The 71,431-nt window shown below is 50.4% G+C and overlaps 1 protein-coding gene across 2 annotated transcripts; it reads right to left on the reverse strand.

Moving 5' to 3' along the window:
* Positions 1 to 26,607: 26,607 nt before the first annotated feature.
* Positions 26,608 to 57,543, reverse strand: FAM174B (family with sequence similarity 174 member B). Of its 2 annotated transcripts, XM_087856657.1 has the most exons (3): positions 57,080 to 57,538; positions 38,494 to 38,625; positions 26,608 to 28,430 (listed from the first exon to the last, which is right to left on the reverse strand). In XM_087856657.1, the coding sequence occupies exons 1-3, from the start codon at positions 57,424 to 57,426 to the stop codon at positions 28,427 to 28,429; spliced, it is 483 nt and encodes a 160-aa protein (XP_087712783.1). In that variant the 5' UTR covers positions 57,427 to 57,538; the 3' UTR covers positions 26,608 to 28,426. The 2 variants fall into 2 exon arrangements, with proteins under 2 accessions (XP_087712783.1, XP_087712784.1); XM_087856658.1 differs by lacking the exon at positions 26,608 to 28,430 and having other exon boundaries at positions 38,490 to 38,625; positions 57,080 to 57,543.
* Between the last annotated feature and the right edge of the window lie 13,888 nt (positions 57,544 to 71,431).

Genomic DNA, 71,431 nt, shown 5'->3' on the forward strand with positions numbered 1-71,431 from the left:
GATGGTGTTCAGTGCAGTACATAGCATACATGTGAAAAACAAAAACTAACCTTGTTTCTCCTCAGGGGTCAGCACCATAGACTCCATCACCTTGGGCTTGCATTTCTCACGCTTCTTTAAACTCTTGAGTATTTAACGGGGACGATCAGAAAGCGAAATATGGGAAACCGTACTGGCCGTGTGCTGTCTTGTAGCAGATCGGTGCAGCTCTGGCCGGTAAACCCGTAAGGGAGGGATTTCCTGCCTCATTGCTCATCTGCTGGTGGCCCCTTTAACAAAGCTCTTTGGGGCTGGCTTCATCAGAACTGTCTCGGACCAGCCTGCAGCCAAGAGAAAAAAATCTTCCTGGTCAGAAACCACGTCTAATCTGATCCAATTATTATTATCATATTCTCCTTACCATAAAAAAAAAAAAATCTCGGATAATGTCAGTCCTTGATGGAGGACCCGCATCTGTCCCCAGGACCCAGGGAGGGGAGTTGCAGTGGGAGGGGGGGATGGAAGCAGGTAAACTGGAGTGCTCACGCACTGCCTACAGTGTCAGACTACGTTGACATTTTTTTTTTTAAAGATTTTATTTATCTATTTGACAGAGAGAGAGACAGCCAGCAAGAGAGGGAACACAGGCATGGGGAGTGGGAGAGGAAGAAGCAGGCTCCCAGCAGAGGACCCTGATGTGGGGCTCGATCCCAGGACTCTGGGATCACGAGCTGAGCCGAAGGCAGACACTTAACGACTGAGCCACCCAGGCGCCCCCAGACTACATTGACATTTTTATAGTCAGCAGTCCCCTTCATACTTTACTTTTAGAATTCTTTTTTTTTTTAAGTTTCAATGTCATTTCTTTTGTGATTAAGCCCCGGTATAGCTCTTTGGCTCCTGCCATACGCAAGAAACAAGGATCTAAGCACAGTGGTCTAGAGACAAATTGGCTGATTATCATCCCCAGGATAACAGCGTAAGGCTGCAGCCCACGTTGACTCTCGGCTCCATTGATAAGAAATGCTGTGATATACGCGCATGAGACCAATTCAGACCCCTGTGCTGATACACGTAGGAAGTCTGCGCTTCCTCAAAACAAGGCATAAAGAAACTCACTTATCAGATAAGAATTTCCCATGTGGGTCCATAGGATATAGTCTGATGTCCATACTTGCCAGCGACTGGAACCCACTTTGAGGTGAACCAGATACAAGTCCCCCCACTGTAGAAAAGTAGGGATAGCTGAGCTCACTGAGCTCTTCTCTACACAAATAACACGACTTCATTGCCATGATCAGAAATACCTTTGGACAACTGGGCCCGGCCCTACCTTCCATCAGCTATTACAAATTGTGCCCCCCACACCTTGACTAATACCCCCTTACCTCACGGCAACGCTTTTATTTACTGGGGTGATATTTCAAAAATACGTATTTCTTTGTTTTGTTTTTGTTTTGTTTTGGAAACCCTACTTCTTGAAGATACTCTTAGAATAATTTCAGAAATGTGTTTGTTTATAGGCTAAGGGGGCATCTGGTTACACCTGTTCTCAGAATGATTCCAGCTAGAAGAAAAGCACAGTCAACAAATATATTTAAACATGTATCGTGTTTGGTTTGGAGGAATCAAAAATGAAGACGTAAATTGAAATGTAACTACATGTTGCAGCCTGGAAAATAGATCAAAGCAGCAGAAAGATGTAATTTTTTTTTAATTGTGTGAATTTGCTCTCATAATTTTTGTTTGGCTTCTAAATGACAGAGAATGATTACACATAGTCCACATTTCCACATACAGCACACTGCAGCAAAGGAAGGCTTTTCTTCCTGCCTCCCTGACATGCATGCTCAGCTTCCTTTTGAACAATGGTTTTTGAGGTATCAGAGACCTCTTGTGCAAGAGTACTTCAAAAATGCTGTTCAAACAGAGAGATTTTGATGAGCTGAATGCCACTTGGGGACGTGGAAAGGGTTATCCTGCAGCCCATCTGTAGAATTATTTCCATGTTTGTGCTCTGCAGTAACTTGTAATTCAGCATCAGGATTCCCTTTGCTTCCTATTTTTAACTAACAAGCCCGCTGTGGGTCTAGAGCAAACAACGAAGGACTACAGAGAAGAGCTGAGACTGATCGGTGGCCGGAAAGCATCGTGGCAGCTGGCAGTGAGAGCCAGGCCACCCAAGGACGTTAGGGTTGAAGATGTTCAGAGAGTCTCCCAAGACACCCTACAGATGCAACCAAGACACGTACAGAGCATCACACTTTGCCTTAAAGGGGAATTGCTTAAAAATACCTTAAATTAGAGGGTTTTTTAAATGTGCTATTTATTTCCCATGTGCCTCTCAGAGTTCATGAACCAACAGTGGAAAACATCCTCTAGAACAGCTGATGGAAAGACACAATGATTAGAACTTTGAAAAGCTTCAGAAGGGTTTCTTTGGGGGTTGCTTTTTGCTGGTTGGCTTGTTGGGGGCGGGGAGAGGGAGGACACTGGTCCTGCTGGCCTGTGTGTGCTTTCTCAACCCCGTGCTCTTCCAACCCATGGCCTGGTTGGGATTCTCAGCTTTCCTAGAAGGTCTCAATCCCTCGCCTATCAAAGCACCTAATGAGCGTCCTGTAGTAACCATACTCGTAGCATTCAGCGGGAACATCAGCAGAGCACAGGAGGGGGACTGTCCTAAAATACAGCCCATGCTGTATGCTAGCACTCTGGAACAGCGCTGTTCAAGCATTTTGATAACCTCCCCCCCCAATCACATGCCATCCTTTCAAGTTATTTGAAATTTCAAAATAAATTCAACCCCATAACTTTGAAATCCAACCCTCAAAGCAACAGGACGACGTGCCAACCTGTTCACACACACTACAACAGCAACATACCTGTGAGAAAGGAGGAAACAAAGTGTCATCTGTAGACTGCAATAGGATTATGCATCAAGACACTATAAGAGCATCACCTGGAACATTCTTGGTATCAATAAGACATTAAGGAAGTGGTAAGATACAAGATAAAACATACCAGAGTTTCCCAAATCAATACCCTTCCTGTATTTCAACAACAAGCAGAAAATCTAGGTGGGGGGGGGATTGCATTCATGAGAGGATTGAAAAAAATTGAGAAACAACACTAATGAGAAATGGCAAAGACCCATATTAAAAACCAAACCTTTTACAGAGATTGGTAAAAGAGAAAAGTTAATGGAAAGACATAACCTTGGATTGAAACATTCAATATATTAACATTATTAATCCTCAACCAAGTCATTGTTAGGTGAAATGCAGGCCTAATGAAATCCCAGGGGGATTTTTTTTAACTTGATGAAAATTCCTAAGCTGATTTGGAAGGAGAAAAAAAAGATGAGAATAGCTAAGAGTTGTTCAAGCAATATCAAGGAGGTGCTTTCCCTAAGAGAGATCTAACTATATTATTGTTGCTACAGTAATTAAAACAGCGTGTTGCTGATGCAAGTCTCCGTAAGCCGATCGAAGAACTACAACCGCACAGTCCCGAAATCTAGTATATGGTTCTTAAAAACTTAAATCCGAGAAAGGAAATATCAGAAAGCAATGGCTAATGGTTGAACTATCTAAAACTGAAACTGGAGGGGCGCCTGGGTGGCTCAGTTGTTAAGCGTCTGCCTTCGGCCCAGGGTGTGATCCCGGAGTCCTGGGATCGAGCCCCACATCAGGCTCCTCCGCTAGGAGCCTGCTTCTTCCTCTCCCACTCCCCCTGCTTGTGTTCCTTCTCTCGCTGGCTGTCTCTCTCTCTGTCAAATAAATAAATAAAATCTTTTTAAAAATTTAAAAAAATTTTAAAAAAACTGAAACTGGAAAATATGGCTCTTTGGGAAGGAGAAGGAATTAAATTTGATCACTACCTCATAACATACACCCCAAAAAATCCCAGTGTATCAAATGTAAAAAAAAAAAAAATCCAAAAATATCTAGAAGGAAATACTGGTGTATATTTAACTAACACCTAGGTGAGCAAAGGCTTTTTAATCATGAAGTAAATGAAAGTGAGGACTGCCAACAGAAGAATGAGTTACCTAAAAACAGACCGAAAACAACCTGCACAAAACATAAAGGGAAATGATAAATTGGTTCAAAATATTTGAAGGAAAGGAACAAGGAGCTAAAAGGCTTCATACAGCAAATACTTTTGAACATCAATGAAGAAAACAACTATGGGCAGAGAAGTCAGACATACAGTTTTTAGAAGAAATGCAAGAGTGTAACTAGGTTCATGATGAATGTTTGATTTCAAGGCTAATCAGAAAAAGGCACATCAGCAAAATGAGGACATGTTTGCAGTTAATAATGATGTGTTTTAATTACATTCACAGTTGAGCAGGTGAAGGGGGTGGATAGGGGTGGGGAAGAGGGGAGACTGCCTGGGAAGCAAAAAATTGACTGACAGCTCCAGCTGCCCGCCCCCTCGTGACCGTGGAGGGCCCCAACCAAAGCGTGAGAGTGACAAGGGTCCTCATACCAGCCCATTCCTGCAAGAAACTTTTGTTTGGGGGTTCCCTATCTCTGCTCAAAACTTTCTTAGAATCCTGCCACAAGTCTGAGACCCTTCTATCCAGTCCTTTCCCCTCTCGCCTTCTCAAATGTCCCTCTGAAGGTCTTCTGCTGGCCCCGCCCCCTCCCCACTTTGCCATTCACATTGGGATTCCCCCATCCAAATCCATGTGGGTGCCTGCTTCTCAGACGCCATAATAACACAGGAAGTGACGTGGGCACTCTCCTATGTTGCTAATGGGGGTGTAAATGAGCATAACCTTTTTGGAAACTATAAACAATGGAATTAAGGCGCTCCCTCATTCAATAGGCTATTGTATGGTCAGTGAATGTTAGGTTTGGGAAGAGCCCTGATGGGAAAATCCTTGTGTTATCACCTTAACTGGATAAAGTAAGAAACTACATTGACAGCACGACATCAGTGTAATGAACTATCCCATATAATGGACACCTAGAAAAAAGACAGGCAGCAAACCCCCCAACATGTAACAGGATGGCCGTGTCCGAGGATGGGATTTTTGAGTGATTTTTTTCCCTCCTTATACTTTTCTGTGCTTTTGCATTTTCTGCAGAAAGGAGAGATTATTTCATAATCAGAAGTCGTTGCTTTAAAAAACAAGATTGAAACGTAGGCCAGAAGAGGAGGTGGTGAGAGAACCGGAGCCCAGCGTAATCACGGCCAGAAACTACCGTGATGGACAGGGCAGGGCGAGAGGACCCCTGTCCCGGCCTGATGAAAAGGCTGACGTTCAGATGACTGGAGGGGCCGTGGGCACAGGGCAGAATTGGATGTGCACAGGGCATGATCTGAACCGTCAATGGCACAAAGGCCTATGAGAAAAGTAACAGGAAATATTAAGAGAGAAGTGCAAGTCAGAACAGCAAAGAGTCTGCAAGTGTTAAGCCAGTCATCAGAAAGCCCCGGAAAATTCTTCGGCATTGCCAGCTGACTAATGTTCCCTTCTCCCTCCTGTTTCTCGGAATCCCCAGATTAAACCTAGAGAAAGCCCCAGAGCCAGAAGCAGCTAGAAGTAGTTTGGGGCTCAGCCATCACGCACTGAGTCCGTGGAGCCTCAGAAGCCATGGGTCGCCCTCCAGCCCAGGGCAACAGAAACTGGACCTACCTTCCAACCAAGGGAGGACAGGCTTCCCTTGAAGAAGCTATTTCTCAAGATTTGTTTTTCTTCTCTTTTACTTCATCTGCATTTCAGTTCTAAAAAGGAGATGTTTGAGGGGCACCTGGGTGGCACAGCGGTTAAGCGTCTGCCTTCGGCTCAGGGCGTGATCCCAGCGTTATGGGATCAAGCCCCATATCAGGCTCCTCCGCTGTGAGCCTGCTTCTTCCTCTCGCACTCCCCCTGCTTGTGTTCCCTCTCTCGCTGGCCTTCTCTATCTCTGTCGAATAAATAAATAAAATCTTTAAATAAATAAATAAATAAATAAATAAAAATAAAAAGGAGATGTTTGGGAAAGATTCTTTCAGCGTAGGTCCTACAGTGGTCATGCATTCCAAGGACAGGACTTCGAAGAGTCCACACAGTTAGGGATGCGGAGAAGCCCTAAGAAGGTGTAATATAAACAGAGTCCACATAGACGCATACCTGTGGGGCGCTAGCCCTTTGGAGAGCTCTCTGTGGTACGAGCACACCCCCCTCTCCCTCACACAGGCCAGCGGGGCAGCACCCGGGCTTCTCAGGTCCCCTTGCTGAAGACCAGGGAGGAAACCTGAGAGGAAGGTGGCCAAGGACATTTCCCTGACCCCTGTCTTCTCACCAACACTGGGCTCACAGAGACCTCTTCTCGCTCAAAAATGAGCAAACCAAAAAAAAAAAGAAAAGAAAAGAAAGAAAGTGGACACAGAAAACAATCCCCAACCTGGACCTAGAAAACTGAAAGGAAGAACATACTCCTGAAAATGATCTCAATGTTTCATGGCCACGTTTTTGCCTGTGCTTTGGGCACATGAGGACTACGGATCTAAAGAGACTTCAGTTTGGAAAAATAACAAAGTCCTGGTTCCTGCCAAAATGTCAATGCCAAGAAGGCCTCCCTGGCTGGGGAAGCCTCTCTCATGGCTCCTTTTTGACTCATAGGGAATCCCGCAGAGCCCCCCTCTGTCCATTTTGCTTTCCACTTTTTCACTCCCGTATCTTATGGTAAGTTGCACCTGTCCCTCTTAGACGTGAACCATGAGCTCTGGTCCAGGAGGATTCCTCCTGCCCCCAAAGGGTCTTCCTGGGCCCCTGTGGGTCTGATCCACCAGGAGGAGGCTCCCAGTTCCCCAAAGCTGCCCGTTCCAATCTGCCTCCCCCTGCAGCGGGAGAAAGGAGGGAGGCGTGGGGCAGGGGAGGCAGGAGGCAGGCAGGCCAAACCCCCCTCCTCTTTTTTCCAAGCTACAACATGCCCCTCTTCTTCCAGTCTGTGCGTCTCTAAAACCCACAGGGATTCCAGAGATGAAGAAAAGCGCTGGACATGTCACTGACGCTTTTACAACTAACCACTGAATCCCTTTTAATCAAATTCCCAAAGGGTGGCCCCCTCCCACCCCGGTATGTGTGACAGGATCTGCTCCAGGATGGGAGAGGGCACAGGGCTCAGGGCAGTCCCTCAGGCCCAGAAAGACTGGGTCCAAGGACCTTAGGTGCTCAAGGGGTGAGGAGACCTAGATGGCATTCTACACCTAGTCCGGGAAGCTGATGGAAAGGCTCACCCCTTTCTCTGGGACCTTCCCCACACCCCATTCTGGGCTTGGCGCTCACTCTGCACAACTCCAGGATTAGTCGGGGTCCTCTGAGACACTCTAGGAGGCGAATCAGACATTTTGTGAACCAGGACCCCAGTAAGAAGCTCCCATTACATCCACTGGTGTGCTCCAAGATGAACCCTAAGTTTCACAAAACAATACTTCCCCTACTTTGTGCAGGACACTCTGATACTATTACCATTTCGATGTTGTTCAAGACCCCCTGAACTATTTCCTGACTCCCTGCTGGGTGGTAGCCGGCAGTTGAAGGAGCACTGCCCTAGGAGACAAGCCCCCGGACCCCCTGCCAGCCTCCCCTGAGGTGCTGGGAGAAGAAGCATCAGAATTGGGATTGGGGACGGGCCTCCCATACGTCTCTGTTTCTCTGTGCTAAGTCTTAGTAAGCAGCCGGAACCCCCGGCAGAGCTGCCAGGCAAAGGGTTCAGACGCTGGAAGTTTTGATGATGGAATCTGGATCAGAGAAAAGGCACGAAAAGGATTGTCTCAGCAGCATACATTCTGTGGATGCCATTCCAAAATCCGACGCTTCACCGACACTCACCCCTGCACACTCACCCCTGCACACTTCTGTTACTTTTTAGGTGGAGGGGGGCCCTGGGTGCGGTGGAGGGTTGGTGCCTGCGGGAAAGGCCCCTCCAGGAGGAGAGGGAATCTCTGAGGAAAACCGCTGTGGGGCGTGTCCCGTATCCAGGTCAGGGGTCCCTCTGCACAAGAGAGGCACCTGGGTTGTCCAGACCACTCCCGTTCCCGATGCCAGGCAGCCCTCCTCCTCCCTGCTGAGGAAAGACTATTTACCCCGCGGGATGTCCCTCAGGGAATCCTGGGCTCCCAGGCCCGAGTCTCAAATTGGGCCAAGCTTGTCACCCGTCCCCAAATGACTGGAGATTAGGGCCAGCTGGGAGTCCTTTAAATTCCAGCTGGAGGAGGGCAAGAGTGAGCTCAGAGGAGGTCCTTGCACTAGGGACACAAGAGCTAAGTGACTCCCTCTCCCTGCACCCCTCTCCACTCCCTCAGGGAACAGAAGCATTATCTGAAAGGCCCCCAGGGGGAACGAAGCAGAGAAGGTGGGCAAAGTGGCCCAAAGCCTTCCCACGAGGGCTGCGGTCCATTCTCAGCACCCTTGCCTTGCCTTGCCTGCCAGTCTCTTTGGGAAGTTGTGGTCCCACCCACTGAGCTGAGTGTTTCCAGTATCGTGGTGGCCAGTCTCAGCGACATCCCTCGGACTCCTGGCCCCAGGCCCCAAAGCATGGCACACTAGGTTCTGACCCTGCCGGAGCTGGGCTCACTGCCTCTGAGCCCAGTCAGAAGCCTTTCCTCTGGCATGCTCTCCTCTTCTGCTCCTAGCCACCAGGGGCCAGCCCACTGGAGGGCTGCTGTCAGTCCCTGACATCCAAGAGTCACTTTCATCTGGGGCTGTGGCTCAAGTCAGTGCAGGGTCCCCCAAGTTCTTACAAACTGCCATTGTCTACAAGCATTTATGGAATACACTCTATACCACGTGCAAGCCCAAGGAGACAGGAGACAAGGCAGATTGCAAACACTCAAGGAGCTTACGGTGCTGCTGGGAAGATGGCAATCCAGTCATGTATGAGTGTCCGCAAGAGGCCAAGAGAGGCATCTAGGGGGTGGGAACAGGGCAGGGTAACTGGGGGGCCCTGCACAGGGGATTGGGGACTCTGAGCAGAAGCACAGTAGGGCAGGAATACCCATGTCCAAGAACGATGAGAGACCCCCCCAAAGCCAGAACTAGGGTTTGCATGAGAAAGTTCATGGGAAGGTGGAGGGGGATGTGGGGGGAGGAGGGTGGGGCGAGGGAAAAAGAGGGTGGTCACGTTAAAGGGAAAGACTGTTGGTGAGGGGAGGCAGTTGGGATGAAAGAAAGTCTTCCAAAGTCACCTGTGGGTTGATGCTGCCTTTTCTTCAGAATCACAAAAAACAGGTATCCTTCTAGAAACACAACCACAGCCAGCCGGAAGCAGCAGTTACACACCAAGTCATTGCTGTGGCAGGGGGTCCTATCACATCCTCACAGACCCGGCACACATCCGTGAGCCCTAGGATAACTCAAGCATGGGGATGGCACCATCCCAGTCCCCCAGGGCCACAAAGGTTGGGCTCCCCCATGCAAGAAGCTTCTCCCTCCTCTGTGTCATCCTTTCGGTCAAGTGACAAAGAAAGTGTCTGAGAGTAGAGACCCTGTTTCCGTCCCATAGACTGATGTCTAGCATTATTCAGTGTCCTAGATCAGAAAGTCAGCTTCGATACATAAAGGGGGCACGGAGCCCTGTGAGCGGGGGAATTAGTGCTTGTACTGGGTTGGTCATCAGACAAGGAAATACCTAAGATCTCTTCCAGATCCAAAATGGACAAGTCTCTGTAGTCCCTCCCAAATTCATCCTCTGTTTCCAAGGTTGTTAGGTGTCTGGTTGACCAGCTGCCCCCTTGCTTCCCAGTCATGATGTTAGGTGCAGCCGTGTGGCTGCGTTCTTTCCAATGTGAGCAGAAGGGGTGCATAACTTACAGATAGCCCGGGAAAGCTCTATGCTTTCCCACAACCCACGAGCTGGAATGATGATCGGAATAGCAACCTTGGAAGCCACTTGTTGAATATGGTAGAGCCACTCTCGGCATGGGTCCTATGGGAATGCAGAGAGCAGAATTGCCTCCCACATCTCCAACTATCCAGCACATGTGCCCAGGACTCTCATGTGTGAAAGAAGTAAACGTCTCTTGCCCTTGGTCCATTGCATTTCGGGTCTGTTAGTTAGAGGAGTTTGGCCTCCTAACATAATCTCAAAGACCTGCGTTTTCCTTTATTAGTCAAACAAGTGACTCGAGAATAGTTAATAAAACTCAATTACTTAGAATTCTGGGTATTGATAACCTAAGGAAAAAGAAAATTAGGTGGTGATTTTTATTTATTTGTTTATTTTGGTGGTGGTTTAAAATGAAGCGTTACCCATTTACGAACTTGCTCTAAAATATATTGGAGGTGTCGACCTTAGCTTTGTCTATCTCCATTTGGATTTGAAGGCAGACTTAGAGGTTGGGTCTAAGGAGGTGGCTAATTGAGGATTGTTTTTCAATTCAACAAACATCGCCTCTGAGAGTCTCCGAGGTAAAGGCAACTCCTAGAAAGGGAGCTGGATTCAAAATGGAAGAAGCGGCCAGCTCTTACCCCAGTGAACCTGCCATAAATAGATAAGTACCAACAGTTTATTGCAGGACTCTGCCCTTTCTTCCAGTTTGAGCCAGCTGCTTCTTGGCTCTGGGCACACCTCGTTTGATTCTGACTGAAGCCATTTACAGAAGTCTGCTGAGCTTGGGGGTGCTGGGGCCAGAGCAGGACTTCAGGAGACCCAGCCTCACATGAGTCCTTGACATTGTGGTTGCCAGAGAACCATGTGTATGTTTCAAGTGACCTCCTAGAAACAATGGTACCCTTTATTGGGCTCCCAAAAGAAGGCAATCAAATACAGTGACCCAACCGGTTCTCGCCTGCTAAGCTTTCTCCAGGCCCTGGAGAAGACTGACATCATGCAAATATGCTGTAAGAAAGAGAAAAATCCAAGGGATTCTGGAAGGAGGGACAGCATTTTTCCTCCACCCTTAGAATTTTCCTTTGGAGGAGAATTGTGTCTTAGGAAGAAAACTACTGCTGTCAGCACAGCACGGATCATGACCAGTAGGAATGCAAGGGGGTCCCTGGGCTGGGGACAGAGGCTGGGCTCAGTCAGCTGCTAAGATGTCTTCCTGAACCCTCCAGGATGCGTTCAGAGCTTACACGTTAAAGCACACATAAAGTGTGTGTTGGCATGTTGTACAGTGGAACCTGATATATACCCTCTCCCCAATTCCCAGTTAAAATGTCCCCGAATGTGCTTGCACTGGGGGAGACCCTCACTAACCACTTTATTCGTGGTGGCAGCTGGAGAAGCCTGTCCCTGGAGATGCGCCAATGTCCCTCTTCCCTAGAAGAGGACATCTTGTCCAAAAGAAGGCAGGAAATCACCCTTGCCTCACCTGTCCACCCCTAACTCTGGGACACAGGAGTTCACCAGCCCTGAGGGGGCTCCTCCCTACCCTGGAGACTTTATTCTGTGGGGGGAGAGGACAGTGCCCCAGCCCTGCCCTCGTCAGACCCGTCTCCCCACATCCGTTCAGAGAGAACGGCTGTTGATGGCTGGCTTATAGCCAGTTTCAGCAGGCAACTAGGAACAGGTGCATTGCGCCCTGGGAAAGTGATTCTGGGGAGCGCACCCTGGCTGCCTTTTCCCTCCCCCACCCCAAAGTTCTAATCATCACTTTTATTACCTCCTCAGGGAAGCTGGCTTGGTGAATGGAAAGTCCTTTACCTTCCTGAGTGCCATTAAGGGCTGGGACATGCCAGCTGACACCTAGACAGGAGGACAGTCCCCAGCCCAGCCGTAGGAGTGGGGGAGGGGAAGTCGTGATGGTGTTGGGGAGGGGGCATTGGCAACATTGCTGGAGACTGTGTGGTTCAGCGCAACCCCCCTCACTGAAGCAGCCACATCTACCAAAGAGAGCAAGAAATGCTTGGGGACAAGGGGGGAAGGGGGAGATTGGCTTGTCTGGGGGAAATGGGGAAGGGGCTGTGTTTCACCTTTGCTGACGCGGATAGCAGGAATTCGAGCAGAAGTCTGAGGCCAGGGGACAGTGAGAAGGCCCTTTCCAGAAACTGGCAGGAACACTACACGGCTGTGCTTCAGCCTTCTGTAGAACTGTGGCCTGGAGCAGGGCTGGTAACGTGGTCCCACAAGGGGCAGGCACTGCCCCTCCCGGCCTGGGCAAGACGGCCCCTCCCCCACCTCGAGCCTTCCCCCATCCTGCAAGGCAGCCTCGCCTGGTGACAGGCATGTCTTCAGGGCGCTCAGTGCTAAATTGCAATCATGCAAATAGGTTATACATCCCATTTCTTAATCCATGTAATGGAAAGAAAATGCAAATGAAAGTATCAAGATACTGTGACTGGATTGAGTCTTTTTTCAATCGCCAGTCTTCTGAGGCTAGACCTTTAAACCCCAGCCACGCCACGATCCCGGGTCCTCGCAGTCCGGCTACTGTAGCTCTTAGCGAACCCCTGTCTGGCCAGTGCTCGAGCTCGCAGCCTCCCGCCCCCCCACCTTGGAATCCCCCCGCGATGAAAGCCTGCTGGTGCCAACACGGAGCTCGGCTCTACCCCACCGAGGGTGCTGCCCGGCCCCAAAAGGCTAGTGATAGAAGCTAAAGAAACTCACGCCCCTGGGCGGGCACACACAAGTCCTGGAGGGAACGGCCGCTTGCTCGGGGACAAGTAAACCTGGGGACCTGGCGGTGATCGGGAGGAGGGGGATTCTAGCACAAGGAGAGAGAAATCCTGCTCTGATGATTTAGGAGAGTGAAAGATTCCTAAATGCATCCTCATGCAAGACCATTCCTGAGAATATGAAATCTACCCAAGCGGGGCTTCTTTTGTAGGCCTATGTGTCCCCAGTGCCCAACACTGGACTTGGCACACAGTAGGTGCTCAGTAAATATTTGTGAAATGAATGAATGAATGAATCGATCGAGATGGGTTCCTTGCCACCTGAAAGTAGACGTGTGGAATTATTAAGTTGAAGAGCACTGTGCCAGTGAGGCCGCCCACGGCGGATACCAAAAAGGCCAGCTGGCTCACCACCAAGCGCATGTTTCCCCCTAGAGGCCACAGGAGGATAGGAGGAGGAAGGAGGACCTCCACGCAGCTTCTGCAAGCTGAGAAGCCCGGTTTTCCCGGGTATCAAAAACTGATAAACTCCAAGGCCAAGGGTAATCATTACAAAAAAAAAGAGAGAAAGGCTTCTGTCCCAGGGGACATGAGCATGTCCTGCAGGCATTCCTCCCTAGTATCTGCCCCCTCCTCTCTGATCCTCTGAGCTCTGCAGGCCCCTTCATCACCTCGGACTTCTCCTCTCCCCTCCTGGGCTGTCTCCAGGACACATCCAGAATTTACCTTAGGGCTGGGAAGTGTGGGATCTGGACAAGACACTTTAATGGGGGAGCACTTGGGCAAGACTTACATCATCATATGTGGCTTCTTGGAGGGCAACGTGGTAGGCACTTTCTAGAAAAAGCAAAGGCCATGATGATATATACCAAGAATCTCTGCCCTCCGTGATCCCACTTCTAGGAATCTTTCCTTAGAAGTGATGAGCGGAGGCAGTCATAACACAGCTGCCAAGGATGTTTTTCACATCATTAATGATAATGATGAGAGAAGTTAGAAGCTACCTGAAGGTCCAGGAGAGAAGGGGTAAATCAGAGCCTGGTCCTCAGGAAACCCACCCATGCCGCCAGCACACCGTACGCCCAAGAGACACAGGAAGCTCCAAATGAAATGCAGCCATGCCTACAAAGAATTTTCCTAATTTGCAGGAAGTGTAGGGGTTTGCAGAGATGACTTACATCGTAGCTTGGACAGCATTTCACTCCAAACAGAAAAAAAAAAAAAAATCCTATACTGAGCTTTTGTCCCTGTGCCTGCCTGGGCTCACCTCCAGCCTCCTGAGCCCCCAGCTGTGGGCGAGACCCTCTGGCCTCAGTCTCCCCCATGGGCTCTCTCTTCTTCCTTATTAGATATTTAGAAAAAGAGAGACCTACATATGATGTGTCCCATGCCAAATCTGGGGGGGGGGGGGGGTGGTGTCATTGGCCCAGGCACCCACGAGCTATGACAGAGGCGGGCCACAGTCAGAAGGCACAGCACACATATATATCCTTTTGTGAATGTAAAATACATCAATATATGAGAAAAGAATTGAGGTGAATTTTGAAGAAATGTAAATGGAATTTGATTTCCACTTGGGCCTCTTTTTCTATACCAATGCCTAAGTTCAGAAAAACAGACTACCCTACCTAAAGGCCTAGGTAGGGGTCCCCTAGAAGTATGTTGGCTCTTTATATCTCCAGGCAATTTGATCCCTCCTCTCTGATCCTCTAAGGTCTGCAGGCCCCTCCAGCACTCCTTACCGCTTCTCTCTCCTTGTGAGCTGTCCCTGTCCCCAAGCCCCCTTAGAGAAATACAGACGTGCAGCTGGTGAGCCAGGAGGCCGGTTCTGGGTGGCCCAGATAGCTGCCAGACGCTCCAAGCCTTCCTGGGTTTGCACTTAAGGCTGCACCTCTGAGCTCTTCCTGCTCTAAAGGCCCAGAGAAGCCAGGCCTGGCCCCCCACCCCAGAGCCCAGCTGGCCGTCCTCGCCCTTCCCCCTCCCTCCCCAAGCTCTGCTGGGCTCCATGTTCCCAGGGAGGGCATCTCTGAAACTGAGGAGAAGCCCGTGGCCAGGAGGAGCCTAGAGAAGTAACTTAAGACTTCGGCTTCTGAAAATGGCCATTGAAACTATCCCCAGAAAACCATTATTTAAAAAAAAATAAAATAAAAAAGTGGGCTATCATAAAAGGAAGACTCTTTTTAAAGGCATCAAAGAGATGACAAGATAGTAAGGAATGATTGAGCAGAGTCGCAGAGAAGAGAGAAGAGAACCCAGAACAGGAAACCCAGCTCTCGAAGCTGCTTTTGCCTTGAAGGCGCTGCTTAGAAACTGAGCTGTGCTTCCAGTAGGCTCAGGGACAAAAGTCACAGCCGGGGTCCCACCACACAGCCTGGGGCCCTAATGAGCCCCTCTTACCACCACCTTCTTGACACGGACCCCAAAGCGTTACACCCCCAGATCAAAGGAAAACCAGAACTGAGCCAGACCTCCTCGGGCTAGCGGCTCGGCTCTACGTCCTCTAGCTGGCCGGGAAACCTCGGGCCGCGAGCTGGCAGGACGGCGGGCCCCACTCTGGCCCCGCCGGCAGGGGTTTGGCAGAAGCGGAGAAAAGTCTTCTCTGGAAGAAAGTGACATCACCCTAGGCCTCAAGTTGTTCCTAGAAAGAGCCATCCCTGAGGTCTCTCCTCACCAGACACTCCTGGCAGGCCAGCTCCCTAAAAGGACATGGAGGTCACCTCACAGGGACCCCAGAGTGTGTGCCCCACGGGTGGAAACCCACCTGACCCCTCCCCACCCTACGAGCCCTCACTGTGCCCTTTTCTGGGATGAAGCTGGACCCAGATGCAGGTTCTCTGTGAAATCAGCAGTGTCCACACTGGAGGCCTCTTCTCAATGAGAGAAATTTAAAAACTTAAAAACTGAGAACCACTAAAACGCATGACTGTCCTCTTCTCCCAGAGTCTTCTTTGCGAGGAGTCATGAGGCTCACTTAGGAATCGGGTGGCCCTGCTCCGGGAGGGGAGGGTGTCTGACTCCGGGAAATGGGCTCCAGGCTCTTTGATAGGGAAGTATCCCTACGATGGGCTCAGTTCACATCTCACCTCTTGGCCATTTCTCCTGAGCCTCACTCCTGGGCCTCCTCCCTTGTCCCCATCCCTTCCTCCCCCTTCCCATGCGATTCAGGGCTGACCACCGCTTTCATCCCTTGGAGCTCTCACCACCACGAGGGACTTTCATTTGCTTGATGTCTGACTTTTGCTTAGTCTAAACCCCAAGGACACCCAAGCCAACTCTGTTTTGTCCATGAGGGTATTCCCAGTTCCTAGAATAGTGCCTGGCACAGAGCAGGGCTCAACCGCTTTTTTTTTTTCCGAGTGAATGAATGAAATCACAGCATTTCCTATGAAGCCCAGAGACTCCGGGCAGCCAGCTAGAGGGCTTCACCCCTGCCTCTGCTTCAGTGATGGACTTCCTCCTCCTTCAGGAATACTGGGGGTCCTTCTCCTTACCTCCCTTCATTTTCCTCTTCTTTTGTCTCCTCCTTTTGTACGAGACCTTTCAGGTGCCTGGCTCCCCGGGGCTCTTAGAGAACGCTTATAGTAAAGTGCTGGTCGACTCGTTTCCGTCGTAAAAACACTCCCAACTCCATCTACGAGCAATGTCCTCATACTACCGTCATTGTCGCTATCAAAAATGGTCGCTGCCTCGCTGTCCGTGTGCAAGGGCCCACACTGGGCCCAGGGAGAACTGAGAGTCGGGGTCCACCCGGAAGCTGGAGCGTCGTGGGGAGGGCGGGGCCGGCGAGCGCTCTGATGATGTTGCAGGTGCGTCGACAAGGGCCGTGGTCGAGAACGCACGCTGTTTGCTGGGGGCGGGGCTGGGAGAGGGTTTGATCAGCGCTTGCGCGGCAGGGGAGGGTCCCAGAGCCGGATGGGGCAGGCAAGACGGTGAGCCCACGGCTTCCAGAGGCAGTGGGGCAGAAAGAAAGCTCATGGGCAGGAGTGTACAAGGTACCCTTGTAAAAGTGTGTGCATGTGTTTGCGGTGCACAGTCCCGCGCCCTCAGGAACGTCCCCAGGTCCTCCAGAACGTCGAAACGTTGCCCCCACGTATTTTACGTGATTGAGTGTTGACTGCACCTGACACCCAGGATGATCTGGTAAAGAGAGAGCCCACGGAGAGAAGGCAGAAAGCAGGAGGCAAAGATGACCCCCCTCCCCGGTAACAAGACCCCGGGCCACCAAAGAAAGGCCACAGCGGTAGGACTGTCTGAGCTCCCTAGGTCTTAAATCTCACCGGGGCCTGGTCACCTCGGGGAATCAAGCTCTCAGGAGATGGGGCCACGGGTCGGCGGGCTACAGCACCATGTGAAAGTGGGGCTGGAACTGGACCTTGACCGGAAGGGGGCAGGGCACGGGGGTGTCCAGGAACCGTTGAGGACAAGAGCTGTGTGAGACTTGGGGGGTGGGGGGGAACAGTAGCAGGTAGAGCGGGATGCAAATTGCCTCCTAAGCTAAGTTAAAGAGTTTGGACTTTTAATCTGTTGGCAATGGGGAGCCAGTGAAGGTTTAGGGACCACAGAAGCACCACCACAGGGTAGTGCTGGAGAGGCCCTGGGGGCAGAGCTGGGGACGAGGGGGGGTTGCTGGAGCCCAGAGAGCAGTTGGGAGACTCTGCAGGAGCTCAGACTGAGGGAAGGAGGGCCTGGAGAAGAGGAGGGGACCGAGGCCGACAATGGCAGAGGAAGCGAGGAAGTGACAAGAACCCACAGTGAGCAGCTGGTTGGAGGCAGGGAGGGAAGATGGGGGAGGAGGGCAGACATTGAATCAAAGAGGTGATGTGGATGACCTTGATGCCTGGGAGAGGTCTGGAAGCTCAGGGGACCCTGGAGAGAGGCGGGCGGGGGGGCTTGGGGAGCGCCAGCAGGGAAATGTGCCAGGTGAGCACACCAGAGGGAGGGAGGCGGGGAGGCCTTCTTGACTCCCATGGCTTTTCTCAAATGCAAACTCCCTCTCATTCTCATCCTCTGTCTTCTCAAGTGCACAGAGGCTTCGCGCCATCTGGCCTTGCCCGTCTCACTGGATGGAGACGCGCACCACCCCAAAATGCCCACTGGGCGCCACGCACACACCCCAGTCTCCAGCACTAACAGGTGAGCGAGGCAGCCTCACCTGCCCCGTCCAGTCGCTCCCTTCGGGGGGTCAGGCCAGGGGCCCACCACCCTGCTGTGCTCCCGACCCCACTCACAGTCCGTGCAGCCACCCAGCTGCCCATCCGCCTTTTCTCCTATGCCCACGTGCAAAGGAAGCCCAGCACGTATTTGGGGTATCCCGGGGGGCAAACGTCTGAGATTCCCTGCCATGCTGAAAGTGTTGAAAATCTCCCCAACTATGCGCTTACCATCTTCTGTGCCAATTTTCATTCTTTACCTCTACTTGCAAAGTTTGAGCTTGTAACTTTCTATCAGGACTGACGTTTTCGGGGCACTTTCTCTTTTGCTCCTCTGCATCGATGTCTTCCTCATGCCACTTTGTGTCGCTGCTTGGCCAGCTTCCAAATACTTTGCTCTATTCTTCCTCTCCATGCTCACCATTTCCCTGGACGGTGGGAAATACACCGCATCCTGTCTTTCCCCCTCCGAAGTGAACCCTCGCACCGCGCAAGCTAGCGTCCTGCAATCACCTTTTTTGAAAAGGTGATCTGTCTGTGCCACGGCGACGACTGCAGGTCCCAGCCGTGGCCCATTTTACCTGAGACATGCCTGTGCCACCCTTGGAAGGCACTAGGCCCTGCACTGAGACGCCAAGGCGAGATCACCTCCTTGACAATCCCGCCTGCAGTGTGTCCAGGGGGCCCTCAAGGGCCGGACCCTTGCTTCCCGAACGGGAGAGTTAATTTTCACTTGTTGGTTGCTTAGAAGAAAAGGAAACAAAAAAAAATTTTTTTAAAGCCTTTTCTTTTCTTTTCACCGGCCATCCCGGGAAATCTGTTCCTCCAAACAAGGTGACCCCACTCAAGTCCCTGCTCCCCGTGCTCCCCCAGGGCACTGGGGATAGCCCCCTCCTTGCCTTCTGGCCTGGGGTCTCGGGGCTGGTCTGTGGGGTCAACACGTGGGACCGTCTGGCCGGGACCTCCGTGTGATTCTAATATAGCAGGCTTCATGGTATCTGGGGACTGTTGAAGAAGTGGAGAGGCGGCGGGTCAGGGGTGACCTCGGAAAGCCGAGGAGTGACCATGAGGCAGGGTAAAGGAAACAAGCAACCAAAACCGTTGCTCTTCAGGACAAGTTTCCCTGGACCAGCTTTAGTGGCCTCTCCGGGGAACTTGCTGGAAATGCAGAGTCTCACGCCACAGGCCTGCTGAGCCTCCCTGGGCTCCTGCATCTTCAAAGCTGTGTGGCCTTGGCCTCAGCGGACCCCACCATGATCCCCAAGTGGGCCTCTTGTGGGGCCTGCTAGGCTGGCTGTTGGCAGTCCAGGGCCTGGCTGCCATCTCCCGGCTCTGGGGGCTCTGGCACCCCCACCCCCGCCCACCGAACATGCCACCCTAGCACCTTATCCCCCCAGCCCGGGCACGTGCTGGCGGGGCCTCCAGACGGTGACACGGGCAGCCGAGCCCCAGCAGCTGACGCCAGCGTTGGCCGCAGCCAGTGAGGGGGGCACAGTACTCTCCACAGTGCTTCCTGGTTCCCTCAGGGTAAAGTTCCAGGCTTTCAGACTCCTGGGTCCCTTGGCCGCTGAGCCGCTTTGAGGAAACACCCTACAGTACTTTCCTTTGGGAGAACCACGTTGTGAATCTGGGGTTTTTTATAGATGGGTCCAAATCCATTCTCTGCACCAATTGCAGTGGACACACCCTTCCCAGTCTGGACTGTGCCCATCCCACCGACTGCCCTGTAGGCACCCTCCCCTGCACGGGGTGGGGAAACCATGAGGCACAGGTGTAGAAGGAAGACCTGGAGGAAGAGGAGGCTGGCGGCCACCTGCTGAGTCTTGCTTCAGGCTCTGGGTGCAGGTGGTCTGGCCGCAGAGGGACCTTACCCTCCTGCGGAGGAAACAGTTGGAATTCCCATAAATTCTGTGAGCCCCTGTTTCCTGAAGTGTAGCACAAGGACACGGGACTCCGTGACCCCCCCCCCCCCAGCGTCCCTCCAGCCTGAATACCCACGCGACAAATCCCCCCGTGTTGTCCTGCAGGGCAGTGCTCAGTCCTCCGGTGTAGACTTCGGGTTGGGCCTTTGGAGGCCCTAGGACCTAGTCCCATGGATAACTGTTAACACCACAGAGCCGAGATGCAAGAGCTTTAAACGTAAAACTTGGATGCAGAGCTTAGCGTATCACAGAGCTGGTGTCCCAAGTCCGTGGTGCAGGGACAACAGGAGAACAATTAAGATTGAGTCCAAACATCACACGATGCTGTTTCAGGGCCAGAGGCCTCGGTGGTTCTGAACCCCGTCTGCACATCAGAACAGCTGGCGACTCTCCGTGGGGCCATCCCCATGGGGAGCAGACAGAGCTGACCGGGCTCGGACGGGTGTGGAGATTCAGCTCACTCTGCTCACGGAGCCCCTGCTGGGCAGCAGCGGCCCTTTACAGGCTCGGTCTGTACTGCACAGAGGGTCACAGCGCAGCTGTCTGCCAGGGGAAGGACAGCAGAGGGTCAGGATTGCAAACAAACCAGAGGTGACTAGCCGCGAGCAGGAGTTCCCTGGTCACGCGGAGGTAAGGACAGACCGCGGTGGGCCCGGCTCCGTGCTCACACAGGCTTCACCCTCTAGGCTCCACACTGCAATAGTGAAAGGGGCACAAAGGGGAGGAAAGAGGAGCTGGAAAGGAAACTAACCATTATCTGAGCTCTCCTCGGGGGCCAGGTCAGACCCCAGAGGCCTTGCTCCTTGTACTTGGCCATGCGACCTCTGGCCTCCGTAGCTTCTGCCAATATAGGTTAGAGACCAGCTCACTCGGTGGCAATCCTACAACATACAATTCTAAGGCCCTCATGTAAAGAATTGTTTTAAATATTTATGGACGCCAGAAACGCTCGTAATAGTAACAACGGACACGCTTATAATATTAAGCGAAAAAATCAGCTATGTGACCCAATTTTGTGGAGAAGACTGTGAAAGTCACCCACAGAGAAGTCCAGAAACCACTCATCAACCAAGCAGAGCTGGTCCCTTCCTGGTCAGGGCTTCTGTCCCCCCCCCCCAAACCCAGTGCCTGTCACGGCCCTTTCTTCTCTGTCATCCCTGAAGGTCCTGTGTCTGGTCTTTCCCCAGACTCAACTTCTCGAACTTCTCAACTAACACGGAGTCTGGCATAAGTGGGCATTCAATAAATGTCTGCTAATAATGAGTGGATAAGTGATGGATGGATAGAAGGAAGGAAAGAGGGAGGGAAGGAAGAAGGAAGGAAGGGAGGGAAGGGGAAGGGAAGAGGAAGGGGGAAGGAAAGGAAGGGGGAGGGTTGAGGGATGGGGAAATAAGGGAGGGGGGAGGGGAAGGGAAGAAAGCGGTGGGAGGAGGAAGGGATGAGTTCAGAGGGAAACACACTGAAATGTTGAGGGTTATTATTCTCTGGGTAACTTATTTTATCTTCTTTATAGTTATCAGTCTTCCAAAATTGCACCAATTTAAAAAATCACTTTTATAATCTATCCACTTTTTATCAAAATTCTATTTAAATCGGTCTGAAATGTTTTCTCTTAATTGCCAAGTCCTATTTTAGATGAATCTAGAAGACACTGAACTAGGCGATGTCTGTATGGCGGGCACATCTTCCAGAGCCAATAGTAGGGACACAGGATCTCACAAGTTCCCAAATGCTCCTAAAAGAAATGGAACTGAGTAGTTCGAATCAGGGCGCCCAACAAATCTGGGCAAGACCGCCACATGTAAGGGACAGGCAGGAAGGCTGGGGGGGTGGGATCACTTGGGACAGTGGGCCTGCTTCACCCTGAGGCGGGCCCCTCTGGAAGGCCCACAGCAAGGATGGGAAGAGGGAGACACAAAGGAGAAAGACACCGTTCCCAGGTCTGACCTTCCTTCCAACCTGACTCGGCCTCCCCAATGCTGAACTCATCCTGCTTTTAGGACACAACTCTTGGCATCCCACAGGAGGACTGGATTATCCAGGCAAAGAAAGGCCCTTCTGCAGCCTCCTGTCCCCACCCCGCCCTCCCTTCTCCTCTCTGCCCAGGGGCTACGTCTGGGGACCCCACTCTCCCAAGCACCAAGCACCTGTTGCCGCCAACGCCTTGCCCCGGGGAAAGGGAGCAGCCTCAGGAGAGCCCTCCGGGGACCGCGCACTCTCTGTGCCTCTGACGCCATGTGGCTCTCAGCAGGGCTTCCAGGCAGCCAGGCCCCGTCAGGCCCCGGCCCCGAGCTTGGACCAAGACCCAGCACCGGGCAGTGATGCAGCACTGAGCACAGCACCCAGGGCTTCGGACCGGGGCAAGCCCATCACCATAACCTGGTTTCGTAGCTTGGAGAGCAGAAATGGTAGCAGAAGCTCCTTGAGAGGGGAGCCATCTACACCGACACGTGAGAGCCATGGGCCTGGTGGGGACAAGAGCACGCCCAGTCCGCAATGCCCGGATGAGGCAGGTGCCATCATTATGCCCCTTCTGTAGGGGAGCAGAGGGGCTCACGGGCAGGTAAGAGCCATGCCCAAGGTCCCACGCATGGTAAATACTAGAACCAGGCCTCGAGTCTGGTGTCAGAGCCTGAGCTCATAAGATGGCATCTGGAAGCTCCTCAAAGCACAACAAGTCCTAGCTCGTGCTCTGCTGTGGCAGATGTCTCAGTAAAGCAGAGGCTGGCCCTGATGGGGCTCCGCGTGCAAACCCCCTCTTGCTTCCACTGTACCAGCCTTACAGACAGAAGTATGCCTGTCCCCTTGAGCTCTGTGGCCCAGCAGACCCTGCGTCGTGCCTTGTGACTCCCTGAACACCTGTGGAATGTGTAATACGATGACATCCCATTTATCAGGCACCCACCATGGGCACCTTCTCTCATTCGATTCTCTCTCTCTCTCACACACACACACACACACACACACACACACACACACACACACTGAGAATTCCCTCAGCCAAAGGGTCCAAGCCAGGCGCAGAGCGTCCCTGGGGAGGCTGGCCTCACCTCGCAGCCTCTCTGCAAGCGAGGGGTGAACGTGGACAGAGGGACACCGATTCTGCCCCCGGGGGTAGCTTTCCAAGGAAAAGGAGACGATCCCATTTCCTTCGTTACTTTATGTGGTGCTTAGACAACTCTGTTGTTCTTTGCTTTCTACTCCAGAACAATTCTAAGCAATTATTCCACGGATTGTGACTCCAAGTAAAAGGAGAGAAAAGTACACTAATGCTCTCCAAGACCTCAAGGGAATCAGGAGGGAGAGCGAGAACATTGGAAAACGCAGGGTGACGTCAAGGGCAGTTGAATCGATAATGGTTTCACATCGTGTAATGTGAGTCATTACAAAGAAAAACAACGCAATCTCAAAGCACATCCCTACTGCTCTTTTGATTGGGAGAAAAACGAAAAAAAAAAAAAAAGAGGAGACGTGGAAGATCCCCGTGAGCCAGACTCCAGTCTGGCAAATGGTCCGTCCTCACCCCACGGTTACCCAGGGCGGGCTTGTCATCGCGTGTGTGTGTCTGATAGTCTCCCCGCCCTTGGTTCTGAAGTTGTACAACGATGCTGAGGAGATCGGACCTAGAACCGAAGCCAAGCACACTCTTTTCCCCGACGTACAGCCCAAATCGGGTCCTGGGGATTGAGCCGAGTCACCGCCACTGTTCGCAGCGCCCAGGTCAGGATTCCAGCCAAGGCCCCCGGCGGCAGCCTGATACCTGGCTCCTGCCACCGCTGCCCGGTCTGCACTGCGAGGGGCCCCGCACCTGCCTGTGGCCACCCCAGCCTGCACACCCCCGTCCCAGGCATACCTGGCCACTCTTCAGCCAAGGTGCAGGCACACAAGTGGCCCTAGGCAGGATGTCCGGGAAGCCAGGGACACTAAGGCAGACAATTCTAGCATGAGATCCTGGCAGAGGGAAGGGCATGGGTCCTGTGAGGAGGCCACAGCCAAAATGGCGCCCTCTAGAGGGTGGGGTGCCAGGCGGGACACATGACCTTCAGTGTCCTAGCTCAGATGTCTTGTGCCATCCTGCGAGTAGGCTGCTACGGTCTCTGGAGAGACACCCGCTGCCTCCTTCCTTCAGGGGAAAGTGCTGGAGAGGGCGGGAGACTCGAGGCCCAAGACCTGTCCCTTTTAAGCAGCTGACCCTGCACAGCGGTAAAACCAACAAAACCGAGCCTCCAGGAAGAAAACAAAGACCATCCCCAGCCTCCCCACGTGGTTGGCTGGACTCCAGGCTGCGAGAGTGCAGGGCCCACCTGAGATGTGTTTTCTTGTGGGGAGTCCGGGAGGAGGTGCGGCTCTGGACGGGAACAGCTCAGGACCCGTGGAAATGACAGCAGAACCCCGAGTCGGCTCCGGGACTGACGCCTCCAGAAAGGACTCTCCCAAGGAGCTGAACAAGAGACTGGATGCAAACACATCTGGCCCACAGGAGGGACTCAAACCTTCCCCGTGATGGGGGGGGGGGAGGTGTGTGTGGCATCGGTGACAATTTCCCGAGTGACTCTGTGCCAGGCCCATGCAGCATGCACTTCGCTGGATCATTCCTTTCAATGACCACAGTAATCGAAGTCGGCTTGCTCCCACACGGTCATTGGGAGGAGTGAGGCCAGGCTCACACAGCTTGTCGGCAGCCAGGCCAGGAATCCCACGTGGGTGTGGCCGCCTCCCAATTCTCCTTCCCCCGGGGACTCGGCAGCCTGGCTGGTTTTCCCGAAGATGCGCAGGCCAAGTCACCACACCCCTACCTGCCCGCAGCAGGTCAGCGGGTAGACGATCCAGGCCCCCAGCTTCGCCAACACGCTAGAACGCTCTGTGTTCCCACCATGTCTGCTTAGCTCGTGGAAACCCATCCCTGAGAGAACCGAGCTTGCTGATAAGCCAACCAACCGCGCACACAATCTCACAGCTCAGCACATTCTGAGCACGCCCAGGTACTCAGGGGACCAAAGATCTAGGGTGCGGCTCACGACCACCTCGGGAACACTGGAGTCTGTCTGGTTCCCAAAAACAATGCCAAATAGGGGCGCCTGGGGGGCTCCGCCCATCAAGCATCTTGATTTCAGCTCAGGTCATGATCCCAGGGTCGTGAGATCAAGACCTGGGTCGGGTTCTGCACTGGGATTAAGATTCTCTCTCTCCTTCTGCCCCTCCCCACCTTCAAAAAATAATAATAATGTTAAAAATAATAATGCAGAATAAACCGTTTTCACAAGCTTGTGTGAGGTGTGCGCTTGAGTTCACGTGTTCTGGGGTCCATTCATAAATAAAAACCACAAGAATGTTTTAAGACACCAGCACTGCCAGGCCCAAGGTCAGCCCTGCCCGCCCCCCGCCCCCCGTCTCTGCAGGGGCCATCTGGGGGGCTTGCTGGGGCAGACCCTCTCTCTACACTGGCGGGTTGCAGCAGTCAAGCTCCCAGACCCTGAAGCCCGCTTGCACTTCGCCCTCAAAGCATGAAACCACTTAATTGCTGAAGACAAGGCCTAAGGCCCATACCCTCGGAAGACTCAGGAGACCATTAACGGTGAGAAATGTAAGCAATATCGGGTCCTGCAGGTTCATGACTCTGCTCTGGGAAGAGGTGTGCAGGGGGCGGGGCGGGGGGGGGGGGAGGCGGTGAAGGGAGGCAGCGAGGAGTCCTCACAGAGCCCTGTAGTACCACTGTCTCCTGTGCTGGGTCCTCTTCCCTCCCCTTCTCCCCTCCCAATCCCCCACCTCTTCTTTCCCCTCTTCTCCCCTCTCCTCCCCTTCATTCCCTTCCCCTCCCTTCTTCTCTCCTCCCCTCCCCTTCCTTCTTCTCTCCTCCCCTCCCCTTCCTTCTTCTCTCCTCCCCTCCCCTCCCTTCTTCTCTCCTCCCCTCCCCTTCCTTCTTCTCTCCTCCCCTCCCCTCCCTTCTTCTCTCCTCCCCTCCCCTCCCTTCTTCTCTCCTCCCCTCCCCTTCCTTCTTCTCTCCTCCCCTCCCCTTCACTCCCCTCTTCCCTTCTCTCCTCCCCTCCTCTCCCCTCTCCTCCCTTCTCTTCTCTCTTCAGGAAAGGGCAACTGTCTAATCTGCCGAAAAGGCTGCCAAGGGAAGGGTTGGATACTATGACCCGCCTTGCCCTTCAGGTTCTCTGAGGTCCTACATGGTCCTACCCCAGGAGAGACAGGTTTTCTTTGTGTCACAGGGGGCATGGTGGGGGTTGACCCCAACAGAATCCCCCCAAATAAAAGGCAAGGTGCAGTATGGGCCAACCCCTGGGGACCCCCATTGACTCTGGAACATGCTTCGTCTCCCGCACCAGGCTGGCCCCTCCCTGGGTGTCTGAAGGACCCTGCCCCACAGGAGACCCCACCTGACAAGACCTTCCCATGGGGGCTTGCTTCCCCACGCACCCCCCACCAGCCCTGCTGGGAGAAAGAGCCACCCTGACGATGCCAGCTGCGAGGGAAGCGAGCAGGAGCTGCTTCTCTGGGAAGAGGAAGGTAGAGGACGGCCCCCAGCTCCTCCATAATCTCCACGGACAGCACGTTAGGATGGAAGCAAAGGACCGTCCCTTCCTGTCCCACCCAGCCCGGGCGGAGTCCGGCTCCTCGCGAGCTGAAGCCAGGCCAGGGAGGTAGGAGGCAATAAGCAGCCAGCACTCTTTGACACAACTGGTTCTCTCTTCCTGGAGGTACCCCGAGATTCTCCAAAGACGAAGGCGGCTCAGGACTTCCCAGCCACAGCGGCAGCCTCCAGGAAAGGATCAGGTGCGCGCACACACGTGTAGGGACACATCCATCCCACGCCCTCCGCTCCACCAGCCCCACCGCATTCCCAGACTGTCCTCTAAACCACCAGGGCCAAGCGCCTTCCCCGGCCCCCCCCCCTCCGCCCTCCTCCCAGCCGTGTGCCCGCATCCCTGACCACCGAAAGGCGAGGCCTCGCGGGTGCCTCCCCAGAACGCATCCAAACCGAGGCACACGTGGGTCACGCCAAATGGCTTTTATTGGAGAGCCCGCGGTGCTGAAGCTCTGGGATCTGGAAGGTCGCTCCTGGCGGCGGCCGCGTCTGCCAGGCCCAGCGGAGGAAAGTAGCCGGCAGGTGGCCCCGGTGTTGATGTGCACGGCGGAAGCATCCAGCTGTCCTGCTCAGGATTCCAGTTCCAAGGCCCGGAGGACAGCGCCCAGCTGCTAGGCGGCCAGTCCCACTGAGTCACCACTCTGGCCCGTGAGTACCCGGTGGAGGGGAGAGGTAAGCAGGCCCGCCCCTCGGGCAAACAGGGCGGCGGAGAGCAGAAGGAAAAGTGAACCAACCCCTGAGACGGAGCAGAGGGACAGCGGCTCGTACAGGTGAGCTCTGCACTGCGCTCCTCTCAGAGCCGTCTCCCTGGGGAACCCCCTTTCCTGCAGAGGCCAGCATGCCTTCCCAACAGCTGGGGCCTCGGAACCCCGGGGACCCCGCGGACCTCGCAGCACTGACTGCCCTTCTCAGGACACTGAAAGATCTGAGAACAGGTGAGTCAGAAAAGGCTACAGAGCTTTCATCCACAGCCAACGGTGCAGGCATCCACAGGCAAGCGCACAAACCTTGCAGAATGCCAGAAAAGGGGATTAAAAGAAAAAGAAGAAGACAAAGAAAAGCAACCCCCCCTCCAGAAAGAACAGAGTCCCAGGGCCCCAAAGGCACTGCTAACCGAGCTTTAGCAGAAGCGGCTTGGTTGTAGCAGATAATCTCAACCCCCGGAAACAGCAAAATGCGAGGTCTCTCTCCATCAACCCTGAGAAGTCAGCCCTGCTTCTGGAAGCTGGCAGACGTGTGGGCACACAAGCTCTGAAACAAGGCCACCCCCCCCCAACCCACACCTGTGGGAGGGGCCTTGCTGCGGTAACCTCCTGGGTCCAGCCTGGCCTAGACCCAACCTCGAACCCAGTCCCCGACACTGTGCCTTTTCCAGCCAACCCCGTCCCCAACCATCTGAATCACCAGAGTGATTTTTTTTTTTAAATTACATTTCCAAGAGCAACAGTGTAGAACAGGGCAGAGAAACACACCGAGGATGTTCCTAACCAAAGGATGCCTTGCCCTGCCTCTTCCCCCAGAAAAGGAGAAATGATTCTACGTGTACACACACAGTCGTATGCACCTGTATACACGCATACGTGTAGGTTTTTCCCTGATATTCAAAATTCTTTGTGAACTAGCTATGTCTGATTCTGCTGGGCCCTTTTTTTAAAAAAAAAAAAGGAAAGAAAAGGAGCCAGAAATACCAGTTATACTTCTGCTAGGGCTGGCCAGCTCTCAACATTTCAACTTTGAACTTTCACACAGCCAACCAAAAGCAGGCCAGAATTTGGCCAAGCCCGAAAGATCACCAAAGCTCAGACGTCTAGAATGTCGTAGATCCGGGAGAGCAGAACGCCAGAAATTATAAGCTGAATATTCTTCAGGCTTTTTGTGTTTTTTAGGTTCCTGTTAACTTCTGATCTTTACTCTTTACTTTTGTCAACAGTTACCTTAAAATTATTAAATTTTTTTAAGTCAGAATGTTTCCACCCCTGTCCCTTAGCAAGGCAAAAAGCCCTCTTGAGGAAGGGTGACATTTTAAAGGGGCATCCAGAGTGCGATCGAGGGGACTCTCCTGCAGTGGCACTCCGGGCTGACGTTCGACACACGCAACGTTGTGCCAGAGATTCATCAACGTTTGTTTTGGTTTCAACACCTCAGACGAGAGAACTTCCAGATCCTTCACACCGCAGACTGCAGCTGACCCGTGTTCCACAGGATGCCAACATGCTGGAAATAGATTTTACCTGAAAGAAAAGGAAGAACCAGTCAGTGCCCTCAGCAGAACCCTGCATCCATTCTGACCCTAACAGTCTCCATCCTGCAGGCCACACTCGCCAACCACAGGACATTTGAACATGCTGTCTGGAAGGCAACTCCTTCCTTCCCTTCAGGTCCTAGCTCAGGACTCTAGCTCTCCATGCAGACTTCCTAGTACACAGCTTCTTTCGTCCTTACACCCCTCCTTCCTAGCACTTCTACCAGTGTTTACACCAGGGTCAGCAAAATGTTTCTGTAAAAGTCCGGAGAGTAAATATTTTTCAATTTGTGGGTCCTACATTCTCTATGACGACTACTCACCTCTGTCCCTGTGGAGCAATAGCAGCCACAGACAGTATGAAAATGCTTGAGCGTGGCAGTGTTCCAATAAAACTTTATTTGTGGACACTGAAATTTGATTTGCAAACAATTGTTCCGTGTCATGGAATGTTAGTTTTCTCTTAATTCTTTTTGAACTATTAAATATGTAAAAATCATTATTGGCTCAGAGCCATACAAAACCAGGCCAATGGCCAGATCTGACCCAGGGGCCAGAGTTTGTGAATCCGTGGTTTATGTCATTACCTGATTCACGTCTGGCTCTTGCTTAGGCTGGGAGCTCCTTGCAGGGACCCTTGTCTGAGCTCACTCATTTTTAAACCCCCAGCACGAAGCACACGGTACCAGGCAATGTAGGGGGTGCAAGGAACATTTGTGCAGTGAGTTAAAGAAAGACACCATCCAAAGAGACTCGGGAAAGGAAGGAAAATCTGCGAGGTCAGAGCCATCACCGTCTTCTGTTCGTGTTTGATCACGGGCATCAAAATATCACACATGTAGGGGCGCCTGGGTGGCACAGCGGTTAAGTGTCTGCCTTCGGCTCAGGGCGTGATCCTGGCGTTATGGGATCAAGCCCCACATCAGGCTCCTCTGCTGGGAGCCTGCTTCTTCCTCTCCCACTCCCCCTGCTTGTGTTCCCTCTCTTGCTGGCTATCTCTCTGTCAAATAAATAAATAAAATCTTAAAAAAAAAATCACACATGTAACAACACTGGGGATTTAACAGAAGTTATAAAATAATGAACTTCTTTTCAAAATGTCACATGACCCCAAATATAAATATTATCATTATCAGGTAACTACCTTCTAAAAGACAGACATCCTATTTTTAGGAAATACACACTTGAGTATTTGCTGGAAAGGGACATGATATATGTAAGTTACCCTCAAATAGTTCAGGGAAAAAAAGCAAAAAACCAATCCGTATGCACACACACAGAGCCATCATTAGGCAAATGAGGCAGAATGTTAAACCAGGAAAATCTGGGTAAAGAGCATACTATTTTTGCTTTTGCACCTTTTTTTAAGTTTGAAATGATCTCCAAATAAAAACTTCCAAGAAAAAAACCCAAATAGATAGGGGCATCCTCCTACTGGACACCAGGGTACCCTCCTTGACAGACAGGAGGACGAAACAGACAAATCACCACAGCCGTGTCCTGGGGGTGGCTTTCTTCCAGCACCCACATGCCCCCTCCCCCTCTCTCAGCCTCTCTGTCTCCCCCAGAAGAGCCCAACTGCTAATGACACTCCTGCTTCATCATTAAGATAAACCCCGAAGAGTCTCCACGCTGAGCCCGCCCCCCCGCTCCCCCATGGAAGTTCCGTGAGAAGTGAAGGGAGTTTTAGGTGCCATGCTCCATGCAAATTTACTCCTTTCAAACATCCAAGTGTCCTGTCCAACGACTTTGGGTCGTAACCGTCGCAGAGAAGGAGAGGGACGTGTCCCAACCTGTCCACGTCCCATGCTCTGTCAGCAGAAATATCCCTCCCCACAGGAGCACCTGTCTCTGCACCTGTCCGGCGCCCTGGCAGCTGACCTCTCCGTGCAGTGGCGAAGGACACCTCAGGTAAAGGGCACACGGGCGCCAGGAATAAATGACAAGGAAGCCGAGGGAGGGAGCGAGGCCCCGTGTGGGAGTGTGCGTGAGACAGACGGACGGGAGGATCACCTGCCAGCAGTCCTGCGGCTGTCATCCCGGGACACCAAGCACAGAGAGGAACCACTGAATAACGTGGCTAGCTTTTACAAAAGCATCACTAGTGAGGATTATTTGTGGTGGTTTCTTTTTTTCCTTTTTGCCTGATTCTCACGTAGCTCTATAAACTCTGTGTGTGTGTGTGTGTGTGTGTGTGTGTGTGTGTGTGTGTGTGTGTGTTTAGGCAGGAAACTGAGTAAGTCACATTCACGTAGTGGTAAATTTTCATTGCCACACCAATTCCTGTTCGCATAGGTCCTCCCCTCACAGACATGAAACTCAGAGAGTTTTAAGGTGCGCGATACCTTACCGAGAACTGACCCCAGATCGCCAATACTGCTCTTCAGGGAAACAAAAGGGCCTCATGACATGTCCATTTTACACACCCAAGCTCGGCATCCTGCAAGGAAGGGGACGGGCAGAGCTTCATTCCGACTGGTCCGGGGAGGACCCTGCTCCCGTTTCAGGTTCGGGTAGGACACTCGGGCATCCTCGGTGGGGGAGGGGCCGGCGGGTCCCCGATTCCTTCCAGGCCTCAGAAGCTCATGACACCCATCACCTCCACAGCTGTCCACAGGTTGATGCTCCTAACAGCTTCACTCCTCACCCCCGAACCTTCGTTCCAGAAGATGAGGAAGCACGGGATAGGCAGAAGGGCCTTCTGAGCCCAACCTTCCAGAAGGCCCTGCGCTGAGTGCACTCAGCCACCGCCACAGGGTGTCCCTGGGGACTCTGAGCCCCGGGCCTCCGTCTAGGACAAGCGAGTCAATCTGTTTTTCTCCTGCTCTCCAGCCTCACCTCCAAGGGCCATGTGCTGCAAACAGCCACCCGACGCCCTCTGTTCCAAAGACAAGATGCCAGGCACGGCGCCCGGCGTCACAAATCTCATCGGTTTCTAAGGAGATTCCCACAGGAAGCCCTAGCCCGGAGAGGGTGGGAGGCAGGCATTTCTAGAATGCATGACTGTATTCCCACAGGCCACATCTTTTCCAAACCTAAGCGGCAGAGTGGGGAGGAAAGGTGTGTCTCCCAGACTCCCAGCAGCCTCCACCTGCGGGCTGCACTTGTCACAGCTGCCAACACCACCCACGGGCAAAGGGCGGGAAGGGCAGCATCTGCCTCACGTTGCGGGGAACACCTAGAGGGGATCACAGAAGTCCCCTGTAATAAAGCAGGGGTGCATAAGAGACCCGAAATATCAGCCACAGCTGCACGCTGGGCCAACCAAGCTCAGAGCACAAACAGCCAGGACTCCAACGCCTTGTGAAATATGGAATCATTTCAAAACCCCAGGGCTCTCGGTAATCTGTGTAGCCATCATTTCTTTCCTCTAATTAGCCTTTTCAAGTGCAGAGCTGGAAATTCATTTCTACAGACTCTGTTGCCCTCCCCCGACCAGCCCCCACCGCATCAGGCCCTAAACAGCGGAGGTCTTACCTCACGGATTAGAGCATCCCACGTGCGTCCGAGCCTAAAAAGAGGGCTCTGCACAGACGCCTTGCCCTGGCCACCTTCTCCCCATTTCCCGCCTGGCTGATGCGTCCAGGCTCTAAGTCACAAAACGTTATCAAAAAATGCACGTGCAACAGTATGAACCGAGTTACTGCCTCGCTCCCTCGTGCCAAGAACACGATTTTCCTCTTCGCGCTCACTCGTAAAATAACCCAAGGTCCCCGATTCAGCCGCATCGACTTAAATGTAGTCTGTTTCCCAGAGGGAACCCCAGTATTTAGCCGAGCTATGTCTAAGCAGAAAATGTCTAAGTACCTGTGAGCAGATTATCAGGTGCAGACAAGGAAGTTCTCAAAAACACGAAACCGAACATAAAACGGGTCTTAAAATTCTTGTTCTTTCAAACTTATTGACCTATAAAGTTGTAATGTGTCGTTCAGGTGGAAAACGATCGCAACACAGCATGTGTAACACGGTCCTACTTCTATAAAAAAAAGAAAAGAAAAGAAAAGAAAATTCACAGAGACGTACTCACACACACTCTAGTGGTTATCGTTAAGCAGTGAGATTACAGGTAATTTTATGTTTCCTTTCTCTTGTCTGTCGTGTCCACAGCATACATTACACCTGCACTCAAGAACGCTGTTGTTCGGTCTTCCTAAATGGTCAGTCGCCTTTGGGCGTGAGGACTGGAGCAGTCTTGCATCTCATGACCCCGCTCCAAGTTCACTCGCATCCTGATACCATTTGAACCCACGAACAACACAAAATTCTACCAGGAGCTACTTGAAGTTCAACAAACAGGGAGGCGGGGGAGGGCCTGGCGATAAGGAAAGCCTGTGGGAGGCAGCCAAAATGCCGACCCCAGGAAAAGCTGAAAATAAAAGCTAAACACTCAATTTTCTAAATGCTCAATGGAAGACGTTGGAAACACACCCAAAGAAAGCTTAAGGAAGGGAGGCAGGGCCCCGGGCCCCGTCTGCCTTCTCCGCAGGGAGAGCAGCTCCCCTGCCAACCCTCAGCGCCTGAAAATGGACGCCTCTGCAAAGTCCATCTTCTCAGGAGCACCTCTCAGCTGCTGAACGGATCACTGTCTGCAGCGGTGTGAAAACCACCAGAACTGCTGACAGAGGACAGCCCCAGCAGCTGGGCAGCCCCATGCCCCCTGACCTCACACATTCCCAGCTGCAGTTTCCAAACCAGCGCCCTTTCATGGGACATCGTCACAGCAGCCAAGTTCATTGGCGCTGGGGCTGCCACGGTAGGTGGCTGGCTCTGGGACTGGAATTGGGACTGTGTTTGGGAGCCTCATCATTGGTTATGCCAGGAACCCCTCTCTGAAGCAACAGCTCCTTCCCAACGCCATTCTGGGCTTTGCCCTCCTGGAGGCCATGGGGCTCTAGTGCCTGCTGTTGGCCTTTCTCATCCTCTGCGTCATGTCAAAAAGCCGTCTCCACCTCCCATAGGTCTCTCTCCCGTGTCTCATCAGCCCTGTATGTTCCTTTTCCTATACCTCAGGAATAGGAAAGTGGTTGGCTCAGAGTTTGACAGAGGGAAGACAAATAAATCCTGTATTAATAAGAGAAAGAAAAAAAGGAAGGGGGGTAGAAATCAACTCAAGTTGCAAATCGGTGAAGCCAAAACATGGTTCTTTGTGTAGACAAATAAAATCAAACTTCCAGCAAGACTGATCAAGGAAAAAGAGAAAAGGCAAACACAAGCAATGTTAAGAATGGAAAGGGGACGATGTCTACATGTTACCAAGATTTAAAAGACAGGCGAATGCTGTGAACAACTTTAGGACAATACATTTGAAAACTTAGATGAAGTGGACAAAATCCGAGAAATACAACCCATCAAAACTGACCCAAAGAGAAACAGATAAAGACTACGGAGTCCTATCACTATTCAAAGAACCGAGCATCAGTAGTTTTTTAAAAAGTCTTGTACTAAGAAAGCATCAGGATCCAGGGGGTTGGAAAATAAGGAACATACCCTAACTTGTTTTATCAGGAAAACTTCTTTTACTACTAAAAACTCTTACCGAAGCCTGATAAAGACATCACAAAGTACGAGAAAGAAAACCAATCTTGGTCGCTCAGAGAACCAAGAAAGTCCTAAACAAAATATCAGCAAACTAAAAGGTAGCGATGTGTAGGAAAGGACAACACAACCATGAGCAAGCCCATTTTATCACACAGATGCAAAGCTGGTTCAATATCAGAAAAGTTGAAAAAAATTCAGAAAAGTAGATGAATACAATTTCACCACCTTAACAGATTGAAGGTAACAATGACCCTCTCGATAGAGCTAGAAAAAGCATTTCAATAAAATTTGACATTAGCAAACTAGGAATGGAGAGAAACTTCCCAGAAAAGAAATTCTACAATCCTACAGCGAACACCACCCTCAGTATGGGAAGCACACCCTTTAAGGTAAAGAATAAGACAGAATGAGGGGCGCCTGGGTGGCGCGGTTGGGTAAGCGTCTGACTCTTGGTTTCAGCTCTGGTTGTGATCTCGGGGTCATGAGATTGAGCCCCATGTCAGGCTCTGCCCTCAGTGGGGAGTCTGCTTGAGATTCTCTCCCTCTGCCCCTCCCCACTCCACGCTCCTTCTCTCTTTCTCTCTCTCTAAAAAATAAATAAATCTTTTGAAAAAAGAATAAGACAGAATGTCTATTATTATCACTTATATTTAACAATGACTTAGAGGCCGAGAGTGAGTACAAAAAGGCTTAAAAAGGAGATAAAATGTTGAAGGATCGGGGGGGGGATCTTATTAGAACAGGTTGATATATCTACACAGAAAATCCCCAAATTCCCATTTATGCTACTAAAATTAATGAGAGTTTGGCAAGGTAGCTGGATTTGTTAAAAAAAAAAAAAAAAAACAGCATTTAAAAAAATCAACCAAAATTCCAGACACCATAAACAAAAAGTAAGAAAACTATATTTTTTAAGTCATTTAGGAGACATGGTCACAAATCCTGTGACAGTAGCTTGCAGAGGAACTGGTCTTTGAAGCTGTCCCCAAAGTGCCAGCAGAGAGAAGCGAGCAGCCCTGGAAGCAGAAGCCTGGGCATGGAGATTGAACCTGCAGGACACAGGGGTCCACTAGGGCCTGATGATCTGCACCAGAAGGTCAACCCAAACGGATGTGCTGGGACCTAAGTCCCATGGGACCTTAGGTTCCTCACGCACCTTGATGTCTCTCCTTCACCCCCAGAATGTGTTAGAATGTGGGTGCAGGAGAGACATCAAGATGCGTGAGGGGCTTAAGGTAATTCCTGTATTCAAAATCACCATGCAGGGCACCTGGGGGGCTCAGTCGGTTAAGCGTCTGCCTTCAGCTCAGGTCAAGATCCCTGACTCCCAGGACTGAGGCCCTTGCCAGGCTCCCTGCTCAGCAAGGAGTCTGCTTCTCCCTCTGTCTCTGCCCCTCTCCCTACTCATGCTCTCTCTCTCAAATGGATAAATAAAATCTTATAAATAAATAAACAAACAAACAAATAAATAAACAAATAACCAACCAGCCGTGTGTGGAGGGGTGCCAACGACAATGTTCCGGAGCGTGCTTCGAGACCCGTTTTCTTACCTGCTCTTGCCCTTACAACAGACCAGGGAGAAAACTCAGACTTTCAAAAACCACAAGGAGGAATCTGTTACCTTAACATCTACCAGGTGGTTCAATTTAATCATTTTCTTTTAGAAACAAAATCACCAGGTTGAAGAGATCTCTGCCGCGCTGTCCTCACCACAGCACTGTTGACAACAGCCGGGACGCGGAAACAACCAGAGTGTCCGTCGACAGATGAACAGATCAAGAAAATGGGGTATACGTACATGATGGAGTATTGTTCAGGATAAAAAAAGAAGGAAATCCTGCCATGTGCAATTACATGGATGGACCTTGAGGCCACTATGCTCAGTGACATAAGCCAGATGGTGAAAGACTACACTGCATGGTCTTACTCACGTGTGGAATCTCAACAACAACAACAACAACAACTCACAGGAAAAGGTCAGACTGGTAGTTTGAGGCAGAGGGCTGAGGGTTCGGGACGTGGGGAAAGGTGGTCAAAAGGGACAGACGTGCAGTGAAGAGATCAGTAGGTACTAGAGACATAATGCCCGTCATGATGGCTTCCGCTGCCTTATGGCCCATCTGCAAATCGCTAACAAAGTCCCAGCATCCACACAGCACCAACTGTCAGCCTAGAAAAGGCGCGTCCTCCATTGTTTGAAGAACTAAGACGAGCTGTGCATTTTCTTAATCTGACGGTGGTTTCAACATGTACCTTCTTTTCCTGACACCAGACACAATACCAAGCCAGCAGTCTTAGACCACGATAGCTCGTGTATCCGCGTACTCAAGAGAGGGCCCCTCCACCACCGTGCGCCCAAGGACGAGTCTGAACACAGACTATCTGGATGGACGGGTACTTCTATTTCTCTGGGAGGGTCTCTTCCTGTTCAGTGAGACCTGAGGCTTCCACCCTTGGTTCACTCACCAAATATGGATGAGACTCTATTTAGCGTCTCGGAATCAACACACTGATCCACGTAAGCCCTCGCGTGCTCCCCATCGTGTGATACTCCCAGGCCTGCAGGATGCAACAGGCCCTTTTCACCGTGAGTAATAATGAGGACATAGTTTTCTTCACATTATGTTTTATTTCTGTGCATTCAGTGTGAGACAGATAAAGTGGCTAAGCAATAAAACCAATACAATCACTAACTTTCTTATGTGTGTATTACGTTGTCGTACGGCTGAATATCACTGATTGTTTTGATTCTACTCAAAGAGGGCTATTTACCTAACGTGCAAATTACAGCTAATGGTTTGCTCTGCCATCTACAATAAGCAATCCATGTTTTAATGTTTACCTGTTCTTAATAAAATTTAGGTGTGATTCATTCACAAACTTTGTTTCTAATACTGGTATGAATATACACATGATAGTGCAGCCATTTTTTTCAGACATGATGATAAAATAGTATTTTTAGGTTAAAAATATACACATACACACACACATATATATATTTATACTTGGAGATACATAACAAATATATATATATTTACATATATATTTATATATATTTTTATATATATGGTGTATATATATATATATATATGGTAATATAGCTAATATATCTGGGAATATATCTAACAAAAACTTATAAAATATTTATGGAGAAATTTTTGAAAGTCCTGAAAGACATTTTTTTAAATACCTGAATAAATGGAAAGTCACCCCTGTTCGTAGATTGGAAGGGTTCTCATAAAGGGGCTGATTCCCCTTAAACTGATACATGGAGTCAAAAATCCCAAACATTGTTTTGTTGCATCTGACAACTGATTTACGTAGAAGGGTCAAGAATGGCCAAGGTCATGCTGATAACAAGTCAGGAGAGGTGGGAAAGACCCGCCTCCTCGAGCATGGGGAAGCTGCGTGTGCTGGTTAACCTTACGTGTCACCCCGACTGAGCCACGGCGTGCCCAGAGAGTTGGTCAAACACTATTCTGAGTGTGTCTGTGAAGGTGTTTCTCGGGCAGATTAACAATTTTATCAGTAGGCTGAGTGAAGTAGATTGCCCTCTCTGGTGGGGGTGGGCCTCGTCCAATCAGTTGGAGGCCTGAATAGTACAAAAGGTGGGTAAGACAGAATTCCCTCTCCTTGCTGACTGTTTTCAAGCCGGGACACTGGTCTTCTCCCACACTTGGACCGGGACCTATACCACTGACTCTCCTGGTTCTCAGACCTTCAGACTTGGACTTTTAAAATAAATCTTTCAAGTGGTTCTGTTTCTCTGGAGAACTCCGGCAGGGAAAGCTCAGGATGGGGTCCAGCCTGGATTTGTGGCTCCCCTTTGTTGGTAATAACAAGAACATTGGGCAGACAGCTTCCTCTTCTTCGAGGCTTTGAGCCCTTGTCTCTAAACTACGCTCGCCCCCAGACTTACAGTGAGAATCTCACATGTCCGAAGGACACTCCGAAAGGATCCAAAAACCAAACCACAACCCCAAAGTCACAAAGTCATTCTGACTTTCCCACGGGCTGCCTTCAGCTCACACCCCTGCCTTTGGAGCTCATCAGTCGATTCCATCCAAGGAGCCACCCCCACCCCATGCTCTCAGCCACGAGTTTCAGAGAGGCTGAAAGAGAAGTGTCCATTTGCGTGCCCCACGTGCGGCACCTTCGGCTGCTTGGACCTGGTCCCCCACCCCCCACCCCTGCCCCCTGCAGCACATGACAAGCCTGCTGTCTGACATCCAGCCCCCCTTTTCTTCATGTACATTTCTCCAGCATTCACATCCGGGAAAAGTGGGAAAAAACAGTTCTCTGCAAGCATTTCTGCTGCCTTTCTGGGGGCTGCGTGTTCTAGGAAGGATCAAAGCAGTTCCCTCCATAAGCAGAACGCCCCAAAGTCAAACACATGACCAAAGAACAAGGACACATGGACACCACACCTGGCCTCGCGTTGTCTTCCAGGGTGAACCATCCTACCACCTGAATGCCCGAGAGCCCAGGAGGGAGCTGCTGTCCCCACCCCTTACCTGTATTTGATGTCAAATACTGTGGAGTCCTCATCCTCGTCATCCTCCTCATTCAGTGGGGCCATTTCCACGCGCTCGGCGGGAGTAGTGATGATGTCATACTTGCGGGTCTTCTTCAACCTCTTTCCCGACCTGGAAGAAGAGACGCACATTCCTGAAAACGCTACAACCCCCACAGGTAAGTCAGGCTGCCCTCCAGCCGGCTCCCAGAAGCCCTGGCCAACGTTCCATCTCCGTCCCTTCCAGCCATGGGACCTCTACGGACTCCTGACCTCGCTAGCCCTCCCGGTCCTCACCCACAAAGTGGAGATGATTATGCCTGCCCTGAGCACTGCAAACCCCGGTCATTGAGATAAATAATAAATACCCCAATGCAATATTTTCCAAAGGGCAAAACTAATGCAAAGAAAATCTGCAATGACCCTTGTCTCAATGAAGACAGGATCCGGCGCTGCGTCTGCATGGGCCTGACACACCTGTGCCCTCGTGCCCTTGCTCCCTCACCCTCAACCTGGCCCCGCTGTGTCCGTGCATCACTGCTCCCAGCACAGGGGCCATAGACAGCAGCACCCGGGGGCCAACCCGCTGGGATCCGGGTCCGGGCTCGGGCACCCTCTACCTGTGTGATCTCAGGCAAGTCAGCTCATCTCCCTAAGCCTCGGTTTCCTCCTAAATAATGTAGGATACGGACAGGATTTGTCCCTCACAGGCAAGAGAGGATTAAATGAGATGGTGCGTGCAAGCAGCCTGCACACAGGAGACCCTCCGCAAAAATTACTGCTAGTAATAAACAAACAGGAGCGCTCCAGCCTCCTTCGGATGACAGGGACTTGTCAAAACAAGTCAATACTGTTTCCATCGTGAGGATTTACGAGGATAGTGAGTTATAATACTAAGCTTTTACCTCTGGGATGGTAAAGGGCCACTGTGGGCCACAGGGAAAGTGCTAAGACAAGGGCTTCAGTCTCTGGCGTTTGCCGCTCTGCAGGAAGGATGCAAGATTTATCAGGGCAGGGCTGAAAGTTTATGACGCCACGGGGAAGAATACTATTATCATGACTGCCGATGCTCTTTGCATTTGTTTTCCAAGATCTCGAACGTTTTCCCAAATGCCTCATAGTCTATGGTTTCCCTCCTCCTTTTTGAGTGTATCTGATACGATGAGAAACCAGCCAAGCCCCTCCCCCCCAAAAATCATTAACGGGACACTGAAGAATCCTATGCTCCTGCAGACTGTAAGCTGTTCCCACGTGGTGACCACATCCAAGACACACACAAGATCTCTCTGTCCCCAGCACACAGAAATTCTTTGGTCAGTTGGTACAATGATGACATGAGAAGCTCACTGTCAGGTTTCTCGTGATTTCTTCACAACAGCAAATTGTTCTTGTCTTACCTCGTGTGCTTTACCAAAAACATGAGAAGTGTCATCTACACGGGAAAAATATGTATTTATCTGTATCTGTGTCTTTGGCATAAAGCGCCCTATACAACCAAAGGACCTGCTCCTAGGGTTCTCTGATAGAAAAGGAGGTGTCCTGTGACCCTGAGGACTTGAGAAAGCCCCATATGGACACCCCAAGAGACGGACACCCCAATGGTTTCAGGCTGAGGGGTCACAGTGCTGTTTGTAATTCTTGCTCAGGTATCGTGAAGCCTAGAAAATGCAAATTCTGATTTGAAAACCTCGTTGTGCCCTTGGAACTCAAAACCTAGTTTAGTCATTGGCCCTGGGGCGGGACTGACTGCTGACCCTGGAAGAAGGTTCCGGAGGCTTTGACTTTAGCTCTGCTTCATAGGAGTGGATCCCTATCAACTGATAAAATCACCTCCCTTCTTCCTGATTGTTCTTGTCATGAGAAAATTAACCTATTTAGTTTAAAATAAGATCCTTGAACAGTTACCCAAGGGACAAGCTGGAAAACACCACCAGCCTCCAGAAGGTCACAGCCTACTTGCTTTAATGCCAACCATTCCAACCACACGACCTCAGGAAAGAATTTTCAACCCCAAGATAAAAGGTATGGTGATTAATTTCATATGTCAACTTGACTGGGCCACAGGGTGTCCAGACATTTCATCAAACATTATTTCTGGGTGTGTCTGTGATGGTGATTCTGGGTGAGATTAACATTCAAATTGGCAGGCTAAGTAAAGCAGACTGCCCTCCTCAGTGTGGTGGGCCTCATCCAATCAGTTGAAGGCCTGACCAGAATATAAAGACTGATCCTCCCACAAGTAGGAGAGTGCCTCCTGCCTGACTGCCTTTGAGCTGGGACATTGTTTTTTGTTTGTTTCTTCCTTACCTTCAGACTTAAACTGAAACATTAGCTTTTCTTGGGTCTCAGGCCTGCCAGCCTTGGGAGGGGAACTTACACCACTGTAAGCTGTTGGGTCTCTACCTTGCACATTCACCCTGCAGATCTTGGAACCTGTCAGCCTCCATAATCTCGTGAGCCAATTACTCAAAAAATGTGTCTTAATCTACTGATTATATTAATACAAATTATTAATTTAATTAATGTACTAATAATATAATTCATGTGTCATATATTGACATACATTCTGTGTGTGTGTGTGTGTCTATCTTCTTGTTCCTGTTTCACTAGAGAACCCTGACTAGTGCAAAAGGCCATTAGCAAGAGCCCTAATTCATGCTTTAAATGCCATTTTTGACCTAATAAGCTGAAGAAATTACATTTCAAATGATCAACCTCTCAGACACAAAAACCCTTCACAAACAAGAAGCCACGTCACTGTCCGCTGTGGGGCGTGTTAACAGGGAAACCGGGACCTGTGAGAAGTCGAAGAGACTCAGGCTCACTGGCAGAGGCCTCCACAGACGAGTGCCTTCACGGGCGGGCAGGTAGCTGGGTGGTCACTGCGTGACACGCTGCCCTCAGAGGGGGCAGGATGGGAGGCTCCCCACATATTTCTCCCCATAGAAGGCGACCCCTCCTTCCGTAGCTGCATGCGAGTCAGAAGTGGGGAAATGTCTAAACAGTCCATGAGCCCTTCCTGCAGACTCTAACTGCCCTGGGGTTGGAGAACAGGGCCATCCTGCCCTGGAAAGGGAGCATGTGGGAAAACAGAAAATGGACATCTCTCCACTCTAAGTAACCTGGCCAAGTCTTGCTCTGTCCTCCCTGAGCGTGGACACTCTAACCCGTCTTTTCAAATTAATACTAGTTCATAACAACTGAGCTCTTGCTGGGGGCCAGCGAAGCCATTTACACATAGGATCACGTGTAAAACTTACAAATCGCTCTATAAGGTGCTGCTGTCTGCCTCACCACTGAGGAAAAGAAGGCTCAGAGGGGTTGATATCCCCATGGCCAAGGCCAAAGGCTGCCCCAGACAAAGCTCCCCAGTGGTCACCTTGAACCACCCATGCCGGCCAAGAGGCAAGGCGCCAGCTGGCTCTTGCTACTTCCCTGCTCACTCCCAGCTGCAACCCCACTCCGCACCCCCACCAGACTCCACCCCACTCAACGTTAATGCCAAGAAACTCTCTGCCCCCATCAGACTCTCTGGAATTTGCCACTTAACACAGCTCACACACTCCTACTTCAAACTGATCTGCACACACTTCTAATAAGCTCTTTCTGAATCGTGGCTTCCTTAGGACGTGAGTTGCTTTGAGGCAGGCCAGCCTCCACCTCCTCCCTCCTTTCGCCCTCTGTATTTTTGGTGGCCTGGGTGAATCCCCTTCCCACCTCGTCCCTGCAGTTGAGGAGGCCTGGCCATTGACCACATCCCCAGCTCCAGGAGTGGACACAGGACTGAAGCCTGAGCCAATCAGTGTGTTTCCACCCCCAGGCTCTGACAAGAGGGGCGGGAGTGGGGACCAATCAGAGCCAATGGCCCCTTGCTAGCAAGGCTGGGAACAGGGACAATAAATGCTCCACCCACTGACCTTGAGACCCAGATGAAGTAAGCTATCTTGCCACCTTCTAGAAATGGAAAATAGGGGGCAAATGGGTGGCTCAGTCAGTTAAGTGTCTGCCTTCAGCTCAGGTCATGATCCCAGGGTCCTGGGATCAAGCCCCGCATTGGGCGCTTTGCTCAACAGGGAGTCTGCTTCTCCCTCTCCCTCTGTGCTCTCTCTCTCTCACTCTCTCTCAAGCAAGTAAATAAAATCTTTTTTTAAAAAAAAAGGGAGGAAGGGAGGAAGGAAGAAAGAGAGGGAGAGAGAAAGAAAGGGAGAAAGAAAACCAACATGGCAGAAGGCAGATGGGGAGGGAGAGAAACCAAGTTCCGAATCTACTATAAAGCCAGCCCTCCGCGACAGCTACAAAGCCAGCCTGGCCGGGGTTTCTGGCACATACAACATAGAGAATCTGAAGCACCGCAGGGTCCCGAAGGACCGAAGGCAGGTGCAGCAGGATGCGAGCTAACACTAACCATACATGCTGTCTTGGGGTTCTCCGACTTTCTAATGGTAAGACCGCCACCTTAGAGTATAATCTTCTCATTTCGTCAAACCCTTTCAAAGCCGAGGACGCATCCCTGCTCTAGAAACAAAGAACCACACGTACCAAGTGCCTCAGTGACAATATCACAAGAAGTTTTGCTTAGGGCCGCCAGGGGAACAGGTTTCCCAAGAAGACAAACACCCTGGTGACTCCTTCCCACGGGGCTGTTGATAAGCACACCAGCCTGAGGAAAAGGCAAAGGCCACATGGCCACAAAGACTCTGAAGTCTCCTGAGTCTCTCCAGGGACAGTGGGTCAGCTTGAGGACACGGCCCTCCCCTCGCTCAGCAGCCTGAGGAAGAAAGCTCTAGACTCCTGGTTCTAGAGCCCAGGTGTAGAGTCAGACCTGAGTTCATAACCCAGACATACGCGGGGGTGGACGGGGTGGGGGTGGGGGAGACCAGGCAGGAGAGCCGCTTGCCAAAACTGTGGGCATAGAGCTTCCGGCTAAAGAAGGAGACTCAGGAATCAGAGGAGCGCAAAGACGTAGCTGGCCCGTGCTCCACAGCTCGGCCCCTTGACACAGTTTCTCCTTCCTGGAACAAGGTCCCCTTATAGCAGGTGGCCTCAACGAAGAGATGGCAAATGGTGGTTTTAAGTAAATGTTCGCATTGTGCTTCACAGGAACAGGCAAGACCGGAGAAGTTCTAAGAGACAAAGGATCCTTCCACCGGAGCCAAAACACACATTTCTAACAAGACAGAGGAGACGTTCAAGATTCTTGTGCTCTGAAATGTAATCCTAAAGCCAGAGGATGTGTTTACTCAAAGGCCCTTTCAGCAGCTGGTCAGAGATGGGTTTCCCAATGAGCCCCGGCCTGCTCCGCCTGCACAAACACAAAGGCCGGGAGCCGAGCATCGGAGCTCAGCAGGCCAGCATGGAGGGAGGCCTTCCGCCCTAGCCCTCCCCCACCGAGAGGAACACAGCCAGACCCTTAAGGGCTGGGGGTACGGCACTCAGATCCACAGACTGCACGTCCAGAGATGGGGTTCTGACCTCAGCTGTGCAATTCCTTCGTTAAGTGCCTCTGGGCGACTCGCTGGCCTGAATGTTAATTTCATATCCATTTCTACCACTCGCCAGGTTCAGTTGGGGTTCTGGTGACGGATGCCCATGGTGCCTCCCTGCCCCAACCAACCTATGGGGTCACAGCTTTCCCATTTCCCCAATAAGGCCTTCCCGGGACACCCCACAAAAGTCAGGTGTCCCCCTTCTTGACTCCTGTGATCTCCACTGATGGGCATGGCCCCCACCGTGGGGCACCATCTTCGTGTGACTCTGAAACCCATGTGGCCATCTTGCATCATTGCTCCACTAGGGTGACAGTGATGGCAGCCACCATGATGGGCACGCTCAGTGCAGGCATCACACACACAGTCTTACTGGAGCCTCCAGCCAGCGAGGCGTCATGGAGTCAAGGAAACAAAAACCGGAAGCACTGAGTGACCTGACCCACAAGTGGGACTCAAATCTAGGTCCACCCCATCCTAGAACCTCCAACAAGGGAGGAGGAAACTCAGCTGAGATACCCGGTATCCTCACACCCTCAGAGCGGGCGCTCTCAGGCAGCAGGAAGTCCAACTGCGAGGGCTTTTGGCGGCTGGCCGTCTCCTGACACCACCAAAAGCAACCAATAGAAGACTTTGTCAATGAAAAGAGGGCACGCCGTGCTTTGGACAAGAAAGTTTCAACCTCCATACTGATGTCAAGGCTCCGAAATGAATCTACCAGTTTAATTAAATCCAATAAAACACGGACAGATTTTTGTGGGGCAATCTAGACAGGTTGATCCCAAAGCTCAGAGAAGGAAAATTTTTTAAAAGGTAACAAGAATAGCCAGGAAAATTCTGGAAAAGAGGAGTATGAAGGGAAATGGATCCTAATTGAGTGTTTACCCAAACCTGGGGGTTGGGAGGGAGATGGGGGTTCTGCTGATGGGCTTAGAGTTTCTTTAAGAGTTGATGAAAATCGGGGCGCCTGGATGGCACAGCGGTTAAGCGTCTGCCTTCGGCTCAGGGCGTGATCCCGGCGTTATGGGATCGAGCCCCACATCAGGCTCCTCCGCTATGAACCTGCTTCTTCCTCTCCCACGCCCCCTGCTTGTGTTCCCTCTCTCGCTGGCTGTCTCCCTCTGTCACATAAATAAATAAAATCTTTAAAAAAAAAAAAAAAGAGTTGATGAAAATCTTCTAAAATTGACTGGGGTGTGGGTGCCTGGGTGGCTCAGTCAGTTAAGCATCTGCCTTCAGCTCAGGTCATGATCCCAGGGTCCTGGGATCGAGTCCCGCATCGGGCTCCTTGCTCAGAGGGGAGCCTGCTTCTCCCCCTCCTTCTGCTGCTCCCCCTGCTTGTGCTCTCTCTCTCTCTGCCAAATAAATAAATATAAATCTTTTTTTAAAAATTCAAAAAATAATAAAATAAAATAAAATAGATTGGGGTGATGGGGCACAACTCTGCACACACTAAAAACCATGAATCGGGACACTTTAAATGGGTGAATCGTAGGATACGGGAATTCTATCTTACAAAGCTGTTATTAAAAATAAGGAAAGATATATATATTTACATGCGTATGTACATATGTTACATTCATTCCTATACTTTTAAAATCTCTGGAAAGAGTCACAGGAAACCGACAGCATCCAAAGAAAGAGGCGCGGTGGCCGAGGGGACAAGAAGTGAGAAGATTATTCACAATACATTCTTTGGCTCTGCAGGAATTCTGAACCATGTGAATACAGTACCTATTTTTAAAATGAGCAAACAAGGAAGTAAGATTCGAAGTCAGTAATTAAAATAACATTTGTAAATGCAGCAGGCACGTGTCAGGCCTGCTCTTTCCTGGAGCTGGCCCAGGGGTCCCTCTGCTCCGCCTAAAGGCTGCAACTGTCGCATCGGGTGACTTTGGGAGCCAAACCCAGCAGCGGGACCTTCCTTCCACCCTAGCTGATTTCATTTTCAATCCCATTAAAGTATTTCCGTAGGGGGCGCCTGGGTGGCTCAGCACGTTAAGCATCTGCCTTCCGCTCAGGTCATGATCCCAGGGTCCTGGGATGGAACCCGGACTCCGCGGGGAGCCTGCTTCTCCTTCTCCCACTCCCCCTTCTTGTGTGCTCTCTCTCTCTCTCTGTGTCAAATAAATAGTCTTAGAAAATAAATAAAAATAAAAAACATATGTCTATCTGTAAAAAAATAAAAAATAAAGTAGTTCCGTAGCTCAAGGACCAGCATGCTGCTGAAACCATACCACTTGTCACAAAGAGCACGGGTCACCTTTGACATTTAGAAAAATTAATAAAGAAAATGAGAACAAACTGGGGGCGACACCAAATCAAGCAGCTGCCAGCAGCTGGCCGAGATGCCATGCAGCCTTAATGCCTGGTGGGGCTTCTGCCCTGGGATCAGAGGCTTTTCCCATTTTTCACTCTGACCTTGACCCCGCACCTGCATCCTCGGAGCATAAGACATAACTGAGCCACACAGACCTGTACCCCGGAAACAAAGAATACATTATAGGTTAATAATAATTTTTTTTAAATGACATAACTGAGCCTTCTCTAGAAAACTAAGTAAACTTGAAGAAAGAAAGAACCCAATTCTAAAACCCACCTCCCAGCACCCCTGCAGGGAAGCAGGTGCTGGAGAGGCAGGGACAACGGTGCAGTCTCCGGAGAATGGGCAACGACTGGGGCTTAGCCCTGAGCTCGGGCAGCGAGGCCACCACTGCCTCCCACCAAGGCAGGCGGCCGGGATACAATTCCCAAGGACAACCTTCCTTCTTGCCCTGCCTTGGGCCCGGGCCTGCACGCCACCCAACACCTTCCTTTTAAAGCAGTTTAAACAAGCCCCTGAAAGAGGTAAACAGCAATGCAACATGAACCTCTTGGAGATCTGACGTTTGGCGACAAGAGACAGAGCTTTTCCTCCAAGGTCTTCAGTGGCCCCACTCTAACACGGCTCCCGTCAAGCCCTCCTGAACACGGCGAGAGCCTTCCAGAGGCACCTGGAAGCCCCTCCACACCTCGCCCCCGTCCTCGTGCCGCACCCTCCCCACCCTCCCCACCATGCCAGGGCTCCTCCATTCCAGCACCCAGCTCCCAGGCAAGCACTGTGACTCAAAGCACCCGGTCAAAAACCCCCATGCCCCCGAGCCCCCCAGGCAGAGAAAACCCGGGAAGCAGGTCTGGCGTGGCATAAACATTAGAACGAACAGGATGGCAAATGGTGACCAATGAGCCAGAGACACAAGGAGAGATGTTCAGCACCCCAGCCAAGACAGACACCCACCCATTACTGTCACACGGAACGCAGGCCCTGTGTTTCCAGGTATTCCCATCTGTCCAGAAATCAGACCTAGATTTTTTTATGTGAAGACTTCCAATTTTTAAGTGTTCTCATCCCTCTCCATTGTTTAAAAAAAAACACTGTGCACATCAGAACAAAATAAAACATAACATGTATCTGGGGACCCTCAGTTTGCAACCCCTAAGTGTTTCCTGGCTGTGGTCATGGATGCAATGCCAGGCATGAGCGACATCGAACAAGTCAACTAAAAATCAGGAGCCCGGGAAGATGAGATGACACGCATGTTCAACCGACACGCTTCCTCATACCTGCTCACCAGCAGCTCATTGGATGAAGGGGTACCAGTCGTTACTTGTACAACCAAGCACTTCCCCCCACGTGGGCACCGTCCCCTTTGGGGTTAACAGAGTGGTGTCATTTCTGACCGAGCCCAACGCCTACATCCACCTACAACACACATTGTGCCCGGGGGTGTTTACAGGTCATCTAAACAGGATCCCACAAGACGGAGCGCATTACCCCAAAGAGCTCAATTACAAGCCTCAGGGCTTCTCTTCATCACGCCACAGCTTCTGGCCTCCATCTGCTCTCCACACTTGCTTCTCTTGCCCTCTGTCGATCCCTGAGGGACAGATCCAACTTTAATTCTTCCAAGACAAAAGCAGCACACCCCAGCTTTAACCTGTTGAGGCGTCACCTGCAATATGGCGACGGCAAATACACCAAGACCTGTTCCTCCAGCTCCCCAGGTGTGTTTGCAAAGGGCTGGGTCGTCCTTGTGTTTAAAGGAGGTGCCAGGTGGGGGAAGCAAGGAAGGCAGCCTCCAGGGGCAGCTCCCTTGGTTCAAGGGCAGTGGCAAGATGACCAACAGGGACACTGCTGGTGGACCCACAGACCCGACTACAGCGTGGAAACATTCAGCTCACCGTGCCTTGGGACTCGTGGCATGAATAGCCCTTTCGGCATCCACCTGTCCCTGCCACGTGGTGGGGGGGCCTGGGCACGTGACTCCTCGCTTCAGGGACAGTCACCTCTCACAGAAGCTCCCAACCTCTCCACCCCAAGCCCAGATGTCCAGCTGTGTGGCTGGCATTTCTGTGAGCAAGTTTCACTGTACACCATCTTCTTCCTCCCCTTCTCCCCTGCCTGACCATTCCCTTCACCCCGCCCCTGTTCTTCAGGCCCTTCGGGGGCCCCCTGACACTCTCCTCTCCCTCCTCCTCTTCACCCACTCAAGCCTCCAGGCCTCCCTACCTGTCCTTCCAGCACCTTCCATGGCTCTCCACAGTCACCCTGAGTCCCGGCCATAGCCACACCACAATTCACCTACTCACTCAGCAAATACTTAGTAAGCCCCTAGCACGGGTGGGCAGTAAAAGCAGCACTGTGATTACCCCATCCGCTCCTCTGACCCACGACAGGTCCCCATATCCTCCAGCTAGAATCCGTGTCTTCCAAAATCCGGCTGCAACAAGGCCAGGGCGGGGAATGCTGGTTCGGAAGTCAGACTCCAGCCCTTCCCCAGCTGCGTGGCCTTGAGCAAGACTTCACCACTCTGTGCCTTGATTTACTCATCTGTAAAGTGGGGACTCCGGCAGCACACTGATCATAGGAATGAGGAAACACACAGAAAACGTTTAGTACGGAGCCTGGTACACAGTAAGGGCTTAATAAATACCAATGGCTACTATTATTATCATCATCATGATTCCCCAGTGATCACTTCCTCCAACCCTCCCCACAGCAAATCCTGCTGGGCCATCTGGTCCCAAAGAACCTCTTCACCCTACCCTGCACCGAGCCCTAATTCCCTTCCTCCCCATTTTCCTTCCCAGAGCAGGCCAAAGCCCTCCCCCCCCCACCCCGCCCCGGGGCATCCTTTTGCAATTTACGCTTTTGTTTGCAAGTGTTACTTTTGGTACATTATTCCCCAATTGAATTGGAGTCTTTTTTTCTCCACCCAGTAGAGTCATCCAAGGGCAGTCCCAGATTGAACTAGGAGCTCCTTAGCCTCTGGTACGTTCCCCACAGCGCAGTTCCCCCATTGCTTACAGTGGGTCTTGAGAAAGCTTGAGCCTTTCAACCATGTTTTCTCCTGGGTCCTTGGCTGATGGCTGGGGAGACCCAGCTGAACAGACCAAACCCCAGCCCACCATGGCTTGCGGCCCAGAAAGGACCGAGCTGAGCATCAGAACACCTGTGCTTACGTTCCGCTTTTCCTGCAAACTCACCGGATGACCTCAATAAACCCTTCCCCCTCCTGGGCCTCAGTTTCGTCATCTGTACAATGCAGCGAAGGGACGGAGGTCAGGGGAGCTCTCTATGCCACGGCCTCTCCTCTGCTTCACACTTGCCAGTGAGCGTGGATTTCCTCCCCCCACTCCCACCCCACCCCCCCCCCCGGGAAAATAAATACCAAGTCCAGCTTCCTGGCAGATCACCCTTAGATTAAGCACAGATTTTTGTAAGTGAAACCATGACAACATGCTTCTAAATTCATGGTCCCAGAAATTCCCTCTGCAAAGAGTTAGAACCAAAGCATCAGCCATAAGACGAAAATACCAGCACAACCCCTGAAGCCTTGTCTGCTTAAATCTGGGAGCGTGCTATGTAGACACTAACTCTGGGGACCCCCACCCCTAGATGCTCCTCATGTGCCAAGTAGGATCTGTGTTTGCAAAGCCCCCGAAACCAGTGCGTTCGTGGGCATGAGAGTTTACAGGTAAAGCCACAGAAGTGGCCTCAGGGTGAAATTAAAGAGGGATTTTTCTCCCTTCACAATTTGATAGAAGAAATCAGTGGCAGGTGCCAGGTCCTCGCAGGCACATTAACAAGAGCAGCCATGAGGTTTCTCCTCCACTCACGGTCCTACGTGTCCAGGGAGGCTCACGCAGGTTAAAAAGTCACCAATTACATTTGAAAGAGGCCCAGAGGCAGATGCACCCGCCTGATTATTTTGGCCATATGGCTGTATCCTCATTTACAGGCAGAAGCAAGACCAAAACGTTGGATATAAATTACATCTGTTTTCAGAACTGTATTTTAAAATACAATAAGACACTTAGCTGTTTAAAGGGGACCCAGGGGCTCAGTTGACTCCATGTCTTTCTAAATATCCCCACAGGCCTTGGAGGCATATATAGCAATTAGCGCTGGGCAGTGAATGCCCAGAAAGGCTCAGTAAACTGCTCACTTTCGATGACCAACAGCCTCACAGCCCGGACTCTCAGGGAGCGTTGGCACTACTGACATCTCGGGCTCAACTGCTCTTTGTTAAGGGGCTGTCCTGCACACCGTACAGTGTCCTACAGCATCCTTGGGCTCTAAATACTGGATGCCAATAGCATTCCTCACTGCAAGTCATGACAATCAAAAATATCTCCAGGGGCACCTGGGTGGCTCAGTCAGTTGAGCATCTGCCTTCAGCTCAGGTCCTGATCTCAGGGTCCTGGGATCGAGCCCCGCATCGGGCTCCCTGCTCAGCGGGGAGTCTGCTTCTCCCTCTTCCCTGCCCCTCCCCACCCCCACTTGTGCTCTCTCCCTCTCAAATGAAATCTTTAAAAAATATATATATGTATCCAGACACTTGCCAGATGACCCCAAGGGGGCAAAAATCCAACCTGGATGAGAACTGGAGGGAACTTATGTTTCCCGTGTGCTGTGACTTTTTTTTAACTTCATGGAAAACGGAATCAAAGGTACACTCTACCCTCTCTTGAAAAAAAAAAAATCTGAAGTTTTGCTGTCTTAGATTTATTTAACACTCTTTCTTCGCTGTCGTATATAAAATTAAACACAGGGGGGAATCGATGACAGTGGCCAAAAGGTACAAACTTCCAGTTCTAAGACAAATACGTACCGGGGGGTGTATGGCAAACATGACGACCACAGCTAACGCTGCTATATGGTGTACCTGGGAGCTGCTAGACCAGGAGATCCCAAAAGTTCTCATCATAAAGGAAAAAAATTTTCCCTTTTTTTGTTGGCTATCTCTATGAGGTGGCCGATGTTAGCTGAACTTACCATGCTAATCATTTCACAATAAATGTAAGTCAGACCACTAGGCTGTACACTCGCTACGTGCACAGGCTGTATGTCTGCTTTATCGCAATGAAACTGGAAAAGAAAGAAAGCAGAAAATCCACTAAAAAATTTAAAATTTGGGTAAACATGTTTCACTTCTATAGCTCTTCCCCCAGTTCAAAACCTTGGTCAAATTATCAAAAATGACCTGACACTAACAAGCTCCCCAGTCTCTCTCAAACTCATAAAAAGGGACTTAACTTGCTAACCGCGTTCTGCCCAAGGCTCTAGGTTATTACAACAATATTCTTATACTAACGAGCAATAACTAAAACCATGTCAGAAGGGTAAGTTTCCCCAAATCCCAAAAGTAGGAAGTTGTTATGTTTTCTCTTAAATAACATTTGTTCTTATTATAAATGTAAATACACAGACGATGGGAAATTTGGGGAATCTGGGATGGGCAGGAAAGTCTTCGTTCCTTTTCAAAGAGCTGGCTTAGGAAAGTAACGGAACTTCGGGGGTCCCAGCATCGTCAGGACTCGGCGGCTCGCACCTCTGCCTTTGATGCACGTGACAGCCGGGCAGCGTCGAACCACCTAGAATTCATCCTCCTCCCCATCCCCCAGGAAGCCCCAAAACCCTCCTTCCACATAAGAGGATTTACAAAGCTTTTGAAACAAGAAGTGGCTGGGAAAGCAGCCAGCAGAGATCTGGGAGAAATGTGGCCTGGGCAGCGGAGCTCGGAGCCTCGCCAAGATGGGGAAGGGATCCCCACGGGGAAAGGAGAGTCGTGGCGGAGGTGGGGGCTTCCCTGCCTGGTCTCCACCCTGTTCAGAAGACCCTGGAGAGTGAAGTCAGACTCCTCCCAGGTCTCGAAGGGTAAACTGAGACCTCACAGAGCACGTGGGGCACCATACTGGCTTATGTCGTGTTATCTCTGACGCCATGCAACCCACCAGATATTTCTAAACATCAAAAAACCAGAGGAATTGCAGTTTTCTACTTTCGAGACACAGCCTCCTCGTCGATTCCCTTCAGCTCTCAGAGGAACCTATCAGGTAACATACCTGGGGGCACAGCCCTACGGCCAGCCGGGCAGAAGTGCGCACAGAGACGTGCGCGCGCACGCACACATGTGCACACACACGCGTGCGCACGCACAGAGGGTGCCAGGCACGCAAACTCCGTTTCCCTCCTTCCAATTTTGTCTCCAGTCTTAAAACAGTGTTCCTTAACGACTCAAATACATGAAAAAGGTGTCAAAGATTCTGCAGATGGAGAGATATGCTTGATTAATAACTACGGGGAGGGGGTGCTGCTCGATCTCAGTAGAAACTGGGGAAAATGTCAAATGAACGAGAGACCAAATTACACCCATCTAACTGGAACAATGGCACTGCAGCCTGAAGGATGAACTGGCACAGACTCAAGAAAATCAAGTGAGTAGCTCTGGGACCCCCAAATCCCACCTGTCGATGTACATCCTAGAAGCTCTCATACAGGTCTTCAGGCCTCAGCCACATCCCAAGACACAGCAAGGAGCTGACTGTACAGACAGAACATATGTCCATTGTAAGGAAGTCCAGATCATGTAAAAACATAACCCGAAAAATAATAATCACCCACATGCCCAAATGTGCACACACAGATTTCTTAGCACATCTGTTGTATGTATAATTTATTATTTAAATGAAATCATACTACACGTGCTGTTTTATAAACCATTCCACTCAGTAATATATAGTATTAGACCAACACCATCATTTTTTTTTTAAAGTAGGCTCCATACCCAGTGCAGAGTCCAACGCAGGCTTGAACTCACAACCCTGAGATCTAGACCTGAGCTGAGATCAAGAGTCAGACACCCAACTGACTGAGCCACCCAGGCGCCCCCAGCGTCATCATTTTTAACAGCTAAACAGTATTCCATACTTTCCCTAACTTATTTAACCAAGATCCAACTGTTAGATACTTAGGTTTTTAAAATATTTTCCCTACCACACAGAACTGCTCTGAACTTCACGCCCATGCATCTTTGCTTCCTCTTCTAATTAATGAAATTGGAAGAAAGCAGATGTATCACAGTGAAAAATGTGTGTACCTTGGGGATGGAATTACTTTGTTAAATCTATACATATTTTTCATTACTATATACATTCCACACTCTCAGTTTTTTTTTTTTAAAGATTTTATTTATTTATTCGACAGAGATAGAGACAGCCAGCGAGAGAGGGAACACAAGCAGGGGGAGTGGGAGAGGAAGCAGCAGGCTCATAGCAGAGGAGCCTGATGTGGGGATCGATCCCGGAACACCGGGATCACGCCCTGAGCCAAAGGCAGACGCTCAACCGCTGTGCCACCCAGGTGCCCCTCCACACTCTCAGTTTTAACAGTTTCCTTCGATCCACATTTCTTCTGTTGTCTGGCAAGGTGGTTCCTTCAGGGAAAACGACAACGGGCTAGGGTTGCTGCTTGATAAGCAGTAACCTGCCTACCCTCTTCCTCCCTGGGCTGCGTTGTTAAGGAAATGGAGGGCCACTAGCCAAACGAATTCCTGCCTCGCAGGCTTCCGGCCCCAGGCACGCATCTAGTCACAGAGGACTTTTTGAGGAGTATCAGTAACATAAAATACTTAGGTGTTCAACATTCATTTGCTGAAAATATCTTCATTAGACCAGTGTGGGCTTGGAGGCCACCTGGTGTTAGAGAGACACAAATGATCGAGGTCCAGCTCTGCCCTTGGGAGCCCCCACGCTGGAAAACAGAGGGACACGTTCAGTGACTGTCTCCTGTCGCGACGCCACACGAGAACTTCAGAACTCCAGCGTGTTCTGGGGGCACTAGAGGGCCCTGGCTGAGGAGGCTTCTCAGAGGGAACAGACAAGGGCAAAGAGAGGGAGCTGGCCTTGTAGTCATGAGGGCAGAGGGGACTTCAGGCAGAGCGTGAGAGTGGGGCAAGGTCTGCAGGTCCCAGGCCACACGACCCCTCTGGAGAACCTCTGGAAGCCCAGCAGGGCGGGAGCAGGAGGCAGGGCTGACGACACAGGGGCTCAAGAGGGAGGCGGGCCCTGTTTATAAAGAGCCAGTATCATTGCACACTAAGGAGCTTGTGTATGGAGGCATCAGTGGGCAGAGGAAGGACGAGACCAGAGAGGGAGGATGGACAGGGGCAGGGACAAGGCTGGCAGCAGGAACAGCAGGGCCGTGAAGGCTATTGCTAAGACTCAGACACAAGGTAGGGAGTCAAGCCGGGCAGAAGCTCTCGCAGATGGGGGAGCTTCCATGGGGGAGGCATGCAGGCACATGCAAGACAGCCTCAGCGTCCCTCGAAGGGTGGGATGGCCAGAACTCAGTGACTACACGGAAGCAGGACACCCAGCCAGAGCAGCAGGCAGTTGGGAGGCCTGAGGCGCTGAGAGGCCACGGTACAGACCACCAGCAAGACAGGGCACCGGCCCTGCCTAAGCCACAGATTTATAGCATGTTCGAGAATCTGGTGGGTAACTCACTCTGCTCCCTGGAATGTAACTTTCTCCTCGCAAAGGAGCCCATGGGGACTGTGTACCCTCAAGGCCCTTCCCAGCTATAAAATGCTGTTAAGTTCCTATCTGCCTCAAACCAGAGTGGCAGTGGTCCACCTGCAAACTCCCCCCAGCAAGAACACCTGTCCTGGAAGAAGAGGCAGATGATAGACATCACCAGCTTCTATGAAATCAGAACCTTCTTCCGACACTGCACAAACCCTCCAACGAGACCTGAGTACCGGCTCTCCCCACCCCAAACACTCAGCTCACATCTGGCCACATGCTGCCTGCTTCTCTCCCCCACCCCTGAGTAATAAGGAGCAGACTGGCAAAATAGTTCAAATGCCTTCTTAAAAAGTGTACTGCCTTGTAGGCTCAGAGGCCTATTTTGAGCAAAATGTTTCAAACCTCCATGCTCAGAGCTGCTCCAGGCATCAAGGCCACTCCAACTGAACAATCCGAAGTCAGTAAAGGACCATGGCGCCTCCGCTGAACGCCAGGTCAGCGCGGGACACCGAGAACCCAGGAGGGACTGGACATCCCAGCTGCCCAGGGCTGTCTGCTGAGTATGGCAGCTTGGCACTAAACCCAGCCGCCCAGCACGACGTGAGAAGGGTTGTATGGAAGATGCGTAGGGCTAGGGCAGGCCAGAAAAGGAAGTGAGGGCCTCACTCGGATGTCCAGAAAACCACACAGAGAAAGGAGCCTGGGCCTTGGGGCAGTCACGGCAGGTGCGCAGCAGAAACTGGCCCAGGGGTGGGAAAGCACAGGCCAATTCCAGGGAGCATAAGGAAATACGCAAGTGACAGGAGGCTCAGAAGGGCTGGCCGATGGCCGCCAGATGGGCTGGGGCCAATTGGTAAGAGCCTTGAATGCCACACCCAGGTATAGCTACACAGGGAGCCACTGAAGTTTGTAAACAGAGGAGGGAGGGCAGTGGAAAGGATTTGGGGGGGGAGGGATTCAATGCCCAAAGCACATCAGGGGAGCCAGCGCAGTGAGGAACAAGGTGGGCTGTGTCAGGGCAGGGGATAGGGAAGGCAGATGTGGAAACACACCCCCCCCTTTTCCATTTTCTCAGAACCTCTGGCCTTTAATCCTACAGACCCACAAGGAAACACCTTGACTCAGAGTCACACAGCAACACCAGCAAACCTCAACAGATAACTCCCTACCCTGCCTTTCCAGGTCTGGTTTCCACTCCTGTGCTGAAAATGCTCCCCCTTGGACAGCCAGCCCCTGGCCCCAAACCTCCAACAGCTGATCAAACAGCAAAGCACACTGTGTACACTTGGAATGGGGGTGGTGGGCAGTGAATAACACACACACACCCAGATTTCCCAGCGGCCCGCCTGAGCAACAGGACACACTTGGTTCATTTCCTGCAAAAACAGGATTTCCCAGGCATTTGGGGAAAATGTCCTCCTTGCGTCCCAGGTAGCTTTTCCCATCTCTACACCAAGGACCCAGGTCCTCCTTCCTCATTTCCAGACTTTCTCCCTGAACTTGAGCAACTGACAAGAGCCTCCCCAAGGCCCCTCGTGCCCCTGTGAGTCTTCACTGAGGCAAGCTCTGTCAGGCAGGAGCCTAGGAGAGCCATGTGCCTCCCTGAACCTAAAGTCCCTGAGACCACCAAGGGTCGCCAACATCCTGGAGTCCAGCTCCAATCCCGGGTGCAAAGCACACCTCCAACACATGTCCTGGGCACATCCCTGAGCCCTAGACACTGCTTTTTTCTGGTAGCACAATGAAGGAAAAGGAAAAAGGGGGAGCATTAAGGAGCAAGGGAGGGAAGCACAGCACGGTGGGTAAGGTTAAAGGCAGACGGACCTGGGTTCAAATTCTACCGCCACCACTGAGTCTACTTGGATAAGCCACCCTGCCTCTCCGGAGATTTCCTCCCCCGTCCGTGAAATGGGTATAAAAATAAATTCGTGTAAAAATAAATACTGAATTATCAGAATCGGCAGCGCTACCGTTAGCGTTAACATCAGCAGAGAGTTCAAAGGAAGCCGGTATTCATGTCAGCGGTCGTTAAAAGAGGCGAACATTTCTAACTGTGTATTGGGAGAAACGGGACAGAGCGCACTGCTGCGGAGCAGGGCCCGGGACGCTGGGCTGGCTGGCGCGCACCGAGGCCCCGAGCGGAGCCGCGCGCCCGAGCATCTGTGCGCGCAGGTGTGGCGGGCGCGCGGTGACAGCAGGCTGGCGGGCCACGTCGGCCCGCGGGGGAAGGACAGGGGTGGCCGGACCCACCTGAACACGCGCAGCAGCAGGCAGGCGATGAGCAGCGCGGTGAAGGCGCACGCCACTATCACGGCCGCCTTCAGGGTGGGCAGGTCGCGGAGCAGGCTGGAGATGCGGGTCACCAGGGCGTCGCCGCTGCTGTTGGAGCTGCCGCCGCCGCCCGCCGGCGCCTCGGACCCCGTCCGGGTGGCGTTCCCGGGCCCCGGGCCGGGCGACGGCCGCGGTGGGCGCTCGGGTTCGGGCTGCGGCGGCGCCGGGGCGGACTCGGCTCTGCGGGCGCGGGCGGCGGGCGCGGCCAGGAGCGCGAGCAGCAGCAGCAGCGGCAGGAGCGGCCCGGGCGGCGGCGCGGCGCGCATCGTGCGGTCGGGCGGCCCGGGGCCCCGCGGGGCGCGCGGCCGAGCCCGGGTCCCGCACCGGCGCCGCGGCCTGCACCCGGGGCTTCCGCGGCGGAGGCGGCTGCGCGGTGCTCGGCAGGAAGCTGCGGCGCCCGGAAGAGCCCGAGCCGCAGCCGCAGCCGCCGCCGCTGCCACCAACACGTTGCACCGAGTCATTCGACGGGCCGCGGCCCCACGTGGGCGGGGCAGGCCACCGGACCCGGGTGCGGGCTGTGCCCTGCTCCCCGGCTGCCCCAGCCCCCTCCCCACACCGGGGCCTGGAACCCCTGCATGGAAGCAATCACGGTCAGGCTCACTATTGTGCAAGCTCTGTGCTTCGGAGTTTACGTTTTAATTTCATTTAATCCTAAAACCCCTTTAGGAGACAGGTATTTCTTCATTCTCATTTAATCCTTGCTTTAGGACCCAGGGAGGCCGCTCACAGCAAACCCAGACTGTGTCAGACTAAGAACCAAAGTCTATGGGATCTGGAGGGAAACCCCCATTTTAGAGATGAGGAAACAAGACTCCAGAGTGAAGCGGTTGCCCCATGCCTATGCATTGCATTATATTTTAGCATCTCCCCAATTTCCCTCTTTCTCTCCAAGGAGTTTCTTATCTCATGAGGTCAATTTCCAGACATTTTGCACCTCTGCTTATGGACTGGATTGGAAAGTGCATGTCTGCATTCATACCTTTGCTGTGGAAGAAGTGGTTGGCAGGATTAATAATCTCCCCCCCTGGGGCGCCTGGGTGGCTCAGCCTTAAGCTGCTGCCTTTTGCTGGGGGGGGGAGGGGTGGATCGAGCTGCATCAGGCTCCCTGCTGGGCGGGAGGCCTGCTTCTCCCTCTCACACTCCCCTTGCTTGTGTTCCCTCTCTCAGTCTCTCTGTCAAATAAATAAATAAAAATCTTCCAAAAAAAAAATCTCCCTCCCAGGCTGAAGTTTTAGACTGCAGAAGTAATTGCCTTGCTGCCTCTGGTTTATAAACTAAAGGATGCTTAGGTGGAGAACAATTGTGGAGGGTTCCAGTGGGAGGCCCAAAGGTGGGAACTGATGGAGAGCACAGAGGGCTTTCCTGGAGCATCAGGAACTACACTGAGAACCTTTCACCTTTCACCTTTCACCTAGAAGATCCTGGCAAGAAACTCTCCAGTGGTGGCTGAACAGGTAAAGACACATTACAAGAACTCACTGACCTTAAACAGCTCTCTCCTGACCCTGCTAGAGAAAGAGACAGATAAATAAAGATACTACCATGTATCAGTTAGCTGTTGCTGCCTAACAAATTACCCCAAAACTTTGAGGCTTAAAACAGCACACATATATTATCTCACAGTTGGTGTGGGTCAGGAATCTGGGCATAGCTTAGCTGAGTCTGCTGTTTTAGGATCTCTCACACAGTACTTGGGTGTTGGCAGGTGCTGGGGTCTTATCTGAAGGTTCAGCTGGGGAAGGACCTGCTTCCAAGCTCAATCAATGGTTGTTGGCCAGATTCAACTCTTCACAGGCATTTGGACTGACAGCCTCAGTCCCACGCTGACTGATGGCCAGAGGCTGCCCTCAGTTCCCACCACATGGGCCTTTCCAATACGGCAGCTTGCTTCATTAAAATGGACAAGGGTGGAAGCTGACAGAGTCTGCTAGCAGGGCAGAAGTCACTATCTTATGAAACTTACATAGAAGTGACATCCCAACACCTTTGCTCTAGTCTATTGGTTAGAGGCGAGTTACACGCGGGAGGAAGGGATTACACAAGGGTGTGAATATCAGGAAGCAGAGATTATTCAGGCCGTCCAGGAAGATGCCTGCCACTGTGTGATTCACTTTGATTTAGTGGGATGAACAATAATCAAGTTATCACCCAGGGAAGGGTGATATGCGTGTTGAGTATTCTGGCATGCCCCAGGGGTGATAAATTTGGACAGTCTCTTCCAACTCTAAAATGCCACTTTGTGGTATGTCAGAAATGTTGTTTTGGTAGAAAGCCAGCATTATCATATCACCACAATAGAACTTATAAAAGAAGTTCCTTAAAGAACTATCTCTGACGCCCATGACTTTGCAACACTGCCTTCAAAGGCATAAACCTCAGACGTCACAGGCTCATATTTGTGTCCTTATCAGAAATTCCTGTGTAGTAGAGCAAAGAGGTCCTGGGCTTTGGAGTCTCTCAGCTGGGATGAGAGGTCTGACCACTGAGTGGCCTTGGCCAAGGTACTTAACCATCAAATTCCAGTTCTTTTCAATGTCTAAAATAAGAGCAATAATACTTAGCTCAGTAAGATCATCTGAAACACTCATAAGAAAGGAGAAAATATTAGTAGCCTTATCTATCTTTTGCCACAATTCCTGGACCTATGTAGACTTCTTTGATTATTTAACATTGACTTAACACCAAGAATGTAAAAAGCACAAATGTTAGATTGTTTTAGTAAAGGGCAACTACAGAATCTTTCATTCTTCCTCATTATTTGCTAGGAAAATCCTCATAATGAAGGACTTATTTATAAATTGCCCTAAATTAGAGTTCCTTAACACATTTAGATTCAACCATCCATAAACACTGACATGTTTAACAGGGAACACTGGTGACATTAACAGATACCAGCTCTGGCTGATTTCAGAAAAAGGGAGTTTATTGGAATCATGTTGGGTTGCCTCTGGAATCAACTATAAGCTACAGCAGAAGTTCTAAAAGTGTGGTCTGTGGGGGCACCTGGGTGGCTCAGTCGGTTGAGCATCTGCCTTCGGCTCGGTTCATGATCCTGCTCAATGGGGAGTCTGCTTCTCTCTCTCTCCCTCTCTCTCTCTCTCTCTCTCCCTCTGCCCCTGTGCAGCCACTGTGGAAAACGGTATGGAAGTTCCTCAAAAAGTTAAAAATAGAACTACCTTACAATCCAGCAGTCACACTATTGGGTATTAACCCAAAGAATAAAGAAATACTAATTCAAAGGGATACATGCACCCCGATGTTTATGGCAGCATTATCTATAATAGGCAAGATATAGAAGCAGCCCAAGTGTCCATCGACAGATGAATGGATAAAGAAGATATGGTGTATATATATATACAATGGAATATTATGCAGCCATCAAAAAATGAAATATTGCCATTTGCAATGACGTGGATGGAACTAGAGGATATTATGCTAAGTGAAATGAGTCAATCAGAGAATGACAATTATCATATGATCTCACTGATATGCGGAATTTAAGAAACAAGGCAGAGGATCATAGGCAGAGGATCATAGGGGAAGAGAGGAAAAAATGAAACAAGATGAAACCAGAGAAGGAGACAAACCATAAGAGATTCTTAATCTTAGGAAACAAACTGAGGGTTGCTGGAGAGGAGGGGGTTGAGGGGATCGGGTAACTTGGTCATGGACATTGGGGAAGGGATGTGTTGTAATGAGCACCGGGTATTACAGAAGACTGATGAGTCACAGACCTGTACCCCTGAAACAAATAATACATTATATGTTAATTAATTGAATTTAAATTAAAAAGAAAACTAAAAAAAAAGAATGAAAAAACATATTTATTCAAGGTTGGGTATGTATTAGAATAAAATAACTAAGTTTGTTATAAAGTTAGGATGAAAAGAATCTAAAATAGGAACAGAAGAAAAACAACGAGGGGTTGTTGAAAGGTTAACTTTAAAAGTGTGAAAGAAATAAACAAGATAAATAGAAAGAAAAAAAGAAGAAGATGTGGTATATATGTACAATGGAATATTATTCGGCCATAAAAAAGAATGAAATCTTGCCATTTTCAAGGACATGGACGGAGCTAGGGTGTATTATGCTAAGCAAAGTCAGGCAAGAAAGACAAACACCGTATGATTTCACTCATGTGTGGAACTTAAGAAACAAAACAAATGAGCAAAGGGAAGAAAAGGAGAGAGAGAGACAATTCAAGAAACAGACTCTTAATTATAGAGAACAAACTGATGGTGACTAAAGGGGAGGGGAGTGGGAGGGGGTGAAATAGGGGATGGGGATTAAGGAGGGCACTTGTGATGAGCACTGGGGGGGGGGGTTATGGAAGTGCTGAATCACTATATTGTACACCTGACACTCCTTTCACACTGTGTGTCAACTAACTAAAAATAAAAACTTGAAAGAAAACTAATGGTGTCTTAACACGTATCATGACAAACTATACTCATTGTATTCTTTACAACCTGCACAGCAGCTAAAACAAAGAGCCAGTTTTACTTTAGAATACCCTCGATATAGCCATGAAATTATTAAATCTTGACCCTCGAGGACAGAACATTTTAATATTACATGTGGTGAAATGGGAAGTATGAATAAATCACTTCTGCACACTGAAGCATGATAATTGTCTTAAGAAAAAGCACACATGCAATTCTTGGAGTTGCAAACTGAAGAAGCCACTTTTTTTTCACAGAATACCATTTTCAAACAAAAGAGGGCTTGACAAACTTCAGATCTGATTCTGGGGCAGGCATTTTCTCAAAAAGGAACAAGACGAGCCTGTCATTTCAAGGATGACAACTGACAGTATCGTAGCCAATGAGAAAATCCAAACCTTCCAGTGAAAATCTGAATTCCTGGAAGACTTGTCAATTAGGATGCTTTCTGCAGTGAGCTAGGCTGCTTCCCAATCCTTCAAGGCTTTTCTGATTAGCTTTCTGATTTAGATATTATATAATGAAATAGATCACACTTCAGAAGATCTGTATAAATCAACACACCAATTTTAAATGGCCAATGTGCAATGCTACAAAATCGTGTGGGGGTTTCAGATCCATTCAAAGGACAAGGTAAACAAATGGATCTGGATGACACAAAGTGCAGAAGTTCATTGTCATGGTTTTAGATTTCACATTGCAACTGATCTTTAAGAAGCTACTAGTTGTGGGTTGCCTGGGTGACTCCGTCAGTTAACCATTGACTCAATTTGGGTGCAGGTCATGATCTAGGGGTCATGAGATCAGCCCCACATTGGGCTCCACGCTCAGCATAGAGCCTGCTTAAGATTCTCTCTCTCCCTCTCCCTCTGCTCCTTCCCCCTGCTCCTGCTTACTTGCTCTCTCTCTCTCTCAAAAAAAGAAACTACTAATTCCAAGTTGTGGTGTAGTATCAAAGAAGAATGTCCAATCAAAACAACAAATTGCAACAGATAGAAAGCAAAAGCAGATATGAAAACCCAGCTATCTACTATTAAGCCAGACATTAAAGAGTTTTGCAAATAAAAAGTGAAATAATGCCACTCTTCTATTTTTTTGAGAAAACATAGTTATTTTTCATAACAATGTTACTGGTGTTAACACGTTAATATATTTGTAATTTTGTTTTTAAATGAATCAATAAGTATTTTTAAGTTTTCTCCATTTTATTTTTTTAAAGATTGATTTATTTATTTTAGGGGGGAGGGGCAGAGGGAGACAGAGAAAATTTCAAGCTGAGTCCCTGATGAGCCCAGAGCCCAGCGCAGGGCCCGATCTCATGACCCTGAGATCATGACCTGAGCCAAAACCAAGAGTCGGACGCTTAACTGACTAAGCCACCCAGACGCCCCAGTTTTCCCCCATTTTAAAGTTCTAATGCAGCACCTGGCTGGCTCAGTCGGTAGAGCAGATGACTCTTGATCTCAGGGCCATGAGTTTGAGCCCCACATTGGGGAGTAGAGATTACTTAACATAAAATGAATTTAAAACAATTTTTTTACTTCTAATGCAGTAAACATCAATAAGTACAACCCACATAACAAAAGCTCTTTGAGGGCCGTCAATTTTATTAACACTGGAAATCAAGAAGAAACCAAAACATTCTGAGACTAAAAAGTTGTTTAAGAAAGGCTGAGCTTAGGGGCGCCTGGGTGGCACAGCAGTTGAGCATCTGCCTTCGGCTCAGGGCGTGATCCCGGCGTTATGGGATCGAGCCCCACATCAGGCTCTTCCACTATGAGCCTGCTTCTTCCTCTCCCACTCCCCCTGCTTGTGTTCCCTCTCTCGCTGGCTGTCTCTATCTCTGTCGAAAAAATAAATAAAATCTTTAAAAAAAAAAAAGAAAGAAAGAAAGAAAGCCTGAGTTTAGAGAATCACGTCTGCGGGGGAAAAAAAAAAAAAGCAGCAGCAAATCGGTTAGGATACTTTCCGCTATGGGCAACAGAAAACTCAGTCTGAAGGGATTTAAACCAAAAGGAAATGTCTTGTCTCACATACAGGAAGTCCCAGGTGGAGATGCTCCAGGCCTCGCTGATTCAGCAGCTCCACGACGTCAAGGACCCTGGACCTTTCCATCCCACCTGCTCTGTGGCCCACAGCTTTGGCTTCAACCCTTGGAAGGTGGTCTCCTGGTCACAAGATCGCTACAGTGGCAATCAAGGCGGCGTGTCCGCTTGTCCACATACAGCAGAGAAGAAAGAAGAAAGAGAAAACCTTCTCCCACCCAGGCCATATAAACCCTCCCCTCGGTGTGACTGGCCCATCGTGAGTTAGTGCCCATCAGGGGAATGCCGTGCACTGACTGGGCCAGAGCTGCCCCTTGGAGCTGAGGTCGGGGGACGCCCCCGAGAAAAATTAAAGAAGGAAGTTTCTTAAGAGAGGAGCGAGGGAAGAAGGAGATGCTGGATAGGCTGCAACTCTCATTCCAACGGGCGGGAAACAGAGAAGTGAGTCTAGCTGGGCGCCCAGCGTGAAAGTCAAAGTCAGACCCCGGGAAGGATCCAGGTAGCAAGCGCCACTGCCCAGATGTTCTGCGGCCTCCACCGCAACTGCTGTCTTCTTAGTCCCTGGACCGTAGATGCCACTGCTGTTACCACCGCGGGAAATGTGACCTCTAAACTGCCCTTGAATTGCATCACTTGCTTGGCTGTTCCAAGTCCCAGGCTGGAGCCTCTGAGCGATTTACCTAAGCCGCACATCACTGTCCTAGCTGTTCCCGGAGCTGGAGAGGGCATAGCCCACCGCCTTCAGCTTCCACCTACAAGGTGGGGTCCTCTCCCACCAAGACTCACAACCCACCAAATATAGCCCACCAAATAAGCCCACCAAAATAAGGACTTCTGGATGCAGGCTAGCCAAAAGTGACAAACGCTCCCTTGAGACAGATGAATATTCTTCAGAAATAACTCAATCAGGGGCACCTGGGTGGCTCAGTCGGTTAAACATCTGCCTTCGGCTCAGGTCATGATCCCGGGGTCCTGGGATCGAGCCCCGAGTCAGGCTCCCTGCTGGGGGGGAGAAGTCTGCTTCTCCCTCTGCCCCTCCTCCTTGCTTGTGCTCTCTCACACGCACGCGCTTTCTCTCTCTCAAAATAAATAAATAAAATCTTAAAAAAATAAAAAAGAACTCAGATCAAACAAGGATAGATAGGTAGATAGATAACAGAGATTGTTATATATACATGCATATCGATGCTTACTTATCTATTCATAGCAAACACAAGAGAAGTCATTTAATTGCAGTACACTGTCTACTAGCTGTGTGACCTTGCTTAAAACTGCCAAGCCTCCGTTTGCTGTCTGCACTATAGGGATAATAAGAAAACCTACCTCATGAGAGTATTGCAAGGACTAAAGTATTTGTAATATGCTTAGCACGATATCTAAGAAATGTTAATTATTAATATCACAGCAATGAAGAAGGAATATTGACGTGCTAGAAAATATTTAACTGTAAATTGTTTTTCCAACCTTCAAGGCACACCAATAGCCAAGGGGGAGAGTTTCTGACTCCCAGCTGGGGGCACCTCCAGGGGCAGTAGCTGAGAAGCCAAACTAGTTACCTTAGTTAATAAGCGTGTATATCACCTTTGAATTCAGAGCAGAAACCACCTTTGGACACGTCTCACCCATTTCCTGTCAGTCCAGAGGAAACGGATCTCAGGCTTAGTAACCTAACCCTTCGGAAGACAGTCTCTGTCCTCTGGCTGAGGACAGCTAACTTCACATGGAAGAACAGCAGAGAAAAAAGATTGGAAGGAAAATACACCAACATACTAACAGTAACTATCCCCAAGTGTGCGCTCATGGGGCATTTGTATTTTCTTCCTCACCTTACCAAACTTTTCTGGTCTCCAAAATAAATGTGTATTAATTTTGTCTTTTTACATGTAATAATATATCATTACATATTCGTAGATTGTTTATTATATATAAATATACAGTATATATTTTAACTCATTTGTTGCCTAAAACTGAGAATGACAATCCTTCTTTCTAATACGACTTTGGGAAAATACTTACACAGATGACCAGAGATGAAATCTCAGAGCGTGTGGAAGGAAAATGAGAAAAGCAGGCTTCGGAACCTCAGGGCTGACACTGTCCCTTCCAGCTGTTCCTCACACCCCCAACGCTCTTTCGTGAAAATAATTTTTAAGGAAAGACTTACGGAGGGTAAAGAAGTTCGAGATGATGGCCACTGTTCATTGCACTTTACACGTGTAACTGCACCTCCCTTTCCAGCCCCAGGGGGAAACAAGCATCGGTTGCCCTATTTTACAGAGGATGAAACTGGGGCTCAGCTCAGTTTCTCAATTTAGGGACTTGAGAGGCGCCCGTGTGCCTGGGCAGTGGGAGAAAGGTCTGGCCTGGGGAGGGTCCCCTGCAGGCCTTGGGGAGAGATTTCTAGCCCTGGTTGGAGAAGCAGCTGACCAGCCATCTTCCCGAAGGGCACGCACTGCACAGGACTGGAGGAAGACCAACCAATTCGGCCAGAAGCCATGGGGAGCACTCACGCCGTCTCGGCCAGCCTTTTATTTCTCGTTATTCTGTCAGCAGAGCTCATGTCATCTGGAAGCCTTCTTTCCACAGCAATGGATTTTTTTGTGTGCTGTGTTAGGAGCTGGCAATGCAGGGAGTGAGGAAACATGTGACATGTGGCCCTTTGGCCTTAATGAAAGCCATTCTGATTTGCAGACGAGACCTATTGGCCACTAATCTAATCACTAGTGAATAAAGTTTCCAGACCTAAGAGAAAGGGGTCAGGGAGAGAGGATAATAGGCTTCGAGCATACTAGACAATCACAGCTAGAGAAGTTTGGACAGGAAACTAATATTTTTTTTAAAGATTTTATTTATTAATTTGACAGAGAGAGATAGCCAGCGAGAGAGGGAACACAAGCAGGGGGAGTGGGAGAGGAAGAAGCAGGCTCCTAGTGGAGGAGCCTGATGTGGGGCTCGATCCCAGAACGCTGGGATCACGCCCTGAGCCGAAGGCAGACGCTTATCCCCTGTGCCACCCAGGCGCCCCAGGAAACTAATATTTTTTGAGCGCCCACTGGGTGCCAGACTCGCCTCACCCACAGTCTCTCTCAGTCCTCCACCTCTGTGGTCTGTGGTCTCCCTGGGGCGTGAAGCCCTGAGGGGTCCGATGACTGTCTGATCCCGTTCCTAATCAAGGCTGAAACTCTCTGCAGATTGCCTGCTATTCACCTAGAAATGTCCCGTGAGCCTCCCTGGTGCCGTGAATATCCGAGTGCGGGCAAAAGAGCAAGCTGGCTTAGTGGGAGAAGCTTCTGGAACCCTGTTCAAAATGCCTTCTGCACAGGCCTCAGTCACTGGTATACAACGTACTCCTGGAATACCAGTAAATGTCATGTTCAAATCGTATTCAACAATGGGCTCTTTTATACACATTTCTGTCACCCACGTAATTAAAGGAATCACACTTCTTCCCTGTGACATCCTTGCCTAGTTTCCTCCCCCTTCGGTGGGTGGGGAGACTTGCAGTAACCGTGCTGGGGGGCGGGGGGCTGGCTTCACAGCCATGCTGTCACAGTACCCCATCACCAAGTGGCCGTAAGGTGGCTCTCCCCTTCCCTTCTGTATGGCAGGTCAGTTAGTGTCGTCGAAAGCAGGAGGGAAGGTCCCCAGGAGAATAGATGACGCATGCATACTGCAGCTCCCATACTGTCACAGTCCCCAGGGGAGAAGGAGGGAGAATAAAAGTGGGCACTAACCAATCTAACTCAGGAGGGTGAGCAGCTCTCCCGTGCACTTGCCTCTGAGAGGGCTCCCAGCAGGCAGGACTCCGCATTTTAAAGTCAAGCTAGGGGCGCCTGGGTGGCTCAATCAGTTGAGCTTCTGACCCTTGATTTCGGCTCAGGTCATGATCTCAGGGTTGTGAGATTGGGCTCCGTGCTAGGCATGAAGCCTGCTGAAGATTCTGTCTCTCCCTCTGCCACTCCGCCCACTCTCTCTCTCTCACACACACACACACACACAAATTTAATTAAAATTTTAGAAAATAAAAATAAAGTCCTGCTTGTCCCAGACAAACCAGAAAGAGTTGTTCGCCTGACCCAACCTCTCCAAGTTCAGCTAACGTGAACTGCTGCTCCTGTCCTCCCCAGCCACGTGCACGCCCCACTCCGCGTGGTCCCCAGGGGGTAGGCTTTGGTAACAGCTACTACTGTCATTACTGCTTCCTCGGTGTCAGGCACTTACCAGTTGTCTCATTTCATCCCCGGCACAGGCCTAGGGAGGAACTGCAATGATCCTCTCCTGTCACCGATGGGGAAACTGAGGCTTAGTCAGGTAGAGGACGTGTATACATAAAACAGCTTCTGCCCATGATCAAGTTCAGAGAGGGGCTCTGTACTCTGCTTTCTGAAGTTTGCCAGAGTGACAAAGGGAAGGCGGGAGGAAGTCAAAGAAGAAGGAAGGAAGTTAGGACAGAAGGAAGGGAAGGAAGAAGAGAGGGAGGGAAGCGGGGACAAGGGACAGAAGAAAGAGGGAGAGAGGGAAGGAAGGTGAGAGAGAGAGAGGGAGCATGCGTGACAGGGGAGACTTGACCACCCTCCCGCAGAAGGGGCTCCATCTGGGCAACCCCTTCCAAAGGATGCAGCCCCATCCTCCACTTGCTCCCCACTCCACTCTCCCGGGGAGCTGACAGCGCACAGCTGTAGCTCATTTTACTCCCCACTAGAAATGACAGTATTATCATATGATATTCGTGCCTATTTTTATAAATAATTCATCTTTTTTTTTTTTTGCACAGAAAGTAAAACAGCCTGAAGCTAGAACATGTAAAGGGAACGTTGGTGCCTTATTCATAAAATAATCATGTGCTGGTTTGCCAGACAGTTTGTGAAAGTCCCAAAGCTAAAATACACTGAGTTCTGGGTCTATTTTTAGCCTGGAAAAGGCCTTCCGATGTCTTTCTCAGTTCACACTTGATAAGGGCAGTGTTATGCTTTCTCTGAATGTGGGCTTTCCCAAATCAGTTACATTCACAGAGGGAAATCTAAAAGATCACTTGGCAAATAGCATATTTATAAAAGCCAAGCCCCGAGTACACACATGCTTTTTTTAACTCACAAAAAAAATAAATAAATAAATCATAAACAAAAGGATAATGGAGTCTAGGGTCAACCGCAGCTATGGAAAATGGGGCCACAGATTGTGAATGTTTACGTGAGTCTCTTTCCCAAGCCTGACAGGGAGATTTCTTTTCCAGAGGGACAGCAATTCCAGAGATGGAAATGCCTAGAAACAACTGCGAGACGGTTAAGATTTGGGCCTCCAGGTTATGAAGGGTTCTCCCTTCCCCTCCAAGTCATACAATAGTTTTTTCCAAGGTCTTTATTTTGTCACCTGTGATGATCTTTAAAATACAAATGCGGGGCACCTGGGTGGCTCGGTCAGTTAAGCGACTCTCGGTTTCAGCTCAGGTCATGATCTTGCAGTTGTGGGACTGAGGCCCTCGTCAGGCTCTGCGCTCAGTGCAGAGTCTGCTTGGGATTCTCTCTCCCTCTCCCCCTGCCCCTCCCCGCTCTCGCTCTCAAATGAATAAATAAAATATTTTTTAAAATAAAATAAAATACTAAGATCACTCTTGCCATATTATCTCCAGAAGAACACACAAAGACTCAAAATGTTGGTTGCCTGTGACATAGGATGACCAACCAGTTTGCTAGGGACTGTCAGTCTTTTTTTTTTTTTAAGTCTTTTTTTTTTTTTAAAGATGTTATTTATTTATTTGACAGAGATAGAGACAGCCAGAGAGAGAGGAAACACAAGCAGGGGGAGTGGGAGAGGAAGAAGCAGGCTCATAGCAGAGGAGCCCGATGTGGGGCTCGATCCCGTAATGCTGGGATCACGCCCGGAGCCAAAGGCAGACGCTTAACCACTGTGCCACCCAGGCGCCCCTAGGGACTCTCAGTCTTAAACCAGAAAGTCGCAGGCAAAGCAGGAGCAGTTGGTCACCCTGCCTATGCCGAGGGACTCTGGATCGCTAGGACAGGGGCAGGAGAGAAAATGGTGACTATCCCCTTTCACACGTTGAGAACATTGACCCATGTGAGTTTATTACCTGTTCAAAAAAAGGGAGTTAAAAATGTTCTGTTGAGAACTAATGACCATGCTGTGTTGTGCAGCAAGGTCGAGGTGATACCCTCCACCCTGCCACAGCAGTGGAAACCACTGAGCTCCGGCCCGTGGTACGTGCCCTTTGATCAAGTTTAATCTGCACAACTGGGTAGGACTAAAACCCAATACCACAAAAAGCAACTGCACTGGGACCCCTGCTGAAGCCATTGTCTCTAAATCTGACCCCGGGTGAAACATCCACATGTTACATCATTGCACCTCTTGGAATTTGTGATAAGGAAGTAAGAATGAGCACAGATAATTAGCAACCAAAACATCTGTGGCAGTGTTGTCAGTGACTGTAAAAAGACAGAAACAACATAAATGTCTAACAGCAGCAGATGGCTAAAATAAATAATAGAATAGCCAGACAGAATAATATGTAACAATTTTTTTTAAGAGAGAGAGAGAGAGCACATGGTGTATGAGCGGGAGGGGAGGGGAACAGAGTGAGAGAGAGAGAGAGAGAGAGAGAGAGAGACTCTCAAGCAGGATCCACTCCCAATGTGGAGCCCGACACGGGGCTCGATCTCACAACCCTGAGATCATGACCTGCGCCAAAATCAAGAGTCTGGCATTTAACCGACTGAGCCACCCAGGCACCCCTAATATGTAACAATTTAAAGGTTTTTAAAGATCTTTATATTTTCTGTCATCTCTACCCCCAACGTGGGGCTCGAACTCACAATTCAGAGTTGCACGCTCTACTGACTGAGCCAGCCGGGCAACTGAGGTGATGCTGTAGAAGACTCTTCTGTCCTGAAATGCGTTCCTGATACATTACGTGATACGTTAAATAATAAATATGTTAAAAGCAGATTACAAAATAGGTATGTTTTGATCCCACTTTCATTAAGAAAACAGTATAGGGCCTGGATCTATTAAATATTATGGAAATGAATGAACTGATAGTTATTTCATGTCCAATTTTTCCCCACACAGCGGTCTGCACTATCATGACATGTGATAAAAATGTTTTAATAGTGGGGTGCCTGGGTGGCTCAGTCGTTAAGCGTCTGCCTTCGGCTCAGGGCGTGATCCCGGAGTCCTGGGATCAAGCCCCACATCAGGCTCCTCCACTGGGAGCCTGCTTCTTCCTCTCCCACTCCCCCTGCTTGTGTTCCCTCTCTCGCTGGCTGTCTCTCTCTCTGTCAAATAAATAAAAAAAATCTTTTAAAGGGGCGCCTGGGTGGCACAGCAGTTAAGCGCCTGCCTTCGGCTCAGAGCGTGATCCTGGCGTTATGGGATCGAGCCCCACATCAGGCTCCTCTGCTGTGAGCCTGCTTCTTCCTTTCCCACTCCCCCTGCTTGTGTTCCCTCTCTCGCTGGCTATCTCTGTTAGATAAATAAATAATTTTAAAAAATCTTTAAAAAAATGTTTTAATAGCATTAAAAAAAATGTTCTGTTAGTATCAGCAGAGAGAGCTGTTTACTTAAATGAGTAGATCTCCAAGAATGGCAAACGAGAGTGTATGAGACCCCGGCGAAATCAACATCGTTACATTTGTTTATGATTTCATCAGTTCCTAAAATATATACTCCAAATGACTTGACTATTATTCACCTTAAGAACTCAAACTTTGGGGATGCCTGGGTGACTCCGTCAGTTAAGCATCTGCCTTCAGCTCAGGTCATGATCC

This window comes from Ursus americanus, chromosome 28 (assembly GCF_024610735.1).
Source record: "Ursus americanus isolate L20-20 chromosome 28, mUrsAme1.1.p, whole genome shotgun sequence".
In the NCBI taxonomy this organism is placed as follows: Eukaryota; Metazoa; Chordata; class Mammalia; order Carnivora; family Ursidae; genus Ursus; species Ursus americanus.

Coding starts and splice junctions, on each gene's coding strand:
- FAM174B (XM_087856657.1), bottom strand. CDS start 57,426: ATGCGCGCCGCGCCGCCGCCCGGGCCGCTCCTGCCGCTGCTGCTGCTG. Junction 38,626..57,079: donor CTGCTGCTGCGCGTGTTCAG/GTGGGTCCGGCC, acceptor CTCTTCTTCCAG/GTCGGGAAAGAGGTTGAAGA.